A 72,089-nucleotide genomic window follows, 5' to 3' on the forward strand; every position below is an offset into this window, starting at 1 on the left:
ATTTTTTGAGATTTCATATATAATATCTTCACATTCTAATTCATAATGTATATAATCTATTTGCATATATTCTGTATTTTTTACCTTTATTTATGATTTTTGTTTCTTTTTTTCGGTCTTTGGGTTCTTTACAATCTTTAGCTAGGTGTTCTAATTTTTCACAATTATAACATTTACATTCTTTTATAGATTTCTTCTTTCTATATGGTCTTTTATGTTTATAGTCTTTTACGTAATATCTTTTTCTTGGTTTTTTATATTTATACTGGGATTTCTTATATTTATTATATTTCTTATGTCTTTTTCTTTTCTTGTAGTATTTTTCTTCACATCTAAATTGGGGTGCTATTTTATCTTTGTAACATGCTAAATTCTTGATTAATGTTTTTTCCATTTTTAATTCTTCCCAATATTTTTCACATATATTCCAATACCATTGTTGTAAAATTTTTATCCTTGCTCCTAGAGTATCTACTATTTTTGCTTCATCCCAACTTTTTATTATGTTTGAACTAAATGGTTCAGGTAGTTTGCTAAAATATAATCTCCTTATTTCATTACCTTCTTCTACATTATATTTCCCTTATAATAATATTCTTTGAATGCACATGTATATTCATCTATGTAGCATATATTACATATTGCTAATTTCAACATTAAATTCCTATTTGTATCCTTTTTCTATATTTTGTTGTTGTTGTTGTTGTTGTTGTTGTTGTTGTTCTTCTTCTTCTTCTATACTACTAAATTCATTTCTTATAGCCGTTTCATATTTTTTTAATATTTCTATGGGTGATGCTTTAGTTGTTCCTTCTGTATTTTTGTCAGATCTAAGTACCTTTTTACTTTCTTCAGTTAAATTTGATAGCCATAATTTTACTATTCCTATTAGTGTTCTTTCTATATATTCTGGAGTATTTGTTGTGTCTATGCTATTATCTAGTAATTGTTTTGATATATATTCTATCCATAATTATATCATCTTATTTATGTCTATTACATAGTCTAAATCTAAGAAGTTGTAATTTTTATTAACTATTTGTTTTGGTGTCCATCTATATTCATTTTTTGGGTCATGATACTTATTTTGTTATTATATTTTGGCTTTCTTATTTCTGATGTACTAGGTATTATGTTTTCGTCATCTTTTTTATCAAGAGTATTTATTTCTTCTATGTTTTCTTTATTAACTGCTTCTTCTTTTTCTTTAATTTCTAGATCTTCTATTCTTACTAAAATTTCTGTATATGGTTCATTATCTTCTGAATCATAATCATTTGTTTTTTCAGTATCTATTGTATTTATTTCTAATTCATTGGTCTTTAATTCCTCATTTTTTGTTTGTAATTTTTCTTTAAATTGGTTTATTTCAACTAGTAGTTTCTGTTCTTTATCCTTTTCAGCTTTTTCTCTTTGTCTTTTTTCATAAAGATCTTTTAGTATTTGTATTCTTTTTCTAACTCAGTAATCCTATTATGTTTAGTAGTCTCCGTAGTTAAATTTTTAATCTATCAAGTACAATAATTTGATGTTAGAATAGTATAAGTATATTATGTTTTTTTTTTTGTTTATGTTGTTCTTTCAAGACACTGCCCTCTATATTTTATGACTATTAATAAATTTTGATGTTTAAAATTAACGTAAGAGACACATGCAAAGCATATTCACTGAACTAGTCTATAAAATGTTTGTAAAGTTCCTTAGAGAAAAAATATTTTTCATGAATGACTAAATAGCTACTTATCCAGAATGTCCAAAATAAAATATCTTATCCTCTTACAAATTAAATACAAGAAAATAATTTTCTTGAATTTTTTATGTATAATAAAAAAAAAGATCTTCTATTAAAATGATGTAAAAATTATTGTTTTTTATAAATGAATAGAAAATCATTATTTCTTCCGTCATACGATGCAAAATTCTCCTTAAAATAGAGCAATGTTAGCTAAGAAAATTGAAGGATATGTCTCATTTAAGTCTTGAATGAAGGATTAGTGACATTGATCAACTTAAAGGGTCAAACATAATTAGAAAACTTAATTAAGTTAATTGTGGGCTCGATTATTATTTTTAAAACTTTCTAATCTTTTTAAAAATACAAATCAATCCACACCTCTCTCCTCTCTAAATCAACCATCTCTCTCCTCTCTCCCCTCTCTCTATCTTGACTGTTTCTCTCAAACTTCTCTCAACTAACAGTTCTATAAATTTCTCCCTTCAATACCCGACGACTTCAACCTCTCGATGATAAATAGTTGGGCTTCGAGTTCCTTTTCAACTTTCAATCTTCAATGGACGTGACAACATTGCTCTTCGGCGACAACAACATCAAGTTCTTCATCGTCCTTTTTCTTCGTTCACAGATAAAAAATTAGGGCTTTTTAGTTATTATGAAAAAGAGAAACTTGAGCCAACTTCTTTTCTAGTATTGGTTAACAATTTCTATATTTGTTGCTTAAATTTAAAACGAGGACTGAAGAAAAAGCTCATTTCTGGTATTTCTTATTCTTCTCTACTCTTTTCGTAATGAAAAATTATTTTTTGTTGTTACTATAGTTTTTGTTATCGAACTATTGATTTGATTTGCTGGTGTCTATTAAGTTTTTTGAAGTTTAATTTTTGTTCTTTGTGTTTGTACAAAAAAAAACAGCAATTTTGGTGTTTTTGGTCACTGTTGATATTCTTGGCATCTTTATTTTGTGTGTGTTGTATTGATATTGCTGGGTTAATTTATTGTTGTTCTTGGTAAGATGGTGTATTTGATATTAGATGGTGATATTGTTGTTGTTCTATTGAACAAAATCCTGCTACTATTTTTTTTAGATGAACTATCTGATGTAACAGATGAACCATCAGATGCCACAGATAAACCATCTGATGTAACAGATGAACCATCTGATGCAACAGATGAACAATCTGTTGATTTAAATCCTACCAACTATTCCAACATGACGACATGTCCAAGACATTTATTTCTCCTAATAGACAATTCATCTGTTGTGACAGATGAGGCTTCTGTTAAAAGAAACCTAAACAATATTGACAATTGATCTATTACACAGACTAGTCATCTATTGCAAAAGAAGAGTGATCTTTTGAAAGAAATTCTAATAGTATAAAAACTATTTTTATTATTTACAACAGATTATTTTTCTATTGCAATGGGTTAATTTCTCCCAATAAATAATTTATTTGTTGCAACAGATGACGCGTCTGTTAGAAGAAATCTAATAATATTGACAGTTGATCTGTTGTACTGATCAGGAATCTGTTTTAACAGATGAGTGATCTATTGGAAGAAATCACAACAGTATTGAAACTATTTTTATTATTTATAACAGATTAATCTTCTATTGCAATAGGTTAGTTATATGTTGCAACAGATTACACACCTATTGCAATGTATGTGTGATTTGTTGGAACTGTTACTTTATTGTGTTGTACATGTTAGATTTATTGTTATCCTTTATTTAATGATGCTTCAATCAATTACAATCATTTTTATTTTCTTGTTATTTTTAGATAATATGACTCCTAAAAGAAAAGAAACTGAATTAAGTCAATGTAAAGGAACTAGTGAAGCAGCTAGGCTACATCCACCACTCTATGAGCTTGCTTTACAAGTGTTATCTCAATCAGAAGCAAAAGATAATGAACATGGGGATGAGGAATGTTTTAAAAGAGATGATCCAAATGCTAATAGCCCTTCCACTGAAAAATTGGTCAAAACCTTCAGCATTGATAGTTATCCTGTGAGAATACAGTGCGATGGTGCCACAGATTTAACTAGTAATTTTGTTGTTAAGTCCGCCATAGGAAAATCTTTTGACACCTTTAGAAAAATACTTCGAGAAAAAAAATTGGATACTTATTTCAGGGACAACTATTTTGAGCAATATCTTGATTTGCCATAGGACAACAATGCTCGTTTCCAAATAAAATAGTATATGATATTCTCAAGTATATATTTATGTATGAAAATAAAGATAAGATGGATGAGGAGTGGATAAATTACTATGACATGCCTGTTTGTTTTGGTTGGAAGGAGCTTGTCATAATTACTGGACTAAAATGTTATCCTCTTTCTCATCTCATACCTATGCTAACCCAAAAAAAAGCACCCGACACACTCAAAAAATGTAAAGGCAAGTCAAGTAATGGTGATGGGTTGGTGTCCCTTGTTGGTCCAAGCTTCAAAAACAAAAATCTGGTAGAAGCGTTGAAAGGTATAAGACTTTCAAAGAAGCACAAGCAATCATTGTTCTTGGTTTGGTTTGTAAATAATATTCTTTGGGCTAGAGACATTAACAACAACATATCACTTGGTTTAATAAATCTTTTAAAAGATCTTGAGGTATTTAACAGCTATCCTTGGGGTTATGAAAGTTCAAAATGACTGTCAAATATTTGTTGACTCCGTTAAAGCCAAAGACAGTCAACTTATATGGCTTTCCATGGTCTTTCATGATAAATATTTCCTTTATTATGATTCATTTACTTTTTATTGAATAACGGTTTTGATTTATTAGCATTATTTTATACGCTTGGGCATTTGAAGTTATTCCTTATTGGAGACAACAAGTGAACTGCCTGGAAGAAGTTTTATTTCAAGAATCCTGATATGGTTGTCGGCCAAACCTGATAAAAATACAAAATTTATTGATCACTTTAACCCCCGAAGAAAGCAGTAAGTCTAATTCTAATTACATTTTATTTTAATTAATGCTTTTTTTTAAATCATTTAATCATAATTCTAATATATGTACTAATTTATTCTAGATTATGCATGTGTGGCTTATTCCGACTAATCGAGAGTTGAAGATGTCATTTTTCTTACTTTACGGTGTGTGTAAACTCTATCAACCCTAAGGTCTTTGATAGAATTAAAAAGAAATTATTTGGAGCAACAGTCATCATAATAAAAATAATAATTTTGGAGGGTGGGTTTATTGTTGCTGATAGTGTTAGTAGTGATTAAGCTGTTGGTGGTGGTAGTGGTGCTGTTGTTGGGGCTAATGATACTTCTTTTGTAGTTTTTGAAACTTTAACCCATTATGATTATGATCATACTGGCTTTACACAATTTACCCCTCCTAGCGAATGTTCTGCATGCAAATGTCATGACTACAAGGCAAAACTTGATGGAGTGATTAACGTTATTAATGCATAACTACTTCTATGAATGAATTGACATCTAAGAGGGGTGTCATTCCATCAAAGAAGATTTCATATCCACATTCCATCAGAGATTATGGTAGCTAAGAGGAGAAGGAAAGAAATTTTCAAGGCATCATCAAGCATCAAAAAAAGAAAAATTAAAACTCCTCTATCTTTGTCTTGTATTTTTTATCAATGTACAAGGGCTACTGGTGAGCAGTACGAGCTGAAGAAGGTGAGTATATATAATCTATTCCAACAAACAAGTAAACTACATATTTATTTCAGCAGGTGACACATCTGTTGAAAATTATCAAACAGATATATACATCTATTGCAACAGTTGACTAGCATGTTGCATCAGAAGCACTATCTGTTGCAACATATGTCTTGTCTATTTTAGCAAATCAAATAGATTTTCCTTATGTTTTAATTTGTACCAACGGATAAGCTATCTGTTGCAATAGATGGGGAATCTGTTGGGACAAATTATATCAAGACTTTCTACTATTTTAGTTTATTCAAACAGATTAGTCATATGTTGCAATAGATGGGTCATCTGTTGGAAATTATCATACGAGTCTTTCTCCTGCTTTAATTTGTCTCAACAGATGATCCATCTGTTGCAATGTATAAGTAATCTATTTGTACAATTTAAAATAGAAGGAAGACCTGTTTGGTTTGCTAAAATAAATGAGTTATCCTTTTTCATTTTTTTGTATCTCTGTTATTAGAATTGACAATTCTAGCTTTCTAGGTGGATGTCACAGTAGAAGCTACTGCTGAACAGCATAATATCATAGTTGATAATCCATCAATTTCTCCTAAAGATAGAGATCCACGATGACCAAATCTGAATTTCATAGCATCGGATGAAGAACAACTTGTCCATATTGAATAGATCTTTACAGCATGAGTTTTTCGAAGTAATAAAATTTCCTTTGAATTATTGACACCAAAACTTAAATTGTTAATTTATTTGTTGAGAGTTGTACCCATAATAAATTTTTTACATTTCACTTATTTGTTGATTTATTTCATATAATTTGGCTTCGATTTATTTTATTTTGTCTAAGTTTTCCTTAGATTTGAACTTCTTAATTAAAATGGAATACTCGATTCAAATATTGCAATAGATAATATATGTGTTGCAACAGATGACATATCTATTGGAAATTATCAAACAGATTTAGACATATGTTGCAACATGTAGGTCATCTTTTTGAAATTATCAAATTGGTCTTTCCACTGTTGCAACATAGACTTAGATATAAACATCTGCATGATATAACAGATGACCAACCTATTGCAATAGATAAACTATCTATCAGAAACGATAGACCATCTATTACAACAATTAGACAATCTTTTGCATTATAAAAAATTTAATTTTCATCAAATATAAAATATTGTCATGAAATAAAAATTGTCATGGTGTTTGTGTTTCTACATCTTCGTTTTTATACATAGGCTCAAGAATTTAGTTAGTACCACATAAGCCCAGACCTTTTGTATATTTTCCACAGTGTTGTCACATAGAAAGGTCATTGTCTTGGTTATTTCTATGCAGATCAACAAACATTCGATGTGTGCAAGCGCGTACGACCCACATGTGACACTGGTTTTATTTTTTGGAAGTATCATGTCCTTGTTTTGACCTTCAAATTCTCATATTTCACTCAACACTTTGACTGGAAAATGATCCATCAGTTTACTTTGCCTCAACAAGTTGGGGAACAACTCCAATAGTGGTTGCTTGTGGGTGAAAAAAATGGCCTCATCGAAGACAGGTAATATGCAGTCATAAACCATCATCTTTCCCTCTTGGAGTAGTATCTCAAGAGCCCGAAAATGTTTGACCTCCATGTTCATGACTGTAAGAATCCTCTTTGCTTTGGTCCAGTACTTGCCCTTTGGATATGGCCTTTTTCCTCTAACATATTTAACCATATCTTCATTCCATTCAAACGCAGAAACTAAAGAATCAAATCTCGGGCAACCGAAAGTTAATGCTTTCACAATGAGCTTATCGTACCTATTCTTTAAATTGTTGTCGAAGTTAAGGTCCATTATCCTATTAGCAACATCATAAGAATCTGAGTATGCTAATTGCTTTCCCCTCATGAGTTAGAGAATTTCATCAACATACTGTGTTATAAGAAGATAATTTTTAAATAGGTTAGTAATTTTAAAAAAGAAAAACAAAGTGGAAAGATGCAACGGATGGATCATCTGTTGTACAGGGTTCACTGAATATGTTAATAGATTATCCATCTAATGCAACTTATACAACATATGGGTAACCTGTTGCAACAGAACCACTGCTAGTTGCACCAGAATACCTAACTATTGCAACAGATCCCACATTTGTTGCGTAGCTTGTTATACATAGAGTAGATTCGAAGATTAGGTTAGGAAAAGTAAACTTACCGTGTCCACATACCACAGGCCTATATCTTTCATCTTCATTAAGTCTTGGGGGGAAAAGGTATTCATAGTGTAGAATTTTATGCATTGCCCTGAATTTATACTCGTTCTCAGAACAACCTTTTATTTGGCGTCAAGTTTCACATATATGTCCACCTTCTTCAACGGTCCCTAAACCTCAACAACTTTTGGAGGAAAAGGATTTGAAATTATTTTTGGTTTCATAATTGAGATTATATGCCTAATTGCTTTCTGTTTCTTCCTATCCTCTACTGTAGAAGTGTAGGGCTCACTCAACTTCTTAGATGTTATGACACTCCTTTTGGATTTCAATACCTCTATAGCTTCAGTGATTGCATCTATTTTCTCAAAGAGTTTATCCTATTTGTACTTACACTCCTTGCATTTTCAATGAGAACATGACGGTGAATAGGAGTGAGAGGGACCACTGTATGGGAGAAAGAGACTGGTGTAAGGGGTAGGGAACTAGTGTATGGGATGATTTGATACATATTTATTTTTTCTTGAGCATCAATATGCTTATAATCACAACTAAAAACAGCATCAGTATGGATGCCATCACCAACACCCCCAGAAGTGGCACCAGAATTTATTGCAACACGTTGGTCATGAAGAGCCTCAACATTAGGCCCTTGCCTAACTGCTCTTCTTATGTCTGTTTCTCAAGCTAATTCTTTCTTTATTAACTCCACTGTTGTGTATTCTATTGTATCAATAAAACCTAGAGAAATAAGAAAAGTCATCCCCAATTCTTGTTGAGTGGGTACGATCCATGGATGCATAACATAAAAGAAAGGGTAGATACATTTAAATCAAATAATAATTTAAAGTCAGTTGGCAATATGTCAACGCAGACAACTTATGCAACAGATGATTTTAATGGCGCAATAGATGAATCATATGTGACAATAGATTAACCATCTATTGCATTAGATTACCGATCTATTGCATAAGTTAAAGTGGATAGGTAATCTATTAAAGTTATGTTCAGAAAACAAAAGTAACATATGAGTAATCTGTTGGAAAAAAAACTCAAATATCGCAATAGATTACCAATATGTTACACCAGAAGAGGGATCTATTAAGATAAATTGCAACAGATTATTAATATATTGCAATATATGAATCATCTATTTTAGTTTCTTTCTTTGAGTCAAATTATTTTACTCAAAAGAAGACTCACTGCATCATCCAGAGGATTAAAAAGATCAACTTCCTTAATTCTTATGTTTCTCTTTGCAGCCAACCACCTAAGGATCCTTGGATAAGAAATCTCACCCGAGTAATCCTTGACCTTCTTTCAGAGGGGAGGAATGTCTTCAAATGCCTAAGCCTAAAATATGTAAACAGAAAGCAAACCAAAATAAAAAAGTCAAAATAATTATTCAATATAAGCTAATGCAGAAGTATACAAATAGTGATTATATTTACCATAAAAGCCCAAGGAAAGACATACAAGGTGATCATCCTTGGGAATAGCTTTGTCCGTAAATATTTGGCAGTTAACTTGTAGCTGTCATATCCCTAAGTATAATTGTTGAATTTATCAGGATCCTCAGCAAGCTCCAACAAATCATCTTCTATGACTTTGTCGGCCTTTCTTGCCAATATAACGGAATAGGTAAACCAAACTAAGAATAATTTCTCATTGTACTTCTTTGGTATGTCTTTATCCTTGAGATCTTGTAACAACTTCGTGGATCCTTAAACTATTGCTTGTACTTAAGCAACCAAGAAGAATTCAATCAGATTGGGTATTTAACTCAAATCCACCCAAAAGAAAGCTATACTGTAGAAATAAGCAAACAAAGCTCTGTAAACAATTTCCAAACATGTCATGGCAACAAGTAAACCAAAACTTTTCAATAAGCACATATTTATGAAGCAAGGATGCAAGTTCGTATCAAATGATCTTTACAAATCACAAAGCATCTTAGGATAAGACACAAAATCATCAAAGATTGTCTCAATCTTCACAATTCAACTTACTTCACTTATTTACCCAAACCGATAGTAAAACTTCACCCTTTACCCAAAAGTACCAATGCTGCTCACATTTAAGAGTTTTCTCCACACACAAAAGACATTTCAATTCTTAAAGGATCTCAAATCAAGAAAGAATTCACACTCACGCTCACAAAGAAATTCAAGTACATCGAATAGAATCATACGTTTGCCCTTTGTGTTTTTCGCCACTAATATAGACGTACTTAGTTTGGAATCACCATGGTCTTGCAGATCAAGATGAAGGTTTACGGTGTGGGAATAAATATTTATGGATCAAGCACATCTCTTGTGTTTTAAGAACATGCATTTGAGAACTTTACATATACCTTCCTTATATTTTCATTGATCATCTTCTCCCAAATACACATCCCCACCCCCCAAACTTAGGCTTTTTCCTATAATCCATTATTTAGAATCATGCAATGCATCAAAGAAGGTTAACTACCAAAAGAGAGATTTTCAAAAAGGTTTAGGTATTTTAGCATGGTTATCATTATAATAAAAAAGAAAGAAGGGCAAAAAGGCTCAAATGGGCTAACTAGGGAACAATTTTAAGGTGGGAATTTTGATATGTGACGGGTGAAAAAGGGCCTCAGGTCATCCTCCAAACCAAGCTTGCCTAGAATTTTGCTTTGAATACACTCGAGGCAAGTTCTAGACTACATATATGCACAAGAATTATTTAAAAATCTTCCTACATATGACATCGTACTCATAGGGCAGAAAGTTAGTCTCCCAACCAATTTGAACAATTTGAGCTCCATAAGTTACTATGAGTCAAAGATTCATCCTTGTAAAGAGAAAGCCAAAATTTGAGTTCAATGGTCTCATTCAAAAGAAAGCTCCAAAAACACCCTTGATCTTCTTTAAAAAAGAAAACTATATTTTTTTTTCTCAAAATCATTCCATTTCTTGCTAATGATATTTTGAAAGTATTTTCAAACTTTTTCTTCTTACTAGTTAACCAAAATGACTAGATAATTCACCTAGGGATGTTGCCTCGCCATCCATCCTTGGTGAATTATCACTCGGTTTGACAAAGAAACTAAAAAAAATAAAAATAAAAATACAAGATCAAAAGAAAGAGAAAATTAAATTTTGCTCCTTAAGAAAGAACCGAGTTTCAAAGAAAAACCTTGGAGTTTATTGGACACGTATATACAAAAAGAAACATTAGCAATGCGCACAATCAGATACCAATTTAAATTAAATGCATTACATAAATTCAGCAGCAAAATGACAATTATTGACATCTTTATCGGAATGCCCAACAAGGGCTCATTTAAAGCAATATCAATAATTACAATAAAAAAAATAAAAATAAAACAAGCCCTACAAGGGCTAAAACAAATAAATATTACAAAATGTAGCGTGTACACACAAACATCAAAGTAATAACAAAGAGTATGTCCATATAATCTTTCCAACCAAAAGCCATAAAGTGAAACAGTAGGTACCGATCATCAAACGAATCATAAAAATACCTCACCCCCACTAAAGATATTGGATTATCCATAATACGAAAGTAAAAGAGAGTAAAGGAGGCAAAATACTCTCTGTGGTGCACTAGGCGCTCGGATCTCTGTCGGTGAATGATTGCACTGTCTCAATAGGAACCTCGTCAGACTGGGATACACTCATTGAGTCTACTATGAAGGGTGACTCACATCATGTCGAGTGATAAAACAAGCCCCAACCATCCGTGCATGTTCCTCATCTTTAGATAATTATAAGGTGAGCTTAACCTGTCGGTCCTCGTGTAGCCCTTCTATATGATCAACCTCAGCCTTATTATCAATGTCCTCATGACCCTCTCCAAACAAATCATTAAATGGAAGCACTGGGCGAGAAGTCTATGGCGGAAAAGCAATCATCGCCTCATCAAAATTGAAGGAGGACTGTCTGGAGTGATACTCCACCTGTAAACTATCATGGTTTTCCCTCACAGATACTACCCCCTCACAATCCCCCTCTCCTCAAGCGTTGCTACTCTCTGCTCTAACTTTTCTATGTATGCACGAAGAGGTGCTATAGTAGCCTTAATAAACTCAGGAATCTCTACCACTAATCGGGTAAGAGTAGCATTATTTGCTAAAGTCGTGTAAGCAACCTTGGCAAACGTCACCATAGAAGACCATGCTGATTTTGTAGGCCAAGGTGGTGGTACGATTCTTTATGATGAAGGAGTATCATTGGAATCATGATGAGTCTCAGCATCAAGTGTAGAATCCAGAGGGATCTTTATTCCCTCTGAGCTCAACAACCCTTCCACACTCGAGTCTACCAAAACAAAAGCTTTCTCTTTATGCCCGTAGGGTTATCCTTATCTTTGCAATGTGTGATGTCAATTAATCCGGTGCATATAACCCATTTATCAATCTTAGAGAGTAGTGGGACTTTTAAGTTAAGGCAAATCATAGACATGAGTGCCAGAAAAGGCAATAAAGTGCCTGGTTACTTTGACCTCAACTTCATCATCTCCTCTATCAACTCTCTTGAATAGATCACAATTTTATCCATAATGCATCCGACAATGATAGCCTTATCAATCGTGATATCTTTGTCAGTACTTGAGGAGAGTAGACAATTACACACAAATCCAATCCAATGTTTGGCTTGAACTGAAAGATCACTCCTCTTGATGTAACCTTCACCATTAGACCATGGAGGAAGGCCCATAGAAATCACTCTATAAAGCCATGGAAAACTTTGACGTACGCCAAATATCATTTTTTTCACTTCATCGCAGAATCTAAGTCATAAAAAAATAGATCTCATTGATTTCTAAGGCCGTGCAAAAGACTTCCACTTCTCGAACTAATACACTCTTGAGACAAGCCTGTTCGAAAATTGGCATTTTATATTTTTATTCACTGTGACAAACAACATAGGAAACATATAATTCTCGAATAATTTCTGGGAAGTAGAATAATGGGTGAGTGGAAGGCATCATATCCGTGAAGAGTTCCCATACCTGTTCTATAATCTCGGTGATGATTTCATGGAAATGGATGTCAAATCCCTTCATGCTAAATACCTTCTCAGGATTGAAGCCTCGAGTAGTTACCCAATCATCATATAACTCCTTTACACCATCCACACTAAACCAAATTTGATCCATTTCCTTTCCAACCTCCCGTGTACGATCAATAGTAGCTTAGACATCTTGGACTTTCAGACTATCTTTGGGGATTGGTCTTTTCCCCTTGAGGAAGTACAGTTTTCTTTTCCTTTATTCGGGGTAGTAACCTTTCTAGCTTCTTGTGGCAAGTTCTTCCTTGGAGACATACCTATGATAAAGAAACAAAATAAAACCAAAACAATAGAGAAAAGGTAAAACATGTTTTTGAAATTTAGTATGTTAAGAAAGAAAATTAAAGATAAGAAAAGAAAATATTTGTTTGATAGGTGAAAGGTAACTTCATCATTAGAGGCCATGTGATTCCTTCATTACAACACTTAATCATTTGGGATCTAAATTATTTCACATTTTTCACATTTCACAAAACTAGTTCATAGGACATCCAAAACCTCCAATGGAAATAAGAACGACCATTACCCTTAAGAATGATGTAATCAAATCTATCATAGGGCAATACAAGCATTCATGTCTCCCGGTTAGGCATAGTGACCAACAAGAATGATGGATGCCATATTTCTCAACAAACTCCCTCAACCAATGACTACTGAATATTTTATTTTTAGGATAAATTGGACTCAAAATGATGCATAAAAAATGACCACATAAGCCCTACGGAGAATCACATTGACCATTACAAACATACAGACATTTCTTTCTTATTTTTATTTCAACAAACACATGGTGGGCATGCTACCTAAGAACTTGAAGAAAGAGAATAGAAGCACAAGAGAACAAACTCATCTTACCAAATCATCTCCAAACACATTCAAGATTCTCGTATTATCATACTTAAGCCACCAACCAAAAAAACAAGCAAGAAAGGTTTAATAGGCATTTTTCCAAACACATGGTGCACTAGCTTTATTTAAGAAAGTATCATAATTCAAACTAGTGAAACAAGGCACCAATGACAACATAATTATTCCAAAAAGTAATGATCATCCAAATAAGCTCACAAAAATCAATTTTAAATTACCAATTATCATGAGGTATGAAGCATTATGTTCATTTTTTAAGAGAGTTTAAAAGTGAAAACAAGAGAGAGCATACCTTTAACTTGCTTTAAGAGAGAAAAATGAACCATAAGTCCAAAAGAATTATCTTGATTCTTGTTAGCTCAATTGTTGTGAAAGAAATAAAAAATGTTAAAGGAACTTTTGGAAGGGAGTTGTGATGAAAATTTTCAAGTATTGACTACTTTTGGCTCATTTTTACGTGTTTAAAGAGATTTTGGGCTGGCCGGGTAGGGTCATCCCAACAAGATCTGACCCTTTATGAAGTGTCAACATTTTTTTAACCTAAACTGCATACCATCCTCTTTGTACCTGCGTCTGGACTAGTTAAGTAGTTCTAGCATAGATTGGGATAGTTTGTAGCAGCATTACTTGCGTTCAAGGTGTGATGGACCTGCGCCTGGACTGCTTAAGCAATTCCAGCATAGGTCTAGAGAGATTACACGCAAAAAACTAATGGTGCTGTATCCCACATGTATTTTGCCTACGCCTGGACTGCTTGAGTAAGTCCAGGGTAGGTGAAGGTAGTAACTGTAATACCTGTGCTTTTTCTTAGCTCGAAAATCATCTCAAGGATGTTATAACTTTCTTTGAAATAATAATTCATTATTATACACATCATATATCCATAATTTTCACTTCCTATCACTTGGAAAATTGAATAATATTTCCATCAATATATAATTTGCCCAAATTCGACACCCGGGCGAAGAGTTAGAGCCTTTTTAGTGAGACAGTGTTTGGACCTGTGCCTTCAGCGCATCACGGAGATAGCTCAAATGGAAATTGTCATATTCCAGTGTTTCTATATGATACAGGCACATCGTACCAAACTTCCAGGTCATAGACAAGGTGGCAAACTGATAGCTCCACGTTGCGCCACCTACAGTTTCCTAATTGTCAATTTCCAGTGACATGACGCGATAACGCTGCGTTTCTCTGAGGGCCCAACCGGGAAATTTTACTGAAAATTTAATGATGTGTCCAGGGTTAGAAGGGTCAACTTCCTAACCCAATATAATCCTTTTAACACGTGATTCAGCTTCTTTTCACCCAAAATATACTAGTTTCTCTCAAGTTTATCTTTTGAACAAACTAGGGTTTCTATTAGGGATTAAAATTCAAGAAGGTTTCACCATCAGTCTTCATGAAATCATGATCTAAGGTATACATAGTGTTCATTCATGGGATCCTTTCATCCATGAAGTCCAAGAATCACTATTTAATGGCAAGTTACTGATTTTCTTTTTGTGTTTATGCTTTGTATGTTCTCTTTTATGTTGATAAATGAGGAATTGATTTCTATTCCATGATTTGATGATAAATTCCATGTGGGTTGATTATTATAGACAAAGATTAACAAAATATCATGATTAAAACCTTGTATGATTAAATTAGAATTGAACCATGATGTTTAATTGCTATACCATAATGTTTACATGTACTATGCCTGCCATATATTTGACAAAATGCCTAGATTAAGGAAATTTACTTAACTAGCATGATATCATGAAAATACCCATAAATATACAAGCTTATGCCTATTAAACATTTGATGAAATTCTTCAATAAACGTATTGTGGTGATTATGATGTATTCAAGAATATCAAGTCATGTCAGTTTCATTCCATTGAGTCGTGGGGGTACTTGTACCCAAAATATTAGCTGTGTGCCTAGATCTATGTCATGTTTCCATGATACTCTCAGTCAAGCTATGAGCTCTTAGACTTCAGATAGTCTTATGACTTAGGAAAAATCTCCATGATCTCATGACTCAGTCAGTTGTTAGATATCAGTAGTATTCCATTAGCCACAGAAAATAAGAAACTCAGTCCATGCTCAGTTCAGTTCAGTAAATCATGTTCAATGTCCATTCAGATAAGAGTAAGAATTAGCACCTAGTGAGTCCATGGATGGGGACTCCCCTGTTATACGAGGGTGTGATTCCTAGAAGCAATCTTTGCATCCCAAAACTATGTAGCCAGCATAGGTTGAGACATCATAGCGTACTATATGAGGGTAGATGAGGTGGATTAACCTGTTATGTGAGGGTTACCATCGTTCTCCCTAGAGTTACCTGTTATATGAGGGTTACTCACATGTTGTCCTTACCAGTGGTGCGGTATTGACACCCTTCCAATCAGGGCATAGATTGGACCCCAGCTCAGCTATTATAGTCCCTTTGGGGCATATCAAGTAGATACTACTTCCCACAGTTTCATGTTATAGAATCAAGACTGTCAGATATAGTCAATCAATCTCAGTAATAGAACTCAGTTAGTTCTTCAGATTCAGGACTGTCAGATACAGTCAACTCAGATACAGTACAGAAGTTAGATAGTTCCATCCGATTCAAGACTGTTAGATAAATTTACCTATGTTATCAGTTATATTCAGATATAGTCATTTATGTTGTCGGTTATGTTATGTTATCAGTATCTAGAATCAATAGTCATGCTACCACGGTATCAGTATCAGGTTATCACGTTATCAGTTACAGTTGCATATTTATGTATACATTTTCACGTTCATGTTAGACAGTAGTTAGTGTTGATCATGCATGCAAACTCTTGCTTATATCCTACCTCACATGTATACTCAATACATATGTACTGACGTATTCGTGCTATGGTGCTTTCTTTTTATGTTACATCATAGGTTCATAGACACTAGTTCCAGATTAGTAGTAGATTCTAATTTCAGCAGTCAGAGTAGAAGTGAGTCTTCATTCTTCGAGGACATAATGATTTTCTATTATCTCATTGATTATCTTATTAGTTGGAGTTAGTTGGGGACAGTCCCATCAACTCCTTATTCAGATTCTTTAGACAATAGAGGCTTTAAGAAAAGATGCAAACTGGATGTAGACTAGATACAAACTACTATATTTTAGACTTCAGTTTTGTTTTGGGTATTCTATTACCCCACATAAATGTTATATCATTCAGTTATGTTCATGATTGAATCTTATGGCCTTTTAATGCATGTTTCTGCATTATTAAGTTATCTTATGTTGTATACAGGTACATATATCAGTCATGGGTTAGCTTGTGGTCCCTCAAGGTAATGAGCACCATGTAGCATTTTTGTTCATCAAATTGGGTCGTTGCAAACTTGGTATCAGAATCTAAAGTTCAATAGAGTCCTAGGAGGTCTGAAAACCTCATCTAGTAGAGTCTTATACATGGGTGTGCTGCACGCAACATTTATGTGCAATAGGCTATGAGATTTTCTAAGAATAGTTTCTGCTCTTTCTATATTCATGTCGTACCAGTGAGTATAATCACAAGTCAGTCTCTCATTCTAATATGTTTTTTATCTTTATTTTAGAACATGCCTCATAAGAGAAGAAATCAGTCAGCCCCTCATCCCGAAGAACCTTTATGCGATCATTTTTCTCCTGTGGAGTACAGGACCGTATTTACCACTCTTGCTCAATTAGTCGCTGCTTATAATGAATGGACAACAGTCATTCCGGCCAACCCAGTGGCCAACTCAACCGCAGCTAGTATTCAGGACTTAACCCGAATGAATCCTCTAACCTTCCTCAGGTCTAAGGTACATGAAGACCCTTAGGAATTCTTTGATCAAGTTGAAAAAATGACAGATGCCATGTAGGTGACTAATGTTGAGAGTGCTGAGCTAGCTACATACTAGTTATAGGATGTCGCTCATGCGTGGTTCAAATAGTGAAAGTCTTAAAGGGTATATGATGTAGGCCCTATAGAGTGGGAGGAGTTTGTCACTGCTTTCTGAGATAGATTCTTTCCCCAAGAGCTTAGAGAAGCCAAGGTGCTAGAGGTCATCAACCTTAAGTAGGGCAATATGAAAGTGAGAGAGTATTCTTTTAAGTTTCCTTAATTAGCCAGGTATTCCCCTTATGTGGTTACAGACAGTAGATCCAAGATGAGTAAGTTTGCTTCAAAGGTGAACGATAGCATAGTTAATGAGTGCAGATCTGCCATGCTGAATAGTGACATAATCTTAGCTAGTCTTATGACCTATGCTCAACAGATAGAAGAGAAGAAAATTAAGCAGAGGGAAAAACAAAATAAGAAATCTAGGACAGGTAGCTTCAATTTTAGTTAGCCTAAATCAGAAGGAGGAAACCGTTCTAAGTTTCATCCTAAGTCATCAGTTCTAGCTCCCTCTACAACTAGTGCACCAGTTCCTAAGTTCATAGAAGGTAACAAAGATAGAGCGCCAGGATCTAAAACCCAGGGCAGTGTTAGTAGTGCCTACACCTATCCTCTTTTCTAGACTTGTGGTAGCACCATCAAGGTATGTGTTGAGTAGGTAGTGGCATTTGTTTTGGTTGTGGGAAGCCAAGACATATGGTTAGAGACTGTCCAGAACCATGTCCCTAGGGTCAACAGAATCACTCTTCAGCTCAGTTCATTTGCCCAAATCAGCAAGGTACCACTTCCAGTACTACTAGTGGGCAACGCCTAAATCGTCTCTATGCTCTTCAGACTCGACACAATTAGGAATGTTCTCCTAATGTATTTACTGGTACATTACAGATCTTTCATGTGCATGTTTATGCTTTGCTAGATCCAGGAGATTCCTTATCTTTTATTACTCCTTATATAGTAATTGATTTCGGAATCAGTTTTAAAATTCTAGCAGAGCCATTCTTAGTCTCTACCCCAGTGGCTAAAACCATCATAGCCCAATGGGAATACTGGGACTTCCTAGTTATGATATTTTAGAAAGTCACTTCAACAGACTTAGTCAAAATAGAGATAAATAATTTTGATGTCATTCTCTGCATGGATTGGCTTCATTTATACTATGCCACAGTCGACTGCCGAAATAAAATAGTTCAGTTTTATTTCTCAAATAAACCCGTCCTAGAGTGGAAGGGTAGTGTATCCGCTTTCAGGGGTCAACTTGTTTCCTACCTCTGGGCAAGTAAAATGATATCTAAGGGATGTGTTTATCATCTAGTTTATGTTAGAGATTCTAGTTCTGAGACTCCTGGTCTTGAATCAGTTCTAGTTGTAAGTGAATATTCAAAAGTCTTTCCTGAAGATCTTCTAGGAAATCCTCTCGAAAGGGAAATAGACTTTGGTATTGATCTTTTTTTAGATACTCAGCCTATCTCTAATCCACCAGACAGAATGGCACCAGTAGAACTTAAGGAACTGAAAGATCAGTTGAAGGATCTCTTAGATAAGGGATTCATCAGACCCAACATTTCCTCGTAGGGTACACCAGTCTTATTTGTGTGCAAGAAAGATGGCTCACTCAGAATGTGTATAGATTACCATCAACTTAATAAGGTTACAATAAAAAACAACTATCCTCTTCCCAGAATCGATGACTTGTTTGACGAACTTTAGGGTGCCAGTTATTTCTCTAAGATACACCTTAGATCAAACTATTATCAGCACATAGTTAGATAATGTGACATCCCAAAGACAGCTTTACATACACGGTATGGTCACTTCGAATTACTAGTCATGTTATTTGGACTTACCAATGTCCCAGCTTTCATGGACTTGATGAACCGCGTGTTCAAAATAGTACTTGGACATGTTCATCATAGTCTTCATAGATGATATTCTGGTCTATTCTTGCACTGAGCGCGATCATGTAGACCATCTCAGGACAATACTTCAGACTCTCAGAAATCATCAGTTATTCATCAAATTTAGTAAGTGAAAATTTTGGCTAATATCAAGAGGATTCCTTGGCCATATTATTTCTGGTTATGGCATTAGATTAGATCCTCAAAAGACCAAAGCGTTAAGGAACTGGCCTCACCCTATTTCTCTATCAGATATCAGGAGTTTCTTGGGTTTGGCTGGCTATTATAAATGGTTTGTTCAAGGATTTTCTTCTATTGCATCTCCTATGTCCAGATTGACTAAGAAGAAGGTCAAGTTTCAGTGGTCAAATTCATACGAGAAGAGTTTTCAGGAATTGAAGACTCGACTAACCTCAACTCTAGTTTTAGCTCTTATAGATAGTTCAGTTGGTTTTGTAGTTTATTGTGATACATCTAGAATGGGTTTAGGTTATGTCCTCATGCAGTATGGTAAGGTTATGGCCTATGCCTCCAGACAGCTTAAACCCCATGAAAAAAATTATCCTACTCATGATCTTGAATTAGCAGCCGTAGTATTTGTCTTGAAGATTTGGAGGCATTATCTATACGGTGTTCATATAGATGTCTTCATAGATCATAAGATCCTTTAGTATGTCTTTTCTCAGAAAGATCTATATCTTTGTTAGAGAAGGTGGTTAGAGCTCTTAAAAGATTATGACATGAGTGTCCTCTATCATCCGGGAAAGGACAATGTTGTGGCTGATGCTCTCAGTAGACTCTCTATGGGTAGTGTTTCTCATATTGAGGATAGTAAGAGAAGTTAGCTCAAGAAGTACAACAACTTGCCAGGCTAGGGGTTTGCTTAGCTGATTCTTCAGAAGGTGGTGTTTGTGTTCAGGGTAGTTCAGAATAATCTCTAGTTTCCAAGGTAAAAGAAAAGCAAGATAAGGATTCCAGCCTTATCAACCAAAAATAGTAGTTCAGAATTAAAAAATAGAGGTTTTCTCACAAGGGGGAGATGGTGTTCTTCGTTGTGAGGGTCGTCTCTGTGTTCCAGACATAGATAACTTAAGGTAGCAAATTCTTGAAGAAGCGCATGGTGCACGTTACTCTATTCATCCAAGGGCCACTAAGATGCACTGCAATTTTTGAGAAATCTATTGGTGGAGTGGGATAAAAAGAGATATTAAAGAGTTTGTGGCTAAATGCCCTTCATGTCAGCGGGTAAATATAGAGCATCAATAGCCTAGTGGTCCTATGTAGGAGTTTGCCATTCCTACTTAGAAGTGGGAAGAAGTGAACATGGACTTCATGATGGGTTTACCTCGAATTCGTCATCAGAATAATTCAGTCTGGGTCATTGTAGATAGAATGACCAAATCTGCTTATTTCCATCCAGTTCATACCTCTTATTCAGCTGAGGATTATGCCATACTCTATATCAGGGGGTTGGCTAGATTACACGGTGTTCCATTATCTACCATCTCAGACAGAGGTACCCAGTTCACCTCTTATTTTTGGAAAGCATTCCAAAAGGGTCTCGGTACCTATGTTATCTCAGTACAACCTTTCATCCTCAGACAGATGGTCAAGCAAAAAGGATTATTCATACCTTGGAAGATATGCTAAGGGCGTGTGTAATTAATTTCAAGGGTAGTTGGGATGACCACTTTCCTTTAATTGAATTTTCATACAACAACACTTGTCATTCCAGTATTCAGATGGCTCCATTCGAAGCTCTCTATGGTAGGAGATGTAGATCTCGAATTAGTTGGTTCAAAGTTAATAAGGCCTCAGTCATAGGTCCTGACTTAGTATTCGACGCCTTAGAGAAAGTTCTGTTAATTAGATAAAGGCTCCAGGATGCTCAGAGCAGACAAAAGTCTTATGCAGATGTTCGTAGAAAGTCTTAGTGACTTTGTCTAACTCAATATCTCTTCTATGAAGGGAGTGAAAAGATTAGGCAACAAGGGAAAGCTCAGTACCTGATATGTCGGTCCCTTCAAGATTCTCAGTCGATTCGGCAAGGTAGCTTATGCGCTTGAATTGCCTTCAGATCTAGCCTCAGTTAATCCAGTCTTCCATGTCTCTTTTCTCAAGTAGTGGATAGGTGACCCATTAGTCACAGTCCCTATTCAGAGCATTGATGTGTAGAACAACCTCTCTTTTGAACAGATTCCAGTCAAAATCCTAGACTATCATACTCGTAGATTGAGGAACAAAAAAGTCCCTCTAGTTAAAGTTCTTTGGCGAAATCAATCCGTCGAGGGAGCTACTTCGGAAGTTGAAGTAGATATGTGTATGAAGTATCCTCACCTCTTCCCTACTAACTCAGATCAAGCTCAAGGTAATAGTTCTCCTTAAGGTTACTCAGTTTCATGATTAGTGTACATCACTAACTTAGTATTCAGTATCATGTTTATGTTCCCATGATAAACTTGGCATCTAGTACCACTGCATATTCAGTCATGCATTCATGTATTAGATTAGCTATATTGTTATGCATCAGACATGCATTCTCATTGTGAAAAAATTTACTTCTTCAGAACTTTTAGTTATGCATTTATGAATCAGTTACACATGCATCAGATATACATGTTTAATATGTTATGTTCAGCTTGTAAGTCACATCTTTCATGAAATCATGTTCTAGTTATTCATGTTCAGCTCATTATTTCCCCTCTCAGCCAGTCTCATTCGAGGATGAATGTTCTCAAGGGAGAGATATTGTAATACCCGTGTTTTTGCTTAGCTCAAAAATCATCTCAAGGATGTTAGAAATTGATTTGAAATAAGAATTCATTTTTATACACGTGGTATTTCCATAAATTTCACTCCCAACATGGGAAATTGAATAAGCTTTCCATCGATATATAATTCGCCCAAATTTGACACCCGGGAGAAGAGTTAGAGCCTTTTTATTAAGACAGTGTATTGACCTGAGCCTTCAACACGTCGCGGAGATAGCTCAAATGGAAATTGTCAAATTCCAGTGTTTCTTTGCGATACTGGTGCATCGTGCCGAATTTCTAAGGTGTCGAAAAGGTGAAAACGTGATAGCTCTAGGTTGCACCACCCTGAAGTTTCCCAATTGTCAATTTCTAGTGACACGATGCGATAACACCGTATTGCGCTAAGGGCCCAACTCGAAAAATTTTACTAAAAATTTAATGACATGTCCAGGGTTAAAAGGGTTAATTTCCTACCCCTATATAATCCCTTTAACACGTGATTCAGCCACTTTTCATCGAAAACATATTAGTTTCTCTCAAGAAAAACTAGGGTTTCCATTGGCGATTAAAATTTAGGAAGGTTTCACCATCAATCTTCACGAAATCACAATCCAAGGTGTGCATAGTGTTTATTCATGGGCTCCTTTCGTCCATGAAGTCCAAGAATCCCTTTTTAACTACAAGTTATGGATTTTCTTTATGTTCATGCTTTGTATGTTCTCTTTTATGTTGATAAGTGAGGAATTGATTTCTATTTCATGATTTGATGATAAATTCCATGTGGGTTGATTAGTATACGTAAAGATTTACAAAATGTCATTACTAAAACCTTGTATGATGAAATTGGAATTGAACCATGATGTTTAATTGCTATTCCATGATGTTTACATGTACTATGCCTGCCATATGTTTGATAAAATACCTAGAAGAAGAAATTTGCCTAACTAGCATGATATCATGAAAATCTCTATAAATGTACAAGCTTATGCCTATTAGACGTTTGATGAAATTCTTCAATAAACATATTGTAGTGATTATCATGTTTTTAAGAATATCAATTCATGTCAGTTTCCTTCCATCGAGTCCTAGGAGTACTTATACCAAAAATATTAGCTGTGTGCCTAGATCCATGTCATGTTTTCGCGATACTCTCAGTCAAGCTATGAAATCTTAGACTTCAGATAGTCTTATTACTCAGGAAAAATATCAATGATCTCATGACTCAGTAGGTTTTCAAGTATCAGTAGTATTTCGTCAACCACAGAAATTCAGTAACTTAGTCCATGCTAAGTTCAGTTAGTAAATCATGTTCAATGTCCATTCAGATGGTAGTCGGAATTAGCACCGAGTGAACCCAAGGATGGAGACTCACCTATTATACGAGGGTGTAATTCCTAGAATCAATCCTTGTGTTCTAGAACTATGTAGCTAGGATAGGTTGAGACATCGTAGCCCGCTATATGAGGTTAGATGAGGTGTCTTAACCTGTTATGTGAGAGTTTCCACCATTTTTGCTAGAGTTACCTTTTATATGAGGGTTACTCACATGTTGTCCTTACCAGTGGTGCGGTATTGACATCCTTCTAAACGGGGCATATATTGGACCCTAGCTAAGCTATTACAGTACCTTTGGGGCCTATCGGTTAGATACTACTTCCCATCATTTCATGTTACAGAATCAGGACTGTCAGATACAGTCAATCAGTCTCAGTAATAAAACTCAAATAGTTCTTCAGATTTTAGGACTGTCAGATATAGTCAACTCAGATAAAGTACAGAACTCAGATAGTTCCATCAGATTTAGGAATATCAGAATAGTCACCTATGTTATCAGTTACATTCAAAAACAATCATTCATGTTATCCGTTATATCATGTTATCAGTATCCAAAATCAGTAGTCATGCTACCAAGGTATCAGTATCACGTTATTATGTTGTCAGTTATAGTTGCGCATTTATGTATGTATTATCACATTCATGTTAGACAATAACTTAGTATTGATCATGCATGCAAACTCTTGCATATAGCCTACCTCACATGTATACTCAGTACATATGTACTGACGTATTTGCGCGATGGTGCTTTCTATTTATGTTACACCATAGGTTCAGAGACACGAGTTCCAGATTAGCAATAGATTTCAATTTAAGCAGTCAGATTAGAAGTGAGTCCTCATCCTTCAAGGACATAATTTTTTCTGTTATCTCTTTGATTAGCTTATTAGTTAGAGTTTGTTGGGGACATGTACCATCAACTCCTCAGATTCTTTATATAGTAGAGGCTTTCAGACTGGACGAAGACTAGATGTAGACTAGATGCTGACTAGATACAGACTTTTATGTTTTAGACCTCAGTTTTGTTTTAGGTATTCTATTACTCCACACAGATGTCATATCATTTAGTTATATTCATGATCGGACCTTATGGCCATTCAGTACATTCTTCTACATTATTAAGTTATCTTATGCAGTATACATGAACAGATATCAGTCATGGGTAAGCTTGTGGTCCTTCGGGGTCATCAGCACCCTGTAGCATTCCGGTTCATCAAATCGGGTCGTTATAGTAACCTTTAGTGATTTTGCTTCCACCTTTTACCACCTGCGTTCCAAGTGCTTAGCACCTGCGGATGGCTTGGTCAAGCATGTCCAGAGCAGGTTGCCAATATCTTGGTACACATTTTTTTTGGACAAAATTATTGGTTCGGAGTTTAGTTTCGAGCCTCCAATCCAACTTTCTTGCATTCCAATTTTATAAAATTACCTACAACAACTAAATCTAAACTAAAATATGAATAAAAAACATTAGAAAACATTAATAAAAATTTCTTGGGTTGCCTCCGAAGCAGTACCTTAGTTAAACTTGCGGCACACCATCATTTACTCATTATTCTGAATCTTTGAATTGAAAAGACTCAACCTTAGTTTCTCCAGGTCCAGCCACGTGACACTGCTTCAATTGTTGACCATTCACCACAATTTTCTTCTTCTCGTGATCTTACAACTCAATATCTCCACTAGTAGGACATCGATCTAAGCTTCCCTGCAAAGAGTTTCAATCTTGAATGGAAGAGTAGGACATCATCACCCACATGAAACTCTTACTTTAAGATTTTGGAATTATGCCACCTATTTATATTCTCTTTGTACAATAAGAGCTCTCTTATGCTTTGAGTTGAAACTCTTCCAACTCATGAAGTTGATTCACCCTTGATTTTGAAGCGTCCTCCCAAACCATATTCAACTTTCTCAAAGCCCATAAAGCCTTATGTTCCAAGTCAGCTGGTAAGTGACAAGCCTTCCCAAACACCAATTTGTAGAGGGACATACCATTAGGAGTTTTATAGACCATTCTATATGCCCAAAGAGCATCATCTAGTTGCCTCGCCTAATCCGTACAACCAACATTCACAGTTTTCTCAAGGATGAACTTGATTTCACGGTTTGAAACTTCAACTTGGCCACTATTTTGGGAATGATAAGAAGTAGAAACCTTATGCTTCACCCCATACTTATCAATCCAAGATACAAAGACCCGATTACAAAAATGAGAGCCGCCATCACTAATAATTGCCCTTGGAGTCCTAAAGCCTGTAGAGATGTACTTTTTGAAGAAAAAAGTGACACTTTTGCCTTTGTTGTTCAGTAAAGAAATGGCTTCCACCCATTTTGAGGCATAATCAACGGCTACCAAGATATATTTATTACTATATGAGCTCACAAAAGGACCCATAAATTCGATCCCCTACACGTCAAATAGTTCAACCTTGAGATTGGGCTTAAGAGGCTTCTCATACCTTCTTCAAACACCACCTTGCATTTGAAATTAAGGGCATGTTTCGACCAACTCATACTAATCTTTAATATGGGTAGGCCAATAGTATCCCCTTTGAAGAACCTTAGCGGCCGTTCGGATCACACCATAATAACCACCGAATGAAGAGGATTGACAAGCCTCTATAATATCTCTCATTTCCACTTTTATGACATACCGACGGATCTTGCCAAACTCTATATCAGGGGGTTGGTTAGATTACACGGTGTTCCATTATCTATCATCTCAAAAAGAGGTACCCAGTTCACCTCTTATTTTTGGAAAGCATTCCAAAAGGGTCTCGGTACCCATGTTCATCTCAGTACAACCTTTCATCCTCAGATAGATGGTCAAGAAGAAAGGACCATTCATACTTTGGAAGTTATGCTAAGGGCATGTGTAATTAATTTCAAGGGTAGTTGGGATGACCACTTGCCTTTGATCGAATTTGCATACAACAACAACTATCATTCTAGTATTCAGATGGCTCCATTTGAAGCTCTCTATGGTAGGAGATGTAGATCTCCAATTGGTTGTTTCAAAGTTAGTGAGGCCTCAGTCATAGGTTGTGACTCAGTATTCGACACCTTAGAGAAAGTTTAGTTAATTAGATAAAGGCTCCGAGCTGCTCAAAGCTGATAGAAGTCTTATGCAGATGTTCATAGAAGGATCTCGAGTTCGAGATTGGTGACTATGTCTATATCAAGATCTCTCCTCTAAAGAGAGTGAAAAGATTCGTCAACAAGGGAAAGCTCAGTCCCCAATATGTCGGTCCCTTCAATATTCTCAGTAAATTCAGCAAGGTAGCTTATGTGCTTGAATTGCCTTCACATATATCCTCAGTTCATCCATTCTTCCATGTCTCTTTGCTCAAGAAGTGCATAGGTAACCCATCAGTCATAGTCCCTATTAAGAGCATTGATGTTCAGAACAGCCTCTCTTATTAAGAGATTCCAGTCAAAATCCTAGACTATCATACTCGTAGATTGAGGAACAAAGAAGTCCCTCTAGTTAAAGTCCTTTGGCGAAATCAGTCCGTTGAGGGAGCTACTTGGGAAGCAAAAGTACATATTCGTACCAAGTATCCTCACCTCTTCCTCGCTAAGTCAGATCAAGCTCAAGGTAACAGTTCTCCTTAAGCTTACTCAGTTTCATGATTAGTGTATATCACTAACCTACTATTCAATCTCACATTCATGTTCCCGTGATAAACTTGGTATCTTGTACCACCGTAAATTCAGTCATGCATTTATGTATCAGATCAGTTATATAGTTATGCATCAGACATGCATTCTCATTGTGAGAAAACTTAGTTCTCCAGAACTTTCAGTTATGCATTTATGAATCAGTTACGCATGCATCAGATATGCATGTTCAGTATATATTTTGTTTAACTTGTCAGTAACGTCTGTTATGAGATCATATTCCAGTTATTCATATTCAGTTCTTTGTTTCCCTCTCAGTCATTGTCATTCAAGGATGAATGTTCTCAAGAGGAAGATATTTTAATACCCGTTCTTTTTCTTAGCTCGAAAATCATCTCAAGGATGTTAGAACATTATTTGAAATAATAATTTATTGTTATACATGATATATTTCCATAATTTTGACTTCCTATCACGTGGGAAATTGAATAATCTTTCCATCGATATATAATTCTCCCAAATCCGACACCCGGGCGAAGAGTTAGAGCCTTTTTATTAAGACAGTGTATTGACTTAAGCCTTCAGCGCATCGCTGAGATAACTCAAATGGAAATTGTCAAATTCCAGTGTTACTTTGTGATACTGTCATGTTTTCCCAAACTTCTATAGGGTATAAAGGGTGGTAATATGATAGCTCCGCATCGCGCCACCATGTAGTTTCCCAATTGTCAATTTCCAGTGACACGGCGCAATAATGCCGAGTCGCGCCAAGGGCCCAACTCCGAAAATTTTACTGGAAATTTAATGATGTGTCCAGGGCTAAAAGGGTCAATTTCCTACCACTATAGAATCCCTTTAACACGTGATTCATCCATTTTTTACCCAAAACATATTAGTTTCTCTCAAGTTTATCTCAAGAACAAACTTTGATTTCTATTGGGGATTCAAATTTGGGAAGTTTTCACCATCAATCTTCACGAAATCACGATCTAAGGTTTGCATAGTGTTCATTCATGGGATCCTTTCATCCATGAAGTCCACGAATCCCTTTTAACTACAAGTTATGGATCTTCTTATGTGTTCATGCTTTGTATGTTCTCTTTCATATTGATAAGTGAATAATTAATTTCTATTCCATGATTTGATGATAAATTCCATGTGGGTTGATTAGTATGGACAAAGATTTATGAAATCTCATGACTAAAACCTTGTATGATGAAATTAGAATTGAACCACGATGTTTAATTGCTATACAATGATGTTTACATGTACTATGCCTGCCATATGTTTGATAAAATGCCTAGATGAAATACAATCTTATGCCTATTAGACGTTTGATGAAATGCTTCTACAAACGTGTTGTAGTTATTATCAAGTATTCAAGAATATCAAGTCATGTCAGTTTCATTCCATCGAGTCTTGGAGGTACTTGTATACAAAATATTAATTGTGTGCGTAGATCCATGTCATGTTTTCACGACACTCTCAGTCAAGCTATGAACTCTTAGACATCAGATAGTCTTATGACTCAGGAAAAAATCTCCATGATCTCATGACTCAGTTAATTGTTAGATATCAGTAGTATTTCGTTAGCCACGAAAATTTAGTAACTCAGTCCATGCTCAGTTCAGTTCAGTAAATCATGTTCAATGTCCATTCAGATGGGAGTAGGAATAAGCCCCGAGTGGACCCAAGGATGGGGACTCACCTGTTATATGAGGGTGTGATTCGTAGAAGCAATCCTTGTGTTCCAGAACTATGTATCCGGGATAGGTTGAGTATTCGTAACCTGCTATATGAGGGTCGATGAGGTGGCTTAAACTGTTATGTGAGAGTTCCCACCGTTTTTGCTAGATTTACATTTTATATGAGGGTTATTCACATGTTGTCCTTACCAGTGGCGCGGTATTGACATCCTTCTAATCGGGGCATATATTGGACCCTAGCTCAGCTATTATAGTAACTTTGGGGCATGTCGGTTAGATACTACTTCCCATAGTTTCATGTTACAGAATCTAGACTGTCAGATATAGTCAATCAATCTCAGTAATAAAACTCAGATAGTTCTTCAGATTTTAGGATTGTCAAATATAGTTAACTCAGATAAAGTATAGAACTCAGATAGTTCCATCAAATTCAGGACTGTCAGACACAGTCACCCATGTTATCAGTTACATTCAGAAATAATCAATCATGTTATAAGTATCTAGAATTAGTAGTCATGCTACCAAGGTATAAGTATCACGTTATCACGTTGTTAGTTATAGTTTCGTTTTTATGTATGTATTCTCACATTCACGTTAGACAATTAGTTAGTATTAATCATGCATGCAAACTCTTGCATCTAGCCTACCTCACATGTATACTCAGTACATATGTACTAACGTATTCGCGCTATGGTGCTTTCTTATTATGTTACACCATAGGTTCAGAGACACGAGTTCCAGATCAGCAATAGATTCCAGTTTCAGCAGTTAGAGTAGAAGTGAGTCCTCATCCTTCAAGGGCATAAAGTTTTCTGTTATCTCTTTGATTAGCTTATTAGTTGGAGTTAGCTGGGGACATGTACCATCAACTCCTTATTCAGATTCTTTAGATAGTAGAGGCTTTCAGACTAGACGCAGACTAGATATAGACTAGATACTTACTAGGTATAGACTATCATATTTTAGACCTCAATTTTTTTTTGGGTATTCTATTATCCAACACAGATGTTATATCATTTAGTTATATTCATGATCGAACCTTATGGCCATTCAGTACATGCTTCCACAATATTAAGTTATCTTATGCAGTATACATGTACATATATCAGTCATGGGTTAGCTTGTGGTCCCTCGAGGTCATGAGCACCGTGTAGCATTTCGGTTCATCAAATAGGGTTGTTATAATAACCTTCAGTGCTTTTGCTTCAATCTTTTGCCACCTGTGTTCCTAGTGCTTAGCTCCTGCGGATGGCTTGCTCAAGCAGGTCTAGAGCAGGTTGCCAATATCTTGGTACACATTTTTTTTGGCACAAAATTATTGGTTTGGAGCTTAGTTTTGAGCCTCTAATCCAACTTTCTTGCATTCCAATTTTATGAAATTACCTGTAATAACTAAATCTAAACTAAAATATGAATAAAAAACATTAGAAAACATTAATAAAAAATTCTTGGGTTGCCTCCGAAGCAGTGCCGTAGTTAACCTTATGGCACGCCTTCATTTACTCATTATTTTGGATCTTTGAATTGAAACGACTCAACCTTAGTTGCTCCTGGTCCAGCCACATGATACTGCTTCAATCGTTGACCATTCACCACAATTTTCTTTTTCTCGTGATCTTACAACTCAATTGCTCCACTATGATAAACATTTGAGATCACAAACGGGCCCGACTACTTTGATCTAAGCGTCCCTGTAAAGAGTTTCAATCTTGAATTGAAGAGTAGGACATCATCACCCACATGAAACTCTCGCTTTAAGATTTTGGAATCATGCAACCTATTCATATTCTCTTTGTACAATACAGAGCTCTCTTATGCTTTGAGTTGAAACTCTTCCAACTCATGAAGTTGATTCACCTTTGATTTTGAAACGTCCTCCCAATCCATATTCAACTTTCTCAAAGCCCATAAAGCCTTATGTTCCAACATAACTGGTAAGTGACAAGCCTTCCCAAACACGAATTTGTAGAGTAACATACCAATAGGAGTTTTATAGACAATTCTATATGCCCAAAGGGCATCATCTAGTTGCCTTACCTAATTCGTACAACCAACATTCACGGTTTTCTCAAGGATGAACTTAATTTCACGGTTCGAAACTTCAACTTGGCCACTAGTTTGGGGATGATAAGAAGTGGAAACCTTATGCTTCACCCCATACTTATCAATCGAAGATCCAAAGACCTGATTACAAAAATGAGAGCCGCCATCACTAATAATTGCCCTTAGAGTCCTAAACCTTGTAAAGATGTACTTTTTGAAGAAAAAAGTGATACTTTTGCCTTTGTTGTTCAGTAAAGAAATGTCTTCCACCCTTTTTGAGACATAATCAACGGCTACCAAGATATATTTATTACTATATGAGCTCACAAAGGGACCTATGAAGTCGATCCCCTACACGTCAAATATTTTAATCTTGAGATTGGGCTTAAGAGGCTGCTCATACCTTCTTACAACACCACCTAGCATTTGAAATTGAGGTCATGTTTCGACCAACTCATAATAATCTCTATGATGGGAAGGCCAATAGTATCCACTTTGAAAAACCTTAGCAGCCGTTCAAATCATACCATAATAACCACCGAATGAAGAGGATTGACCAGACATAATAATATCTCTTATTTATACTTTTTTGACAAACCGACAGATCATGCCAAACTCTATATCAAGAGGTTGGTTAGATTACATAGTGTTCCATTATCTATCATCTCAAAAAGAGGTACCCAGTTCACCTCTTATTTTTGGAAATCATTCCAAAAGGGTCTCGGTACCCACGTTCATCTCAGTACAACCTTTCATCCTTAGACAGATGGTCAAGCAAAAAGGACCATTCATACTTTGGAAGTTATGCTAAGGGCGTGTGTAATTAATTTCAAGGGTAGTTGGGATGACCACTTGCCTTTGATTGAATTTGCATACAACAACAACTATCATTCCAGTATTCAGATGGCTCCATTTAAAGCTCTCTATGGTAGGAGATGTAGATCTCCAATCAGTTGTTTCAAAGTTAGTGAGGCCTCAGTTATAGGTTGTGACTTAGTATTCGATGCCTTAGAGAAAGTTCAGTTAATTAGATAAAGGCTCCGGGCTGCTCAAAGCTGATAGAAGTCTTATGCAGATGTTCATAGAAGGATCTCGAGTTCGAGATTAGTGACTATGTCTAACTCAAGATCTCTCCTATGAAGGGAGTGAAGAGATTCTTCAATAAGGGAAAGCTCAGTCCCCAATATGTCGGTCCCGTCAAGATTTTTAGTAGACTCAGCAAGGTAGCTTATGTGCTTAAATTGCCTTCAGATCTAGCCTCAGTTCATCCAGTCTTCCATGTCTCTTTGCTCAATAAGTGCATAGCTAACCCATCAGTCATAGACCCTATTCAGAGCGTTGATGCTCAGAACAACCTCTCTTATCAAGAAGTTCCATTCAAAATCCTAGACTATCATACTCGTAGATTGAGGAACAAAGAAGTCACTCTAGTTAAAGTTCTTTGGCAAAATCAGGTCGTCGAAGGAGATACTTGGGAAGAAAAAGTACATATTCATACCAAGTATCCTCACCTCTTCCTTGCTAACTCAGATCAAGCTCAAGGTAACAGTTCTCCTTAAGTTTACTCAGCTTCATGATTAGTGTATATCACTTACTATTCAATCTCATGTTCATGCTCCCATGATAAACTTGGTATCTTGTACCACCGCATATTCAGTCATGCATTCATGTATCAGATCAGTTATATAGTTATGCATCAGACATGCACTCTCATTGTGAGAAAACTTAGTTCTTTAGAACTTTCAGTTATATAATTATGAATCAGTTACGCATGCATCAGATATGCATGTTCAATATATGTTTTATTCAACTTGTCAGTCACATCTGTTATTAGATCATGTTCCAGTTATTCATATATAGTTCTTTGTTTTCCCTCTAAGTCAGTCTCATTCAAGGATGAATGTTCTCAAGAGAGAGATATTTTAATACCCGTTCTCTTTCTTAGCTCCAAAATCATCTCAACGATGTTAGTACATGATTTAAAATAATAATTCATTCTTATACACTATGTATTTACATAATTTTGACTTCCTATCATTTGGAAAATTGAATTATCTTTTCATCGATATATAATTCTCCCAAATCCGATACCCGGGTGAAGAGTTAGAGCCTTTTTATTGAGACAGTGTATTGACCTAAGCCTTCAGCGCATCGTTGATATAGCTCAAATGGAAATTATCAAATTCCAGTGTTACTTCATGATACTGGCACATTGTCCCAAACTTCTAGGTTGTAGAAAGGGTGGTAATGTGATAGCTCTGCGTCACACCTCCATGTAGTTTCTTAATTTTCAATTTCCAGTGACACGGCGCAATAATGTCGAGTCGCGCTAAGGGCCCAACTCCAAAAATTTAATTGAAAATTTAATGATGTGTCCAGGGTTAAAAGGGTCAATTTGCTACCCCTATATAATCCCTTTAACATGTGATTCAACCACTTTTTACCCAAAACATATTAGTTTCTCTCAAGTTTATCTCCAGAACAAACTTGGGTTTCTATTGGGGATTCAAATTTAGGAAGTTTTCACCATCGATCTTCACGAAATCACAATCTAAGGTATGCATAGTGTTCATTCATGGGATCCTTTCATCCATGAAGTCCTAGAATCCCTTTTAACTACAAGTTATGGATTTTCTTATGTGTTCATGCTTTGTATGTTCTCTTTCATGTTGATAAGTAAGGAATTGATTTCTATTCCATGATTTGATGATAAATTCCATATGGGTTGATTAGTATGGATAAAGATTTATGAAATCTCATGACTAAAACCTTGTATGATGAAATTGGAATGGAACAATGATGTTTCATTGCTATACCATGATGTTTACATGTACTATGCCGTCCATATGTTTGATAAAATGCCTAGATAAAGGAAATTTGCCTAACTAGCATGATATCATGAAAATCCCAATAAATGTACAAGCTTATGCCTATTAGACGTTTGATGAAATGATTCTATAAACGTATTGTAGTTATTATCAAGTATTCAAGTATATCAAGTCATGTCAGTTTCCTTCCATCGAGTCTTGGGGGTGCTTGTATACAAAATATTAGCTGTGTGCTTAGATCCATGTCATGTTTTCACGATACTCTTAGTCATGCTATGAAATCCTAGACTTCAAATATTCTTATGAATCAGGAAAAATCTCCATGATCTCATGACTCAGTCAATTGTATCAGTAGTATTCCGTTAGCCCCGGAAATTCAGTAACTCAGTCAATGCTCAGTTTAGTTCAGTAAATCATGTTCAATGACCATTCAGATGGGAGTAGGAATAAGGACCGAGTGAACCTAAGGATGGGGACTCGCTTATTATACGAGGCTGTGATTCATAGAAGCAATCCTTGTGTTCCAGAACTATGTATCCGGGATAGGTTGAGACTTCGTAACCTGCTATATGAGGGTAGATGAGGTGGCTTAAATTGTTATGTGAGAGTTTCCACCGTTTTTGCTAGATTTACATTTTATATGAGGGTTATTCATATGTTGTCCTTACCAGTGGCGCGGTATGGACATCCTTCTAATCGGGGCATATATTGGACCCCAGCTCAGCTATTATAGTAACTTTGGGGCATGTCGGTTAGATATTACTTCCCACAGTTTCATGTTACAGAATTAGGACTGTCAGATATAGTCAATCAGTCTCAATAATAGAACTCAAATAGTTCTTTAGATTTTAGGATTGTAAGATATAGTCAACTCAGATAAAGTACAGAACTTAGATGGTTCCATCAGATTTAGGACTGTCAGACACAGTCACCCATGTTATCAGTTACATTCAGAAACAATCATTCATGTTATCAGTTATATCATTTTATCAGTATACAGAATCAGTAGTCATGCTACAAAGATATCAGTTTCACATTATCACGTTGTCAGTTATAGTTGTGTTTTTATATATGTATTCTCACGTTCATATTAGACAATCAGTTAGTATTGATCATGCATGCAAACTCTTGCATATATCCTACCTCACATGTATACTCTGTACATATGTACTGACGTATTTGTGCTATGGTGCTTTCTTTTTATGTTACACCATAGGTTCAGAGACACGAGTTCCAGATCAGCAATAGATTCCAATTTCAGCAGTCAGAGTAGAAGTGAGTCCTCATCCTTTGAGGACATAATGTTTTCTATTATCTCTTTGATTAGCTTATTAGTTGGATTTAGTTGGGGACATGTACCATCAACTCCTTATTCAAATTGTTTAGATAGTAGAGGCTTTCAGACTAGACGCAGACTAGATGTAGACTAGATGCTGAGTAGATACAGACTATCATGTTTTAGACCTCAATTTTGTTTTGGGTATTCTATTACCCCACACAGATGTTATATCGTTCAGTTATATACATGATCGAACCTTATGGACATTCAGTACATGCTTCCACATTATTAAGTTATCCTATGTAGTATACATGTATAGATATCAGTCATGGGTTACCTTGTGGTCCCTCGGGGTCATGAGCACCGTGTAGCATTCTGGTTGATCAAATCGGGTCGTTACAATCACCTCCAGTGCTTTTTCTTCAACGTTTTACCACCTGTGTTCCATGTTCTTAGCACCTGCGGATGGCCTGCTCAAGCAGGTCCAAAGCAGGTTGCCAATATCCTGGTACACATTTTTTTTTGAACAAAATTATTGGTTCGGAGCTTAATTTCGAGCCTCCAATTCAAATTTCTTGTATTCCAGTTTTATGAAATTACCTGTAACAACTAAATCTAAACTAAAATATGAATAAAAAACATTAGAAAACATTAAAAAAAATTTCTTGGGTTGCCTCCGAAGCAGTGCCGTAGTTAAACTTGTGGCACACCATCATTTACTTATTATTTTAGATCTTTGAATTTAAATGACTCAACCTTAGTTTCTCCAGGTCCAGTCACATGATACTGCTTCAATCGTTGATCATTCACCACAATTTTCTTCTTCTCGTGATCTTACAACTCAATAGCTCCACTAGGATAAACATTTGAGATCACAAACGGGCCCGACTACTTCGATCTAAGCTTCCCTGCAAAGAGTTTCAATCTTGAATTGTAGAGTAGGACATCATTACCCACATGAAACTCTCGCTTTGAGATTTTGGAATCATGCCACCTATTTATATTCTCTTTGTACAATACATAGCTCTCTTATGCTTTGAGTTGAAACTCTTCCAACTCATGAAGTTGATTCACCCTTGATTTTGAAGCGTCCTCCCAATCCACATTCAACTTTCTCAAAGCCCATAAAGCCTTATGTTCCAACTCAACTGGTAAGTGACAAGCCTTCCCAAACACCAATTTGTAGAGTGACATACCAATAGGAGTTTTATAGACCATTCTATATGCCCAAAGAGCATCATCTAGTTGCCTCGCCTAATTCGTACAACCAACATTCACGGTTTTCTCAAGGATGGACTTGATTTCACAGTTCGAAACTCCAACTTGGCCACTATTTTGGGGATGATAAGAAGTAGCAACCTTATGCTTCACCCCATACTTATCAATCCAAGATACAAAGACCCGATTACAAAAATGAGAGCCGCCATCACTAATAAATGCCCTTGGAGTCCTAAACCTTGTAAAGATGTACTTTTTTTAGAAAAAAGTGACACTTTCCCCTTTTATGTTCAGTAAAGAAATGGTTTCCATCCATTTTGAGACATAATCAATAGCTACCAAGAAATATTTATTACCATATGAGCTCATAAAGGGACCCATGAAGTCGATCCCCTACACGTCAAATAGTTCAACCTTGAGATTGGGCTTAAGAGGCTTCTCATGCCTTCTTCAAACTCCACCTTGCATTTGAAATTGAGGGAATGTTTTGACCAACTCATAATAATCTCTAAGATGGGTAGGCCAATAGTATCCACTTTCAAGAACCTTAGCGGCCGTTCGGACCACACCATAATAACCACCGAATGAAGAGAATTGACGAGCCTCAATAATATCTCTCATTTCCACTTTTATGACATACCGACAAATCTTTCTAAACTCTATATTAGGAGGTTGGTTAGATTACATGATGTTCCATTATCTATCATCTCAAAAAGAGGTACCCAGTTCACCCCTTATTTTTGGAAAGCATTCTAAAATAGTCTCAGTACCCACGTTCATCTCAGTACAACCTTTCATCCTCAGATAGATGGTCAAGAAGAAAGGACCATTCATACTTTGGAAGTTATTCTAAGGGCATGTGTAATTAATTTCAAGGGTAGTTGGGATGACCACTTGCCTTTGATTGAATTTGCATACAACCACAACTGTCATTCCAGTATTCAGATGGCTCCATTTGAAGCTCTCTATGGTAGGAGATGGAGATCTCCAATCGGTTGTTTCAAAGTTAGTGAGGCCTCAGTCATAGGTCGTGACTTAGCATTCGACGCCTTAGAGAAAGTTCAGTTAATTAGATAAAGGCCCCGGGCTGCTCAAAGCTGATAGAAGTCTTATGCAGATGTTCATAGAAGGATCTCAAGTTCGAGATTGGTGACTATGTCTAACTCAATATCTCTCCTATGAAGGGAGTGAAGAGATTTGTCAACAAGGGAAAGCTCAGTCCCCAATATGTTGGTCCCTTCAATATTCTCAGTAGATTCAGCAAGGTAGCTTATGTGCTTGAATTGCCTTCAGATCTATCCTTAGTTCATCCATTCTTCCATGTCTCTTTGCTCAAGAAGTGAATAGGTAACCCATCAGTCATAGTCCCTATTCAGAGCATTGATGTTCAGAACAGCCTCTCTTATCAAGAGATTCCAGTCAAAATCCTAGACTATCATACCCGTAGATTGAGGAACAAAGAAGTCCCTCTAGTTAAAGTTCTTTGGCGAAATCAGTCCGTTGAGGGAGCTACTTGGGAAGCAAAAGTACATATTAATACCAAGTATCCTCACCTCTTCCTCTCTAACTCAGATCAAGCTCAAGGTAACAGTTCTCCTTAAGCTTACTCAGTTTTATGATTAGTGTATATCACTAACCTACTATTCAATCTCATGTTCATATTCCCATGATAAACTTGGTACCTTGCACCACCGCATATTCATTCATGCATTCATGTATCAGATCAGTTATATATTTATGCATCAGATATGCATTCTCATTGTGAGAAAACTTAGTTCTTCAGAACTTTTAGTTATGCATTTATGAATCAGTTACGCATGCATCAGATATGCATGTTCAGTATATGTTTTGTTCAACTTATCAGTCACGTCTGTTATGAGTTCATGTTCCAGTTATTCATATTCAATTCTTTGTTTCCCCTCTCAGTCAGTCTCATTCAAGGATGAATATTCTCAAGAGGGAGATATTTTAATACCCGTTCTTTTTCTTAGCTCAAAAATCATCTCAAGGATGTTAGAATATGATTTGAAATAATAAGTCATTGTTATACACAATGTATTTCCATAATTTTCACTTCCTATCACGTGGGAAATTGAATAATCTATCCATCGATATATAATTCTCCCAAATCCGACACCCGAACAAAGAGTTAGAGCCTTTTTATTGAGATAGTATATTGACCTAAGCCTTCAGCGCATCGCTGAGATAGCTCAATTGGAATTTGTCAAATTCCAGTGTTACTTCGTGATACTGGCCTATTTTCCCAAACTTCTAGAGGGTACAAAGGGTGGTAATGTGATAGCTCCGCATCGCGCTACCATGTAGTTTCCCAATTATCAATTTCCAATGACATGGCGCAATAATGTCGAGTCGCGCCAAGGGCCCCACTCCGAAAATTTTACTGAAAATTTAATGATGTGTCCAGGGCTAAAAGGGTCAATTTCCTACCCCGATATAATCCCTTTAACATGTGATTCAGCCATTTTTACCCAAAACATATTAGTTTCTCTCAAGTTTATCTCAAGAACAAACTTGGGTTTCTATTGGGGATTCAAATTTAGGAAGTTTTCACCATCAATCTTCATGCACGATCTAAGGTATGCATAGTGTTCATTCATGGGATCCTTTCATCCATTAAGTCCAAGAATCTCTTTTAACTACAAGTTATGGATTTTCTTATGTGTTCATGCTTTGTATGTTCTCTTTCATGTTGATAAGTGAGGAATTGATTTCTATTCCATGATTTGATGATAAATTCCATGTGGGTTGATTATTATGGATAAATATTTATGAAATCTCATGACTAAAACCTTGTATGATGAAATTGGAATTGAACCATGATGTTTAATTGCTATACCATGATGTTTACATGTACTATGCCTGCCATATGTTTGATAAAATGCCTAGATGAAGGAAATTTGCCTAACTAGCATGATATTATGAAAATCCCCATAAATGTACAAGCTTATGCCTATTAGAAGTTTGATGAAATACTTCTACAAACATATTGTAGTTATTATCAAGTATTCAAGAATATTAAGTCATGTCAGTTTCTTTCTATTGAATCTTGGGGGTACTTGTATACAAAATATTAGTTGTGTGCCTAGATCCATGTCATGTTTTCACGATGCTCTCACTCAAGCTATGAACTCTAAGACTTCGGATAGTCTTATGACTCAGGAAAAATCTCCATGATCTCCTGACTCAGTCAATTGTTAGATATCAGTAGTATTCCGTTAGCCACGAAAATTCAGTAACTCAGTCTATGCTCAGTTTAGTTTAGTAAATCATGTTCAATGTCCACTCAGATGTGAGTAGGAATAAAGACCGAGTGAACCCAAGGATGGGTACTCGCCTGTTATACGAGGGTGCGATTCCTAGAAGCAATCCTTGTGTTCCAGAACTATGTAGCCAGGATACGTTGAGACTTCATAACCTACTATATGAGGGGAGATGAGGTGGGTTAAATTGTTATGTGAGAGTTCCCACCGTTCTCTCTAGAGTTACCTATTATATAAGGGTTACTCACATGTTGTCCTTACCAGTGGCGCGGTATTGACACCCTTCCAATCAGGGCATAGATTGGACCCCAGCTCTGTTATTATAGTACGTTTGGGGCATGTCGGTTAGATACTACTTCTCACAGTTTCATGTTACAGAATCAGGACTGTCAGATACAGTCAATCAGTCTCAGTAATAGAACTCAGATAATTCTTCAGATTTTAGGATTTTCAGATATAGTCAACTCAGATACAGTATAGAACTCAGATAGTTCCATCAAATTCAGGACTGTCAGATATAGTCACCCATTTTATCAGCTATATTTAGATACAGTCATTCATGTTAACAGTTATGTCATGTTATTAGTATCCAGAATCAGTGGTCATGATAACACAGTATTAGTATCATGTTATAACGTTGTTAGTTATTGTTGTGTATTTATGTATGTATTCTCACGTTCATGTTAGACAGTCAGTTAGTATTGATCATGCATACAAACTCTTGCATATATCCTACCTCACATGTATACTCAGTACATATGTACTGACGCATTTGCGCTATGGTGGTTTCTTTTTATCTTACACCATGGTTCAGAGACACGAGTTCAAGATCAGTAGTAGATTCCAGTTTCAGCAGTTAGAGTCATCCGTCGAGGACATAATGATTTTCTATTTTCTCATTGATTATCTTATTAGTTGGAGTTAGTTGGGGACATATCCTATCAACTCCTTATTCAAATTCTTCAGACAGTAGAGGCTTTCAGACTAGACGTAGACTAGACACAGACTAGATACAGACTAGATATAAACAATCATATTTTAGACTTCAATTTTGTTTTGGGTATTCTACTACTCCACACAGATGTTATATCATTCAGTTATGTTTATGATCGAACCTTAAGGCGTTTTAGTGCATGTTTCCCTATTATTAAATTATATTATGTAGTATACAGATACAAATATCAGTCATGGGTTAGCTTGTGATCCCTTGGGGTCATGAGCACCGTGTAGCATTGTGGTTCATCAAATCGGGTCATTACAGTAACCTTCAGTACTTTTGCTTAAACCTTTGGCCACTTGCGTTCCAAGTGCTTAGCATCTATGGATTGGCTGCTCAAGCAGGTCCAAAGCAGGTTGCCAAAATCCCAGTACACATTTTTTTTGCTCAAAATTATTGGTTCGGAGATTAGTTTCAAGCCTCCAATCCAACCTTCTTGCATCCCAATTTTATGAAATTACCTGGAACAACTAAATCTAAACTAAAATATGAATAAAAAACTTCAGAAAATATTAAGAAAAATTCCTTGGGTTTCCTCCAAAGCAGTGCCTTAATTAAAGTTGCGGCACAACATTATTTACTCATTATTGTGGATCTTTGAAGCAAAACGACTCAACCTTAGTCACTCCGAGTCCACCCACATGATAGTGATTCAATCAATGACCATTCACCACAAATTTCTTCTTCTCGTGATCTTACATCTCAATAGCTCCACTAGGATAAACATTTGATATCACAAACGGGCACGACCACTTTGATCTAATCTTCCCTGCAAAGAGTTTTAATCTTGAATTGAAGAGTAGGACATCATCACCCATATGAAACTCTCGCTTTAAGATTTTGGAATCATGCCACCTCTTCATATTCTCTTTGTATAACATGGAGCTCTCATATGCTTTGAGTTGAAACTCTTCCAACTCATGAAGTTGATTCACCCTTGATTTTGAAGCGTCCTCCTAATCCATATTCAACTTTCTCTAAGCCCATAATGCCTTATGTTCCAACTTAACTGGTAAGTGACAAGCATTCCTAAACTCCAATTGGTAGGGGGTCATACCAATAGGATTTTTATAAACCATTCTATATGCCCAATGAGCATCCTCTAGTTGCCTTGCCCAATTCGTACAACCAACATTGACGATTTTCTTAAGGATAGACTTGATTTCACAGTTCAAAACTTCAACTTGGCCACTAGTTTGGGGATGATAAGAAGTAGCAACCTTATGCTTCACCCCATACTTATCAAGCCAAGATACTGATTAAAAAAATGAGAGCTGCCATCACTAATAATTGCCCTTGGAGTCCCGAACCTTGTGAAGATGTACGTTTTGAAGAAAAAAGTGATAGTTTTGCCTTCATTGTTTAGTAAAGCAATGGCTTCCACCCATTTTGACAAATAATCAACGGCTACCAAGATATATTTATTACCATATGAGCTCACAAAGGGACCTATGAAGTTGACCCCCAACACATTAAATAGTTCAACCTTGAGATTGGGCTTAAGAGGCATCTCATGCCTTCTCAAAAAACCACCTTGCATTTGACATTGAGGGCATGTTTTGACCAACAAATAAGAATCTCTAAGAAGGGTAGGCCAATAGTATCCACTTTGAAAAACCTTAGCGGCCATTCGAATCCCACCATAATGACCACCGAACGAAGAGGAGTGACAAGCCTCAATAATATCTCTCATTTCTACTTTCATGACACACCGACGGATCACACCATCCGCATACTCCTTAAACAAGAATGGCTCATCCCAAAAATACTTTTTCAGATCAAATAGGAACCGGTTTTTTTATAATGATTAAAACTATTGGGAAGTACACCGCTCATAATATATTTAGCATAATCCATATACCAAGGTGTAATGCTCCCTAAAAGTGACATGACCAGCTCACCAGGAAAGGTATCATCAATATCAATCTCACCCAACATCTCATGATAGGATTCAAGGAGGGAAACATGGTATGCTACTTGATTTTCACACCCCTTTCGATCTTTTACTTCAAAATCAAACTCTTGCAAGAGCAATATCAACCTAATTAACTGAGGTTTTGCCTCCTTATTTTACATGATATATCTAATAGTGGCATGGTCCGTGTGCACAACCTCTTTCATACCAACAAATAGCCCAAAACTTTTTGAAAGCATACACCACCGCGAATAACTCTTGTTCCATAATCATATAATTACATTGAGCATCATTCAACGTCTTGCTTGCATAGTAAATTGGGTGGAACAACTTCTCTTTTCATTGGCCCAAAACCTCACCTAGATAAACACTATTTGTATCACATATTAATACAAAGGGCAATGACCAACCCAGAGCTACTATGATAGGAGCCGACACAAGGAGTTCCTTCAGACAGTTGAAAGCCTTTACACAATCACCATCAAATTAAAATTTTGCCTCCTTTTCAAGGAGATTTCACAAAGGATGAGCTATCTTTGAAAAATTCTTAATGAAACGCTGATAGAACTCGACATGACCAATAAAACTTCTAACGCCTTTTACGAAGACCGGTGGGGTAACTTAGCAATCGCCTCAAATTTTGCTTGATCTATTTGGATGTCCTTTCCAAACATTTTGTGGCCTAGAACAATGCCTTCCTTAACCATGAAGTGACACTTTTCCTAATTCAAAAAAAAATTAGTCTCCACCTATCGTTCAAAGACTTTACTTAAGTGAAAAAGGAAGAATCAAATGAATCCCCAATCACAGAGAAGTCGTCCATGAAAACCTCCATTGTATCCTCTACCATATTGGCAAAATTGGACAACAAGCATCATTGGACTGTGGCTAGTGCATTACATAACCCGAAGGGCATGCACTTGAAAGCAAATGTGCCATAAGGACAAGTGAAGGTGGTGTTTTCTTCGTGTTCTGGGGTGATGCAAATTTAATTATACCCCGAGTAACCATCAAGTAAAAAATACCAACCTCAACCCGACAAGCTAGTCTATCCAATATTTGATCCATAAAGAGCATAGAAAAGTGGTCTTTCTCGGTCCACGAGTTCAATTTATGATAATCCATACACACTCTTCAACACTTGACCAGATGCATAGGTACAATATCATTATTCTCATTCAGGACCACCGTCATGCCGCCCTTCTTAGGAACATATTAGGCCAGACTCAGCCACGTGCTATTGGAAATTCGGTAGACAACTCCCACATCAAGCCACTTAATGATTTCGTTCTTTACCACCTCTTGCATTGGTTGATTTAGTCCTCTTTGGTGTTCCACACTAGGAATATGATCAACACTTAGCTTGATTTTATGAGAGAAAATTCTAGGAGAAATTCCTATAATGTCTGCTATTGTCCACCTGATACCCTGAATGAACTTTTTCACAATTGATTTCAAGGCATCCACTTGGCAAGGTTCAAGATCACCTGCAACAATGATTGTCAATGTATTATCCTCACTCAAGAAGATATATTAAAGGTGGGATGGTAACGGCTTAAGTTCAAATTAAGACGGATCAATAATGGATGGCTTGGCGGGTGAATTCTCTCGATTTTTTAAATCAAGATCCAATTTTGCTGGATTCTTGGTATAAAACCCAAGATCCATCAATGAAGCAACCACTTCATTATATTCTTCAAGTAATTCACTTCCAAAGTTCCACAATACACCCACCAAGGGGTCATTCACAAGATCCATTTCAACGGTGTTAGCTACCTCATCATCAACCACATCAAACACCGAATTAAAATGCAAGTCCATAGGTTGCTTCACGAACTTAAACGCATTGATGGATACTTCTTTATTGTTTACCTAAAATTTCATCTCCCTACATTTCATATCCACTAAGTCCCTTTTGATTGCTAAGAATGGTCTACCAAGAATGATTTAGACCTTATGATCAATCTAACAATCAAGAATGACGAAGTTGGCCAGAAAGATAAATCGATCAACTTTCGCCAAAATATCATACAACACACCCATGGGATTTTTGATTAAACGATCAGCCATTAGAAGCCTCATAGTGGTAGGCTTAGGAGCACCCAAGTCTAACTTTCAAAACACAACAAATGACATCAAATTAATACTTGCTCCAAGATTACAGAATATTTTTCTGAATTTGTAGACCCCGATAGTACAAGGAAGAAAATATACTCGGGTCTTCTTTCCTTACCACCATTGTGCTAGAAATTATAGCACTATAATTATGGGTTACCTCAATTATTTAAAAATCCATAACTCGCTTCATTGTAACCAAGTCCTTCATAAATTTAGCATACCCAGGCATTTCTTATAATGGTTTTACCAAAGGAACATTCACCGATAAATTGTTAAACTTTGCACGAAACTTCTTGAATTTGGTATCATCATCCTTCTTCTTAAGCCTTTGTAGGAATGAGGGAGGAATTTTAATTTGTGGCAATGGAATAATTGGGGTTTCATCCGCTTTTGGAATATCATTATCAACCACCTTTGGAGTTTCGTCACTTTAAACATTTTCTTCAACTACCATCGATCGTTCAATACTTGTCTCATTAGGCTTTAGATTATTATCAATGGGCTCTTCTACTCTCTTTCTCTTTGCATTGGCTTGTTCTTTATTTGCCTTTTCATTGGGCTCTTCACAAAGATCAATGAAATCTTTACCAAGATCCTAACCACTCCTAGTGACAATAGCCATAATGTGAGCATCATTTTTAGGATTAAAAACTATGTCACCAGGAAATCCACCCTTTGGTCTTACATTAAGTTATGCCGATACTTGGCCCGATTGAGTTTCATGTTTCTTGATAGAGGCTGAGTGAGATGTCACCATTTGATTTAGTTTTAAGAAGTTACCTTTCATCTCTCTCACCATCTTGTCAGTTCCCTCAACACTTAGTAAAATCAGAGCAAGGACATTTTCACTTTTAAGCTTATCCGGGTCAATGAAACTTGGCTCTTTCCCCTTTTCTCGATCATGTGAGGTACGTACCAATCATAATATATCTCCTTATATCTCTAATATTGATCTCTATCACACCAATATCTATCATGATCTCTTTTCTTCCAACCTTGATTCTAACCTTTTCTTTGATAGGTAGCACAGGAACCCCCAGATTGGTTCGACAAGAACCAAATTTGTTCATCAAGGGACTCCGTTTCCTTATCATCAAAAGCTTTAGCACTCTTAGAAGCAACATCGTTAACCGCCTTAGGAGGAGCTCCAATCAGATGCTTGGTGAGAAGATCAAGTTACATCATCACTTTATCCAAATTTGCATCTTTCTTCATCTTTTTTCTTTTTCTCTTGGCTTATAAAAGAAGCGAAGGGAGCCCCCACAGCCACTTCGGTATCTTTTGTGTGCCACCCTCTATTTTTCTTGGTAACCTCATCTAATAAAGTTGATGCAACACCATATGATAACCTTAAAAGAGAACCCCCGGCCGCATTATCGGCTACCGTCTTGTTCAATTGATCCAACGCCCTATAGAAAATTTGAAGAAGCATTTTATCTGAAACCTCATGATTTGGGCATTGCATTAACTTGTTGTTGAATCGTTGTCAGGCCTCATATAATGGTTCACCATTAAGTTAGAAAAAGTTGTTGATTTTAACCCTTAGTTGCAGCATCCGAGAAGAGGGAAGTATTTTTCTAAGAATGCCTCCATAAGCCCAACCTATAAAGTGATAGACCCTATGGGCAAAGACTGCAACCATAAGACCGCTTATCCTATTAAAGAGAATAGGAAAAGACACAATCGGATTGACTCTTGAGATATGTGGGGCATGTCAAATGGAGAACACACCTTAACAAAATTCGTCAAGTGTAGATTAGTATCCTCATGTGCTTGACCACTAAATAACCCTTTCATTTGAAGCAAGTGAATCATCACACTAATAATATGAAATACTATATTTATTTCCACAAGTGGAATACGAATAGCACTAGCTTGGCCTGCATCACTGAGGTGATCCTTGTTCTCAAGATACACATCAATCATCCCGGTATTACTATCGTGTTGACTCATAGTATCGTGTATACTATTATGCAAACCTAATAAAGAAAAAAAATAACAAACAATGTAAAATAAAACGCTACAGCTAACCCAAAGTAACTAAAAACACTACAAGAGTGAAAACTATGTTTCACTTCCCAGCAACGACGCCATTTTTGATAATGCTCAAATTACACTCTTGAATGGGTGTAAACGGTCATTGTCAATACAATAACCCAACTTAGGTTGGGGTAGAATTCAGAAGGTGTGAAAGCATGGAACCCAAAACTCAAGAGTGTTGAAAATTTACTAAAAGGTGACCCATAATGTGAATAAAATAAACATAAATGTAAAATGGGTGAATTAGTTTAAATGTATTTATAGTGATAATTACTTTAATTATAGAGCACTATCTTGACGTTGAAAATTGTTAAGAGTGACTTCAATTGAGAATAGGTCTTTTGGTTATGCAATTCTAGTAGTGGGTTAATGCATAGGTACTTACAATATATCTAACTTTTAGCTAAATGTCATGGGTAGGCTAGATGTCAATGTATTAGTCTCGATCTTTCAATTATAACACTAAATTTCAAAAATGGGTTCTTTCAAACACCTCATAAGTTTGACAATTTTCCACATCTATTGCCTCAATTGACATCTTTATGTATAATAGATGTCATTAAATGAAATGAATCAATTTAGTGGTTGCATTTATTCATCACCCATGTCCCCTCTTTCAAGAATGACATGGGTTCAAGGGTAGTTTGGGTTTGAAACCCCTAAATCTTAGTTAAATCATGGAATAAATGCAACACCCATCATAATTAACTAATTAGAAGAATAATTAGCTAACTCTCATACACTACCACAACCTAAGCAAGCATAACCCAAAGATTTAGAATTAGCTACTCATAGATAAAAAGGGTAAGCATATACCAAAGTTATCATTGACTTCATCAATGAGAAGTAAAGAGAATGTAGTTCCAAACTCGGAATTTCAATAAATCTTCAATGGAAAATCACTAACATATATTTTTATTTCAAGCTTAATACAAATTCTTCTAAGATGAAAATATAGGTGCTAAGATGAAAAAAGAGAAGCTAAGATGCTAACAGAGATGCTAAGTTGGAAAATAGAAGCTAGGTCTTGAAAAATGAGCTACGAACCCTTCTTTAGGCCCCACTTCAACATTTGATAAAATTACAAAATTGCCACCTTGCTCTTGATCTGCTTGAGCGAATCCAAAGAGGATGGAAAGAAGATAGAGAACATATGGATAGCAGTTCCAAAGCAGATGCAAAGTGGGTGCAAGGCAGATACGAAGTGGATGACTCTTTTCCTTCACGTTTGGCTTTTTGTTGACTTAAACGACTTGCCCATCTTTCCTTTTTACTTTTACCGACATAAATGAGAATTAGTAAAATATTACAAATCAAATTAATGGAAAAGCATGATAATTTAGGTTTAAAAGGTGATAACAAGTGGTCAAATTGATGACTTATAATAGTCACCTGTAGCAATATCCAATAACCTATCTATTTTTTTCTTGCATTTGTTGGTTTTGGGGTGGTCGCTTGGACAATACTTTACCTTTATTTGATGGTGGTGGTTTGGCTATCCTTCTTGACTTGGATTTTTTGTGGAGTGTTTCCTTGATGAGAGGTTCTTTTGGATGATTGCATCTCAAGCCTATCACTATGGAAAACTCCTTCATGCTAAAACAAACCGACATGCCTCAGTAGTCGATCCAGATTTTATCCATCTTTTTGCCGTCCTTCTTCAAATCTTTATCATCCCCAAGTACTTGATCATGCGCTTGATAAGACCATATACCATACTCATTTGGAAATGGGCATTGTTATCCTCAGGTAGCTCAAGAAAGTGTCCAAAAGTGGCTCTTCTTAAAAAATTCATCTATTTTTTTCTCTTTCATTATTTTTCTCAAATCATCAAAAGGTTTCCCCAGCTGAGATTCAAATATTAAATCACTAGTTAAATATGCAGGGTCATCTATCGACATATCAATTTGAAATCTATCAATACTAATAGTTTTATAAAGATCATGCTGGGATTTTGTTCTTAATTCTGGTCCCATTGAGGATACATTGTCGTCATTTTTATCATCATCCTCTTTCTCACTTTCTACTTCCTCCTCTTTTTTTTTTTATCTTTTCTTCTTTCTCCTTACTTTTATTTTCCTCATTAGCCTCTACATACCATTCTCCACCTCCCTCAACATCATTTTTATAACTTTCCTCAACTTCACTTTTCCCTGACTGAGATTGTTCAGGAAGTTCCACTGAATCCATCTATACTCTTAGCATTTTTTGTTAGGTGGTCAGAAGTTGATCCACTTTTAGTTTCTTTTCTTTTGGGAGACATATTTTAACTACAAACAATAGAAAAACTAAAAAATACATTACATTTGACGTCTGCATAATTTAAAAAAAAAAAGGTAAGACAAATTTCAATAAATTTTTATACGCCACAATATAAAAAAATTCCAAGTGATAACAAATGAGTTGGAACACATGAATCATTTGTTATGACAGATGCATAAGATGTTGTACCAGATGAACTTTCACATGGATGAGATCAAAAAAGTTTTGCTATTAGTTTGTCTTAAGCCAAAACTGAAACATTTGTTGCAACAGATGAGGAATTTGTTTGACGACCTATGTTAATATGTTCCAACAGATGTTCCATTGTTGCAACAGATGGACCAACAAAACCACCACCACCATCAAGAACACCACCAACACTACAAATACCAAGACCACCACCAACACTACCACCAATACCAACATCACCACCAACACCACCAATATCAACATCACCATAATCACCACCACCAATACCACCAACACTATAACCAACACTACTACGAGCACCATCAATACTAATACCACCACAAACACCACCAATACCACCACAATCACCACCACCACCACTACTAATACCAATATGACCACCTACACCACCACCAATACCACCACCAATACCACCAATACCAATACCTACACCAATATCACTACCAAGACCACCACCACCACCATAAACACCATCCAACGATACCACTATAGTCAATGAAACACTACGATAAAAAATAATATTTTCTTGGGTTTTTCCTATGATTTTTTCATTAATGCTCAAAATTGTTAACCTATTGTCAAAGATAATACAACTAAAAGTCTTATTTTTTATTATTAACTAAAAAACTCTAATTTTTAGAAAAAAGAACAAATGTAGAACTCTTTCTAAACTCTGTTACCTTTAAAGACAAAAAATGATAGATAGAAGCAATAATGAAGTTGAAAATAACAACTATGTGGTAAAAAATAGGAAGAAAATTGATCTGCTATGAAGGGTTGAGCAATATGTTGAGTAGTAGTTATTTGTATTCATGAGAGAAAAAGAAAAGCGCGAGAATTGGAGATTTGAACTGATGAAGCATTTTTGCCGCAAATGGTTGATTTTTATGGGTTGATTTGTATTTTGTAAAAGAATAACAAGTTTTGAAAATGTTAATTTGGTCCGAAATGATCCTGATTAATTTCTTAAAAGATAATAATTTTAATTATTTCCTCTTAATAGATTGTATTAAGTTCAATTAGAACACTGATGAATTTAATATTAGCTTAATAATAATCTACGTCAATTAGGTATCTCAAATAATAAGTTAATATGAATTATTTTAACTTAGATTGATCGGTTGATAGCTTAGGTCAGGAGGAACACAATATCAATATTATGAAACCACTGTAACTCAATTGAAACTGTAGTTGACCTGTGAAATCATCCATAATTCAAGATAAATCAATTTAGGTATCTCAAACAATTAGTTAATATGAAGCGTTTTAGCTCAGATTGATCAGTTAATGGCTCGAGTTTGGAGTAACATAATACCAACATTATGCAACTGCAACAACTCAATTGAAACTATAGTTGACCCTATGAACTCATCCATATTTCTAGTTAAATATATTTAGGTATCTTAAATAATGAGTTAATATGATTTATTTCAACTCAGATTGGTCGGTTGATGGCTTGAGTCAAGAGGAATGCAATACCAACATCATGCAACTGCAACTACTCAATTGAAACTATAGTTGACCCTGTGAAATCATCCATAATTCTAGATAAATCAATTTAGGCATCTAAAATAATAATTTAATATGAATTGTTTTAACTCAGATTGGTCGGTTGATGGCTCAGGTCAGGAGGAACACAATATCAACATCATACAACTATAGCGACTCAATTGAAACTATAGTCGATCCTGTGAAGTAATCCATAATTCTAGCTAAATCAATTGAAATTGTAGTTGAACCTATGAACTCAATTGAAATTGTTTAACCTGTTGTAATAGATGACTTATCTATTGTAAATTCTATAATAGACGTTGCCATCTATTGCAACGGATGAATGAGCTATTGGAAATTGTCAAACAGATATTGGCATCTGTTGCAATAGATGACTTATCTATTTTAATTTCTTTTTTTTATTTTTAAATAAATTTTTCGTCCGAAATAAAAAAAGATAAAATACCAAGGCGGTAAAAAATATTTTTTGGATAACTCAAAAGTCACCTCCTTGAGTTGTCTTATATTGCATTTTCAATTTCATCATCTCATATGCCTCAAAGTTATTAATGAATATTTAAATCCATCTCTAGAATTATCTCTCCTTTAGTCATAAATTAATTCATCTCTCTTCTTTCTCTTTCTCTCCTTTCTAGGTAATAATAATCGTCTACTTTTTTCTCTTTTTTCTCTCCACTTTCGCATGATGATCCTTCCAAATCTCAACCTATCTATATCTTTTCTCCACTAAAATTGATGTTTTGGTTCCTTTGCTTTTGGCATTGCAGGTATGGTTACTATTTTTCTTTTTTTCTCATCTTTTTCTTTTCATATTAGTTAAATTAGTTATTTATATCTATTATCTTTATTTATTTACTCATTACCTATATTCTATTTATTGAAAAAATTGAAGAAAAGGTGTCTTTTAAGTCTTGAATCAATGAACCGTTGTTCTTATTAAAATCTGCAAAAAAGTCATCTATTAGAAGAACTTAAAAGCCTTATTGGCAGTATTATTTTTGTATGTATTTTTTTTGTTTCTTCATTGTTGATACTAGTGTTGGTGTTGTTGGAACATGTGTTGTTGGTGTTGTTGATGGTGTTAGAACATGTGGTATTTGTGTTGTTGATGATGTTGGAACATATGGTGTTGTTTATTTGTTATTGGCGTTGTTGTTTATGTTGGTATTGATGTTGGTGGTATTGCAACAAATTCCCAAATTATTGCAACTAATGAATCAGTTGTTGGAATAGACAGAACAACTATTAGAAGAATTAAAATAGTAGAAAGGTTGTTTTGATTTATTCCAATAGATGACCTATTTGTTGCAACATGTCAGTCATATGTTGCCACAGATGCATCGCCTGTTACAATAGATTACTCATCTGTTGAACAGATGGAGAATTTGTTTCAAAGATGGGTCATCTATTGGAACGCTTGTTGTAATGGGTTGTATTCATTCAATTTTGTGTTACCCTTTTTTTAAAATTATGCAGACATCAATTGTAATATTCTTTTAGTTCTTCTCTTGTTTGACATCATTTGTTTTTCTCTTGTTTGTAGATAAAAGGAATTGAAAATGGAGCAAATTTTGCACGACCAACATAAAATGCTAAAGTGAAGATGGGTTTAGAGGAATAAGCTGCTTGCAGATGAAACCACTTCAGGTATGTATTACTAATCATGTTATCTTACAAAACCACATAGAGTACATCAATTTTATGAATAAAGTTTTTTGTTGATTAGACATTGATCATTCAACAAGATATCTGTAATTTTACAATTAAGTTTGATAGGTCCGAATTGATAAGGCTGAGGGACCTTATAGGTGGTGTCGATATTCTATTACGATTTAATGATGGTTTCAGAAATGTTTATGTGTCGATTTTAGTGAAGGGATCAAGTTTTGGTGGTATTGTAAGAAGATTCAATAGTGATTGGAATGATTTTAAGGGTTCAATAGACTTTTGAAAAGCCTCCAAAGCATCACACTACTGCAATCAAGATCAGAAATCAATATAGTTATTGTTTTAGCCTAAATTTATATGGTTGGTTTACTCGGGGTGATGATTATCCAGTAGAAGGTGCGGTAGGAGAATACCTACAAGGAAAAGGGGAGTTGATGAAGATTATATCATCTCAGACCTTAATAAAGAAGAAACATAGGGTACTAAGGAAAGTGTAGTGAATTTGAGCGATGAAATTGACTTAAAACATGAGAAATCTAAATGAGGTGTAAATATGAAAGTGTAACTAAAAATGAAAATCTGTCAGTCATTTGTCTCAAAAGAAAAAACTGCAGCTGGATACTTTGCTAGGGAATTGCGACTAATTAGCGTGGTCGAAATGATCACCTCCAGAGAAAATAATAGAACACCAAGGAAGTAGCTTTAGGGGCACCAAAGGTTTAAATGATGTACAGTAAAGAATAAAAACTTATACCAAGAACTTCTAAAGTTGAGATAAGGAATCAAGTCTAGACAGAAATTTTAGAAGTTGCACTTGCATCATAGGCCTTCATTTTGGGGTTCTGTTCACGTCAGTCATAGTAAAAACAAAAAGGCCTAACATTTCTACCCAACTTCATACCTTTTTGTTTTCACTGCTATTGACCTAATTAGAGCCACAAAAAGAAGGCATGGGATGCAAGTTAAAATTCAAAATTTTTTTCCTTGGCTTGATTCCTTATTTTAACTTCAGAACTTCTTGGTGCAAGTTTTCTTTCTTTACTGTACCTTATTTCAATCCTTGGTGTCCGCAAAGATATTTCCTTCGTTTTTTGTTATTTTCTCTAAAGGTGATCATTTCAACCACGCTAACTAGTTACAATTCCCTAGCAAAGTGTCTAGATATAGTATTTTTCTTTCAGAGAGATAACTGATGGATTTTTATTTTTGGTTAAACTTTCATATTTGCAACTGATTCATATTTCTCTTGTTTTAAGTCAAGTTCATCAGCCAGATTCACTAGAAGTTCCTTGATTGCTACATTATGTTTGCTCTTCAATTAGGTCTCAGATGATATCATCTTTTATCAACTCTTCTTTCTCTCACAGGAATTCTCATATGGCTTCTTCTGGCATATAATTATCTTCTCAAATAACCCATCCATATAAATTTAGGCCACGGGAATTTCTATTGACTTTCCATTCTTATTTGATGTAGAGAGAGGTTTCGAAGGCCTTCTGAAAGTTCAGTGCACCCTTAAAGTCAGTCCAATCACTATTAGATCTCTACAATTCCACAAAATATTAATCCCTTCCAAAAAATTGACGTGAATAAACATGAGCAATAACCATCATTAAATCATTCACGGTATCGACACCATCTTCATGGCCCCTCGGCTATATTAGTTTGAACCAATCAAACTTTAACTGTACAATGCAAGATCTTGTTTGAATGATCAATACCTAATCAGTTAAGAACTGCATTCATAAATCATTATACTTTATGTGTGTTATCATGATGACCTTACCATTAATACATAACTCTCACACATGAAAGTGGATCCATCCATCTGCACGCACCTTATTCTTTCTACCCCATCTATGGCTTAATTTGAATAAATAAATGACTAACCTATTGTAATAAATAACACATCTGTTAAGATTATCAAACAATTATAGACATTTATTGTAATAGATGATCAATCTGTTGCAACAGAGGACTTTTTTGTTAGAATTAATCTAATAGATATATACATCCGTTGCAACAGATTGCCAATATGTTGTAAATTATCATACAGATAGAATATATTTACAATAGATTACCCATCTGTTTGATCTATTTGAAAGTAATTTTTTTTTCAAAATAAAATAAAGATAAAATATTATATTTAAATCTGTTTTTAATAAATATAAATATGTGAACAGTCGTGGCTTTTTGATGAATCCATTCAAATTCAATCCTTTATAAATAGGTCCCTCTTTGCTCCTTCAGTCTACTCTATTTCTAGATATGATCGATCCAAGTTTGTATAAAGTGATCATGAATGACTCTTTGTGGGAACTTAAAAGGCAAATTCATGAACTCTGGTAGGAGTTGGGTGCTATGCGAGCAAGGTTGAGGAGGGCCCTACTGCTGCTGGATGACAATTATCGAGTTGATAATAATAATAATAATAATAGTAATAATGATAATAATGATGATGATAATAATAATTAGTTTATGTTTTTTCTTTTAGTATAGGTATTTTGTTTTAAATATCGGATCTAACTATTGGAGGATCCTAATATATGTTTTGTTTTTTTTATTTTATATTTGTATATAATTGATTAAAAAATTTGTGTATGTTTGGTCGACTTTGAAATTTTTATTCTTATTTATTTTTCATTCTATCTATTTCTTATTCTCAATATGTCGATGGTTGGAGGTAGGGATTGAGCATTTGTTACAACGGATGGACCATATGTTGCAACAGATGGTTAATCTATTGTGACAGATGGACCATATGTTGTAATAAATGGTTAATTTGTTGTGACAAGGGGACAATATATTGCAACATATAGTTAATTTATTGCGACAAATGGACCATATGTTGCAACAGATAGATGCAAGAGTTGCAACAATTCAATAAAAAAGGTCATATTATTCAAAAGCATAAAAAACATAACTTTTTACAATAATCAAAAAGTCATTAGTCAGATTTAATTATGACTTTCACAATAATCGAAACATCATCAATTAGATTTAATGAAGGAGGTGAACAACCATGACTTTTTACCTGTCACATTCAGATTTAATATTCTATAAATAGGTCTCTCTATAATTGTCCATTTTACTCCACTTTATTTATTTCTTGCATTTTGTCTTTTGTACTTCATATTCAAGCACTTCTCTCCAAAGATCAGATTTATTTCTCGTTTATGTCAGTTTTTTGTGTGTGTGTAAATCTACTAGTTGGTATTATATGTTGTATTACATTCAGACTCCTTTATTTACTTTTGTGCTTATGTTTTTGTCAATTCATGCGTGTTCTAGATATGGTTGATTTTGATTGGGACATTGCTATTCTGCACAACACTGTGTGGGAACTTCAATAGTAGGTTAATGAACTCCGACGGGACTTGGCTACCGTAAGAGCAAGGATGCTCTGAGAGATTCGTAGGCTGAGGAGTGCCCTGCTTCTACTAGTTACGGATTGGCCGACTGAAAATAATAATAATAATAATTAGGTGATGTTTTTTCTTTTAGCGTATGTATTTTTATTTTTCTATATCAGATCTACGTACCGAATGTATTTTATTTTTGTTTAATGAAAAATTTATGTTTGGTTGAGTTTGACTTTTTTATTCTTATTTAATTTTCATTTTGTTTATTTCTTCTTCTCAACAAACATGTCGATGGTTGGATGTAAGGAATAAATTTGAATGTAGTAGCAAGAAACCGATTGGTTATATGTTAGAGGAACAAATTCCAGTTTGATGAACTGTATAGTGTTCTTCTAGCAAATGTCCATCTTTTGCAATAGATGGATAGTCTACTAAAAATAATTTTGTGGTCAGTTCTATTTAGTTCCTATTTTACCTCTTTTTATTAATGCACAAGTTAGTAAAAAACAAATTTTATATAATAAATAATAACATTTACGTTCACAACAATAAGTTAAAAATATCAAAGTCCATAACAAACCACAACACAAGTTTTGCTATTATATCTTGTGGTACCTAAATAAAGACATTTGTTACTGATCCTTCCATTAGTGGTTCCTAAATAAAGAAATTTGTTAAAAAAGTTAATAATAACATCATAATTAAATTAATAGTGATTTTATAGTGTCGTAACATGAACCCCAACGGATGAATAATCTTTTTCAACTGGTGAATAATATGTTGCAATAGGATAGTTACATGTCACAACGGCTGAATCACCTGTTGTTAATTTATGTTACGGTACTATAGAACCTGAAGACGATTCCAATAGATGAGTCATCTATTGGAAAAGTTGACTCTTATATTGCAACAGATTTTACATTTGTCGTAATAGATGAATCACTTGTTGGGATGTACTACAGAACCTTTGAAGCTGATTACAATTGATGGGTGACATATTGCAACAGATACAGAACCTATGGTAACAAATTAGTTATCTGTTGCAACAGACATCTAGTCTGTTGGAACCAAGTTTAGGTTCAATTGCAACAGATGAGTAATTTGTGTCAACAGATGACTCTTCTATTGCAATAGAAAACTCATTTGTTATAATAGATGATCCATCTGTTCAATTCATTTTAAAGCACTATAGAACCATAAACATGAATCCAACATATGAATCTTCCGCTGTGACTGAGGACTCACCAGTCACAACAGATAAGTCATCTGTTGAAACAAATGAATCTTTTGTTGGGTTCATATTTATGGTTCTATCTATTGTTTGAAAAACAGTAGTAGTAGTGTACCAAAATAAGAGATTCAACTAAAAATCATAATTTTTCTTACCAACGTTGTCTATGAAGTAATGTCAACGTGATGTGCGAAAGTAAATTTGACCTAAAAAATTGGTTAGTAGCGGTAACAACAACTACAATGGTAAACAATATGAAGATGATGATGATAATGAAGAAGAAGATGATAATGAAGCATAAGATGATGAATAAAGCAGCAGCAACAATGAACAACAAAAATGACAAAGAGCGAGAAAGCAACAACAATGAGAAGAGAGAGAAAACCTATATTTTTATTCCCTCTATTTCTAGTTATATTAAGTCAACATTTGGATCAAAGTGTAATTAAAAAATTTGTGGTCTATTATCAAACTTTCTCAATTTTCTTAATCACTAATAAAGTAATTGTTACCTATACTCAATTATTAAACCTTGAGTCACTTACACCTCATTTGCAAACTCTTTTGTCACTTTTAACTAAATTGTCTATGTTAGCTGGGTCGGGTCAATGTTTATCTTGGAAAAAAAACTAAATATAAAAGATTAGATTGATTAATTCAAGTTATAGATAAACTTTTAAGTTTGCAAGTTATAACAACTTTTATTTTAAAAAAACGAAAAAATGAATTTTTGTTATTATAAATAATCAAGTAAATACCAATTCAAATAAGAAAAATATAGATTTTATATAACTAAAACTAAAAATTCTTTCTTCAAAAATAGGTTTCAGTTAATAGTAGATACCAATCACAACCCAAATCTCTCCTTAACAATTTTTATTCACCTTTTAACGGATATGCATTTCTGATTCATCTTCTTCAATAACTTGTATTTTTATTTCAAAAAAATATGTGGTTTTTCAATAATATTGTTCAAAAAAACATTGTTGTTATATGCAATATTTTAGGACACAACAATTTCAGTATTTTGTGCGAAATTCAATTTCTTGAGTTTGCAAATTTTAAAAACAATACATACAATATGAATTGTGATAATTTGCATTCAATAATGGTACATCAAGGATGGACATGTGATGCCACAAATATATCTTGATTATTGACTTGATATATTGCATTAATCTTTTTTAAAATATATATTATTTTATTATTGACAATGAAAAATACATTCAAAAAAAAGTTAAAATTATTTTTTATATTTATATTTGGGTATGTGATGTTTAAATATTATGCACAAAAATGTTGTTGGAAGTCACAAAAAATTATTGTTCTATCAATTTATTGGTGTATGATTATTGGTTGTCAAATATGTTCATTCCCTGATTATTGGTTGTCAAATATGTTCATTCCCTCATATTACATTTAGAAAATAATTAAGATATTTAAATTTATTATTTTTGTAGGGAGATCAAAAGATTGGGTGTAGAAGGGATTATGCATGATGCAACTACAAAATATAAAAGGTTAGTAGATGCAATTGCAACTTAGTTAAGGATAGACACAACTTCACCTCAAATTGTATTATCACCGAATTCAAAAAGGCCTCCTAGGAGGCCATGTATAGAATGATGGAAAGCACAAAACAAAGAGAAGTTTAATAGATCAAAGGTGAAATGCAACAACTATCATCGAGAGGGACACAATTAGACAACATACCACAAACATGCACCTCCTTAAGTTAGAATCTGTATTTTTTATTGTTGTTCTAGTGTTATAATATCTTTTTTAATGGTTTATGTTCCTGAATATTATTTTTTTAAAAATATCAATTGAATTTTATTTATGGAAAGTTGATTTTAATTTTGTTCACAACTTATGGTTGTTTACATCGATGGATTTTTTTACTTTACAACGATGTTGTTTTAGTAATCAAAGTGTTTTGGAGTCAAATAATATAATTGTATTATATGTTATGCACACAATGAGTGATATCTAGTGCACTATTAATTTGATAATGAACAAACATAATTAATTTAAATAGTGAGAATTATCTCCTATTTCATGTTTTACTCGCTTTGATGAGAATGATTGAGTAATGTTATCTATAATCTGCAGGTTAACATATAGTACTCCCTTTTAACATTATATTATAACCCATAGCTCAATTTTATTAGCAAACTAAAATAAGATGTTGAATGATCAAACTAATGTATAAAAATTGATAGCTAGTGACATATATGAGATGTTATAAAGGAGGCACGTTAATATCAGTTCAATTAAATATGATAAACAATATCTAATGTATGTATACATATGAATAAACTAAAGAACATTGCAATATCTTATTAATGCAAAATGGATGATAAACATATATATGTTAATTGACTATTACCAATATGAAAACATACATAGTAATGAACATTAACTTAATAAGATGCTTTCAATATAACATAACAATTGATATAAACAACGATGGAAGCGACCATAATATAAATCAAAAAGCATTCACAAAACATTCAAATCATGATATGAACTTTAACAAAAAAAAATTATAAAGTTTAATAAAACCTATTCGCAACAAATTTTCAAAGCATAAAAAATTAACTACAACCAAAGATAAATAAAAGAAAAAAAGTAATTTTTATTGATGAATCTTGTGAGTATAATTTTGTAACTCTCTTGATTCTTCTCTTCTAAATATAGAAATGATCCGAGGGCCTTCAGTTGCATGTTTCTCAAATTGTTGGATGATTTAAACTCCTAGAGATATATTTTGATCACCGGGAATTTTGGAAAATATTTTGTTGCTTTGGAATAATCTTCGGGAAGAACTCTATTAGTTGCTCCTTGCGAGAATTTTATAGTTAAGACCGATGTTTCCAATGCTTGTCAAAGTCCTCTTTCCAAATCTTCTCGTTAGAATGTTATATTACCCCTATTTATAGTTGAAGGGAGTAGGCCTGGTTGCTTATGATTGGCCGAAATATGTCACTCTGATACTTGTCAACTTTTGACTGATTCTGGAATATGAATGAGATTTCCACATCATTTGTACATGTGCCATCATCTCGTTGGTCTTGGATTTAACTGGGATGCCACGTCACTTGACACGTAGCATGAGTTTGGGCTTCAAGGTGAGATGAACCTTGATGAGGAATAAAATGGGCTTATTGTTTTTTTAATTCCAAAATAATTTTAGACCCTATAAAATATGGATCAAATTAAAATTTTATATGAATTCGATCCCAAAAATTTTATGTGTCTACCAAAATTTGTTGCAATAAATTTTTAAAGCATCAAAAATTAACTCCAACCAAAGATAAATAAAAGAAAATAAATTAATTTTTATTGATGAATCTTGTGAGTACAATTCTATAACTCTCTTTATTCTTCTATCCTAAAGTTAGAAATGATCTGAGGTCCTTCAGTAGCGTGTTTCTTAAATCGTTGGATGATTTGGACTCCTAAAGATGTATTTCAATCACCGGGAATGTTGAAAAATATTTTGTCACTTTGGAATAATCTCCGAGAAGAACTCCGTTGATTGCTCCTTGTAAGAACTTGATAGTCAATGTCGATGTTGCCAATGCTTGTCAAACTCCTCTTTCCAAATATCCTCATTAGAATGTTATGTTACCCCCCATTTATAGTTGTAGGGAGTAGGCCTTGTTGCTTGTGATTGGCCGAAATATATCACTTTGACGCTTGCAAATTTTGACCGGTTCTTGAATTTGAATGAGATTTCCACATCATTTGTACATGTGGCATCATCTCATTTGTCTTGGATTTGACTGGAATACCACGTCACTTGACATGTGGCATGAGTTTGGGCTTCAAGGTGAGATGGACCTTTATGAGGAATAAAATTGGCTTATTATTTTTTTAATCCAAAATAATAATTTTAGACCCAATAAAATATGGATCAAATTTAAATTTTATATGAATTTGATCCAATAAATTTTATGTGTCTACAGATGCCCCCTACTTCAAGGCTTGCCGATGTGTAGACTTGCCGAAACTTGGTGACGAGACTTGAAGTACTCATGAATGTATTTTTATTTTTGTGACTTCAAAGGTATTTTTTTCTCATTGGTGCATACTATTTAGACGAACACTTGCGAGTGCTCTAACTAATGTTTTCTCCATGAACCTTCATGACGTGAAAGGCTTTGTCAAAGCAACCAACGATTTCTTGTGGTGATCCTCATTTTTCACCCACAATCGAGTACAAACTCAATATTATTTCAAGAGTATTAAAAAAATGACCAACTTGATTTTTTTTTTACTCTTCTTGGATAAGTATGAAAATTAGAAATAATTGTCTTAATATTTATTTAAGTAATTCTTACTGATTTGAATTAAAAGGATCAATACAACACCTTCACTTGAAATAATTCACTTATGAAGTAAAAAAGTTGACTTGAATTTTTGTACCAAAGAAAAATATCACTTTTCTAATGCTTCTTTTCTTTGCTTCTTCTTTTTTTGTAGGTCCATGGAAAAATTCATAACCTGGCGTAGGAGCTTTGGAATCATGAACCATCTATTTTTTTGTGGATAAGTCTTCTGTTATCTACCAGATATGTAAAAATGATGGCGAACACCTATATAAATTTATAAAGATATATTGTCGAAATTTGCTTTGCCTTGCTAGTATCTTTACCTTTTCACATCCACGGTAAACTTAGCAAAGAAATGTCTATCCTCATATGATATCTATTTCAATTCAAAGGGTTCCTGTCGTGCTCAAATGATGACATATGCTTTTTCTCTATCTTTTTTAATTTTTTAACTCATATGATTGAACTTACAGTAAAAATACTCTAAGCTACCTACGTACCTCGGGAGGATCAAGTCATAACGTAGTTCAATAATGACGAGTTAACTTTTTTATTTTTTAAATTCATTTTCTTTCTTTTTTAGAGAGTCATTCACAACATAGACTCATGCCGACCAGGAGTGCTTTGACTTGCAGTTTAAGCTCATGCGTCAAGGAGTATTCTGGAGAAAAATTCTTGTAATGTAATGTTTCTCCCAACCCTATGTAATGAAGTATTGTTGCACTTCAGTTTGGTATTTATTTTTCCCATTGGTTGAAGCACATTTGTACTTGATCTTGTGTTAACTTTTGGAAGTTGGAGTTTAGATGTCCTTTGACATTTTTTTCTCTTATAAGCGATCAATGTCCAAGTGTTACCCTTCTTGCTATCGGAGAAGTCATTTGACATGGACTTGCTTATTATTTTCTTTAGGGTGGGAACCTTAATTAGGTCAAAGATCCAAATTGTAGTATGGTGATTCCTTCACTTTTTGATGATGCCACAGAGCAAATGGGTTGTAAAACTTTCAAAATTCAACCATTATTATGATCTAGTTCGGCACTAACATGATTTGCATCAACTAAATCACCACTATCAATGATGGTCTTTCCTTCTTGCATTAACATCATGATTTTTTCCTTTAGGATGAAGCATTTTGTGGTGTGATGACTAACAATTCAGTGAAATTTGCAGTACTTATGATCACCGACTTTGTTTGATTCTTCAGGTCACTTTGACTTAGGGAGTTCAATGACTTCTTTGGCTATTAACTCATCAAGAATCCCAGGAACATCAGAGTCGGGAAAAGATTATACCCTTGCTTTTAACTCCTTCATGGTTGATTGTTTTTTCACCTCTCGTATTTATTGCTTTGGATCTTTCTCTTTTATATTTTGTCTTGTGGAGGCCTTTGTAAAACTCACAGATATAGTCATAGGTTCCCCATTTTGATCTTCTGTCGAGTCTTTAAATTTTGTGACTTCTCTCCTAGGATCAAAAATAGGTGACGCCATTCTATGACTTGTAATACTTAGCTCCATGTCATGAGCACGCATAGTTAATTTTTTAAAAGTTCAAGGATTAATTCCTTGAAGGATATACACAAGGCCTAATGCATCCCTTGAATGCAAACTTCAATCATGGAAGATTCAGAAAGTTGATCCTTACAATCGAAGCTCAATATTTGCCAGGGATTTATGTAATCCACTACAGGCTCATCTTTACTTTGTCTTGTGTTTTTTAACTCTATCATCCTGACCATGTGATGGGTGTCGTAGAAATGATTTAGGAATTGACTTTCAAGTTACTCCCAATAAGAAATTAATTCAGACTCCAAGTCTGTGTACCAATCAAAGGTGATGCGTTTCAAAGAGTGATCAAACTGCTTGACAAGAAGATCACTATGTGTGCCATCACTGCTACAAGTTTCAACAAAATGAGCGATGTGTTGCCTTGGATTTCCTTTTTCATCAAATTGTTGAAACTTTGGCGGTTGATATCCAATTGACATCGGTAAGCCCTCGATGCACCTAAAATACGGCTTTGAGTATCCTATGAAACTTTGTGACGGACCATCATATTTTTCCATAATGGTGTTTGTAATCATACTTTGTAGTTGGTTAACTGTTAGAGTGGCCACTGAAGCAGATCAATTAGCACATTGATTGTCACTGGACTTTATGAGAGATTCCCCATCAACTTTTTCTTGTTGTGTTATATTATAATTTGACTCTCTAGGATTGTAGAGATCTAACTTTCTCATAAGTTGGGTGATTTGATGATCTTTCTCATCAACAGACTTATTTAAGGCTTCAATGATTTTCTCCATCATTGTAAATTTATCATCCATGTCAACTAGATCAACCATGAGGGTATTGACTTTCATTGAAGTTGGAGAATTTGTTAAGTCTTCAGATTCTCCAAAGTTGCAGACAGTTCATCTAATAAAATAGATGCAAACTTGCTTTTCTCCTTGTCGTCATCTCCAAAAAGGTAAAATATTGAGATCCATTCAAATCATAAGCCTTGAGATTGCATCAATTGATGGGGACAACAAGTTTAATCTCATTAGATGTGGTAGTAGTAAACTTCTTACACGAAAGGTTATTTATTTTTTCGAAGTCCATTGCAGTAGTTTAATTTGTGATTTTTCAATTTGTAGAAGAAAGCGATGAAGAGCAAAACTGGTCCTACTGGGCATGCCAAAATTTGTTTGCAACAAATTTTCTAAGTGTCAAAAATTAACAGCAACCAAAGATAAATAAAAGAAAAAAGTAATTTTTATTGATGAATCTTGTGAGTACAATTTTATAACTATCTTGATTTTTCTCTCCTAAACTTAGAAATGATCCGAGGGCCTTTAATAGTGTGTTTCTCAAATCATTGGATGATTTAGACTCCTAGAGATGTTTTTTCAATTGTCGGAAATATCGAAAAATATTATATTGCTTTGGAATATTCTTCCTGAAGAACTCTTTTGATTGATCTTTGCAAGAACTTGATAATCAATGTCGATATTGCTAATGCTTGTCAAAGTCCTCTTTCTAAATCTCCTCATTAAAATATTATGTTACCCCCTATTTATACTTGAATGGAGTAGGTCTGGTTGCTTGTGATTGACCGAAATCTGTCACTTTAACACTTGGAAATTTTTGATCGGTTCATTAATTTGAATGAGATTTTTACATCATTTGTACATTTGGCGTCATCTCGTTGGTCTTGGATTTGACTGGTATACCATGTCACTTGACACGTGGCATGATTTTGGACTTCAAGGTGAGATGGACCTTGATGAGGAATAAAATGGGTTTATTATTTTTTTAAGCCAAAAATAACTTTAGACCCAATAAAATATGGATCAAATTCAAATTTTATATAAATTTGATCCAATGAATTTTACGTGTCTACAAAACCTTTTCTGAAAAAAAATAGTTTGAATCTGTTACATTCAAAGAATGTAAAACTAGACAAAAAAATTCATGGTTGGACATAAGTATCTACTGCATCCTTGATTTGTGACTTGTAGGGTTATGAATTTGAAATTTCGAAACAACTTTCCTGGATATTTTAAGACCATCATGTTTGCTAGTAACATTTTCAGTTACCTCACTTTCACTGATTGCTCCTTCATTCTACTTTCTTCTTGCATAATTCCATAATAGTGCACCATATCCGAGCTGGTGGTTGTAATCATCAAATATTCTACTAGAAATATCAAATACACCATAGCGAACAAATTCAGCAAAGGCACATACTAACATGCCATAGTCACTGAAAAACAAAAAAAATAACAAAATTATTTGAAGAATAAACATGTATATTAATATTAAATGTGTAACGAAGATAACATACTTAGATGTGGACCCTGCTAGGGTGCATCTTTACAATTACATATACCAAATACTCAATTGTGTTATGTGTTTGCAATTTGCAGTCATGATTCAAGAAAAAAATTAAAAAATTAAGCCTATGTTGAGTCAATTTGTATCCCGAATCAATAATATATGAAGTGAAATCCAAATTCCTATACAAACGGTGTAAGTTTAATGGAAGAGAAAAACATAATTTATGGAAAGAGAGTATATTAATAGTGGAGAAGAAATCGTTTATCAATAAAGTAACTTAGAAAAATCGTGTAAACATTGCCATAGTACAAAAAAAATCTGAAAAGTAAGAGTATCAATGTATAAAAATAACTCTACCAAGTTTTACTCTAATAATAATACTCACAATAATTATCCAAAAGCTTTAATGATCAGAGATAGATATTAAATACAATAAATAAGGAGATAATTTGAGAATTAATTAAAACTGATTTTTTATTATATTTTTTAAAAATTGTAATAACTTATGGAAGACCCAAATTAGAGAATGTGTCCCTTAGGGGTACAGGATAAAGAGTTTTACCATAATTGCGATTACCAAACCTGTACATCAACAATGCTCTCGCATTTTCAGAAATGAGGAATTGTACCTTTGGACATTTGCGCTTTAAATCCTTTGATTTGAAGGTAGAAACTTTCCTATTTCATACAAAGAAAACTTGTGAGAGGGTGGTTGGTTTTCGGCTTTTGATTTTGAGGAGATTTCTCTTGCACTATTCGCATTTAAACCTTTCTTCCAATCATTAGCATTTGCCATTGTCTTGTTTCATCATTAATCCAAACTCATAATATTAAGAGTGACTCTAAAATAAACACAGTATCTCTGCTTTGCTATGTTTCTCAGAGAATTCCTTTTAAACTTTTGTATTTCCATGAATCCCCCAAATCTGTCTGTTGACAATAACCTTCTGCATGCCTTGTTCTGACTTGCAATCTCATTTCCTTCAAGTGCCGGCCTTTTGTCTTTCTTTTTGTGAAATTGAAGGAGTTGGTAGCCAGCTTTGAAATCTTTTCTCATTTGTTTTGACATGGACTTGACTCAATGACATGAGAAAAATGAATTTTTTTTGGATGGCAGACTCAAAAGGAAAAAAATAGAAATAAAGAGAAGAAAGAAAAGACACTCTTTGGCCCTGTTTGAAAATAAAGTAAAGAAAAATATATCTAAAAATGATAGTCAACTCTAATGATTATGCCATGCATTTTGGTTAATCTACCTCATCTTTCTGTCCAAATTTTGTACCAACCATTTTTAAGTTAATGGCCCTGAAATCGAGTTACGTCCTTGGGACAATTGCATTCAGAGACCTTATTCGGATATTGGCCCCTTGAAGGGTATTCTCCAATGAGTGTCTATCATTTTTTTTCTCAGCTCATCATTGCCTTTTGGCGCCCGTAAGGGTTTTTCACCGATGAGACTCTCTTATTTTTATTTCTCTAAACTTAGAATTGTCTTACAGTTCCCATGAGCATTTTCATCGATAACACTATCTCAACTTACCATCACCTTATGGTGCCTATGAGGGTTTTCACCGATAAAACTTTCTCATTTTTATTTCTCTCCTGATTTCTCATGCTGAGGAAGACTAGTAGTTCCCAAAATGCATTATCATATGTATTGCATGTTAAGCTTTATCATTCTTAAAGATTAATCTAAAGGTCTTTCTTTGGTTGTAATGCGGCTTTTGGATAATGTTAGAAAGAAAAGATGGCATAAGACCCAGATGACACTTGAAATGGGGTAGGACTTACAACTTTTGGAATTGACTCAAACAACAAAAATTAACTCATGGCCTAGTTTCTTTTGACTGGGTAACTCAAAATTGTTTATTTGATTGGAACGAGCCTAGATTACGGTAGCCTACGTATCTTACCCCTAAGAGAGGAGAATCAGGTCATGCATAGTTCCAACAGCTCGCTCTTTTTCTTGATTCTGATTTCTTCTTTTTTTTCTGACTTTTTTTTTGGTTTTTTGAAACTTTTTTTGGCTTTATTTTTCTTGACACTCTTTTTTTTCTTTCTTTTGACACATTTTTTTTTACTCTATTTTTTTGCTTGACACTTTTCTTTTGAACTTTACTGACTCTTATCTTGATTCCAAAAGAGAGGTATGAGATAAAATAGAACTAAAGCTCAAACGGGGTTCACAAAGGATGACACAATGTTTGGATAGAGAATGAAATGCCTCCATCATATCAATCCTTAAAAATTCAAGTATATATCATGCATTGTAAAAGTGAAAGATGGAGATCATTCATGGCATTTTTACAGCACTAACTTTAAGTGAATTTGTGCACATTACTCTTGCACTTTGTTCAACATAACACTCTACTTTTGTTGTGTATTCCTCATGCTGAAGGACTCATGACTTTGTGGAGCTGATTTTCTATCTGTTTCTTTTGACATAGGATTGCACATTAACTATTTGACCTAATTGAGATATATCTTTAAATTGATGACCAAGTTATTCTTATGATTCTCAAAATAATTTCCTTGATTTTTAAATAGGGCTTCAAATTGATCACCAAATGCCTCAACACTCGATCTATTTTCTCAGATGCTCTCTTTTTCTAACTTTAATCCTTTGACTCAATGTTTCATGATTAAAATGGATTTAAAGATCGGGCTGAAAATTCCGCTAGCATGTCATATCATTAGAATCAACATAAAATTTATTGTGTAAAGAAAAAAAACAAACAACACGTATTTTAAACACAAAGAGAAATGGAAACTTCATTTAGTTGTAATAAAAGATAGAAGGGTTTAAGCATGAATGACAAAGAAACAAAACAAGATAGATTCCGAACTACAACCTAGAGATAATTAAGAAAATAGAAAGGAAAATAAAACAAAATACCAAAAATCCTTCCGGATAAGGAGAGGAGTGACTTCCCAATTGCTGAACTTGACATCTTAGCCACTGAGTTGCATATCATCATGACTAGAGCTTTTACCACAGTCAATCTTCGACCCCACAATCAATTTATCTTGAATCATATATTCTATTTCTCTTTTCAAAGCACAACAATCTTTCATACTGTGACTCTAAACATCAGAATGGTACATCATAATGGTTTTTAAAATTTCTAGAATGCGGGGTAAAGAGTATACCCAAGGAGAGGAGTGATCATGCCTCATTATAGTAATATCTGGAACAGACTAGCATATGATTCTCCAAGTAGTGTAAAACTATAAATAGTCTTCTGCCTCTTCTCGTTGTTTGACTTGGATCAAACATCGAGCCTAGAAGGGATTTGATATGTTAGTGGAGTTGGAGGGTGACTCTGAGGTGTTGGTGCGCGCCATTGTGAGTAAGAAGGGAGTTGAACATATGGCAATACATAGTATACTAGATACAGAGGTGGGGATATGAATTATAGTGGATTTTAGGAGTGATTATATGGAGCTTGGAAATGAACTTGCACTTGAGACAGGATAACGACGATGTGGTTTTATTGGATGTGCCCATTTTTCAACTACAATAGCAGTTGTATCTTCCTCATTCTTCTTCTCTCCAATTTATTTTAATTGATTGCAATATTGTCCCAAATATTTCATAGATTCCTCTAGTCCATCTCGCTCCTCAAATTATGATACCTCAAGGCTTGGAGGGAGCTTAACATTCAAAGACATTCTATCACGACCCAAACTGGGGCCCTGGCAGTGACGAGCATTCTCGAACCATAAAGGCCCGAGACGTCCTTTGTCTATCTGGTAATCATACACAACACTCATATTATAAAAGATAATGCAGAAATAGAAATCTAATATGGAAACATGGTCAGTTTGAATGTGATCATATTTCTGAAAAATTGAAATCCAAAATATTTCTGGATAATAATAATGTCTGACTCAGTCTGCGAAATCTCTACTATGAACTAAACAAAACTGTCTGAAAACTGGGACAAGGCCCCTAGTAGACCAAAACATTACTAAAGATAAGTATCTAAAAGTAAACAGGCCTTCAGGAATATAGAAGGCTTACCCCTAAACAATCTGCTCTGCGATCTGAAATGTCTATTGTTTATGTGGACCCCTAGACTGTCTCAAAACCTAGAAAAGGGGTGGGGGTCAGCACAAATGTACTGGCACGCAAATCAATCCAAAATAAAATATTAGAACATATATATAATAGATGAGAGCAATTTTCATCAACACATCACTTATAAAATAGCTTCTGAAAACACATGGGCACTTTCTGAAAACATATAAACTGTTTGTAACTTTCAAATTTTGATCTGTGTATTACTTCTGAGTTAGGTGGTATCCCCTACAAGACTGATATTTCACAGGCGATATGGAATCCGTTATTGACTTGGAAGGGAAGCCTCCAACCCGAGTATGCCGCAAGGGTTGGAGTTCCTGAATCTGATACACCACATGACACTTAAGTCAGCGTATAATAATATACCCGGGTCGGCAGACCATCATTTTAGGCAATGAGTTGCTTGAACTCAAGCCCTCTTCAGGGAACCACCTAACATCTCTGTATGCCCATTTTTAACCTTTTCTATACATGCAACATTCTGAATGTCTAAAATCATGATAGTCTGAAATGTCTATTAGTCTGGGTTTGATATGGCATTGGTCTGAATTAGTATCATCATACCAAGACTTTCAAGTCATGATTTTTGAGCCATCATATCGTCATACGAAGACTTGAAAGTCATGATTTCTGAGCCATCATACATTAAGCTAAATCTTTCACTTAAAGCATATTTAGACCACCAAAAACATGCAACTGATATAGAAGATTTCGTGTTTCGAAACTCAAGTCAAAATCATGTAAACACTTCATCAACATATGGTGGTCTAATGACTTTAGAAAATCTATGCACTCCTTCATTACATGCATTATGAAAATTAAACATTCATGCTAGATTCCCTCTTTAGTGATTTAAAACCACCTTCAAAGGATGCATTGCAAAATAATTCATATGCTATGAGAAATCTGAAAAATTCATAATAGGAGAGAATTAACCGAAAATCATGCTCTCAACAAGAATTTATTCTTCAATACAAGGTTTCATACATTCATATTCTCAAATCACTTTGGGAAAGATCAAAAGACCAAAACAATGATGTTAAAATATTTAATACATGAAAATATACATAGATTCAAAAACCTCATTCGAAAACATGATTTTTATATGCCCATGAGAATTTAGGAAAACCTCGCGTACCTCTATTTAAAAAATTGAGCGATGATCCTTGAAGCCTACAATGTGGGGATTCCAAATCTCTAATTATCTTCCAAAACCCACGGTTGAATCTTGAGTTATTTGGGATTTTTGTTTGAAACCCTAAGGGCTTTTCTTGAGAGAAAATCTGAGAAAGGATTATATTTTGATGAATTGGGGGCTAAATCTGGTGTTATAGAAGAAATTTGGGCGAGGTGAGATGACTAAAATGTCCCTAAGAAAACAAACAAAGTCGAAACTGTCCCTCAGTTGACAAACTGACAGACTGAAGTAAAATGGGTATAACTCGTTACTCAGATGTTGTATTTGGATGAAAATAGTTTCATTGGAAAGAAAACTCAATGATCTTTCATTTGATATGTAGAACATCTCCCAGTTCATTATATTCATAGAGTTATGATCATTTGAAATTGATCCTGAAATGCTGAAAACTGGGTAACAGGCTATGCGTTTTTCTACTGTTTTGAAATCCAAACTCAGCCTTATGTGTTCCAAAAAATTACGAAACTTATCCGAGATGTACTATGATATTTTCCAATCATAACGCAACTTGAAAATCTAAAAACGGAGGTCGAAAAGGTTGAAAAGTTGTATCCCGAAGATTGCCAGCTAAAATGACTCTAAGTTACACTTAGAAAAATTTTCAAGTTTTTAAGTCTAAGAGCACTCTATTAAAGGCTAATCCATGCACGAATTTTATGGGGTGTTACATTATTTCCCACTTGGGATCATTCATGCCCGAATGATGGTTTGGAAATGCTGAAGCTCAAAGGTATAGAATGGCGCTGACATGATGTGTCTTCTAAGAAAGTATATAACTGATCTGAAACATTTAAACTTCTATCACGAAACTGAATTCTGAGTTGACTTGCCCTTACTTGCTTCGAGACGCTGATTCATGCTAAGAGTTTAGGATTTCCTTGAAGTGTTCATGATCCAATCATACATATTGAATTGAGAAGTGATAACTTATGCAATTATAAATCATGAGGCATCAAGATTTAGATTGTACTAGGGTATTCTACTAACTGGGCTAAAATACTTAGAAGTATTTGAGATTATGCACTGAACACTTATGAACTGAGTCATGTCTAAATAGATGAATCTGAATATGATGCTTTCACTGAACTGAATTCGCAATTTAGGATGAAATATATTGGGATGGTCATACGCATGAGACTTCGGATAGCAGGATCAGGTGAATAGGTGGAAAATCACCGTAACTTTTCTGCCTGACTGCTAAACTGAAATACATCGGAAACTTATATTCAACGGGAGTATCTCTTCAACACTCTATCTAAAGAAATTCTTTTAGCATTATGGAGCAAAAGATCTTGGACAATGCAACTTCTTATTTATCAAGCTTAGCACACTTCTTTAATACTCCCTTAACTATACTATTTCCCTTAAATACCATATTCATTCCATTCAAATTATAATTCTCATATGGGCATTGATAGCTCTTTCTACAATGTCTATAGTAGCTTAAATCCTTTCACTGCGATCAAGCCTAACTCCAAGTCACAAAAATACAACATGTAATACCATGATACTAGTCTAAACAATATGATTCAATCTTCCATATCTTTTTAAAGTTCATACCCTAATCATATCATGCCTTCCCACATTAATGACTAACTCTGAACTCTTACTATAGATTCACTAGAGCATATTGCGTCCCTTCACTAAAATCCCAACATGTCATTCAAGCCTATCTTTATAACCTCATAAGAACTTCAAGGCAAACACCCACGAAGAAATACTTCACATATTCTCTAAACCACTATTAATATAACTCCCACGCACTACCCCAAGAACATACACACACAAATTTTCACAAAAAATCACATATATACAAAACTTGGCCCCAGATCTTACATCACACTTATGGTCTTATCTAAAACAAGCATACTATAAAGTGTGAGTACATGAGTCATGAGCTACATGACCTCAATTTGGAATTCATAACTTATGGAATGCGTTCCGACTACTGAATGAACTGAAAC

Source organism: Capsicum annuum, chromosome 2 (assembly GCF_002878395.1).
Source record: "Capsicum annuum cultivar UCD-10X-F1 chromosome 2, UCD10Xv1.1, whole genome shotgun sequence".
In the NCBI taxonomy this organism is placed as follows: Eukaryota; Viridiplantae; Streptophyta; class Magnoliopsida; order Solanales; family Solanaceae; genus Capsicum; species Capsicum annuum.